The 72089-nt window shown below is 38.6% G+C and overlaps 1 protein-coding gene and 3 pseudogenes across 3 annotated transcripts; 2 read left to right on the plus strand and 2 right to left on the minus strand.

Annotated features, from left to right (window-relative positions):
- Positions 1-5515: 5515 nt before the first annotated feature.
- Positions 5516-9855, plus strand: LOC149243510 (protein NUCLEAR FUSION DEFECTIVE 2-like). 3 transcript variants are annotated; one of them, XM_089374554.1, is made up of 4 exons: positions 5516-5991; positions 6153-6236; positions 6329-6414; positions 9082-9855. In XM_089374554.1, the coding sequence occupies exons 2-4, from the start codon at positions 6183-6185 to the stop codon at positions 9530-9532; spliced, it is 591 nt and encodes a 196-aa protein (XP_089230680.1). In that variant the 5' UTR covers positions 5516-5991; positions 6153-6182; the 3' UTR covers positions 9533-9855. The 3 variants fall into 3 exon arrangements, with proteins under 3 accessions (XP_089230680.1, XP_089230678.1, XP_089230679.1); XM_089374552.1 differs by having other exon boundaries at positions 5518-6037; positions 6144-6236; XM_089374553.1 differs by having other exon boundaries at positions 5518-6037.
- Positions 9856-19817: 9962 nt separating this feature from the next.
- Positions 19818-25270, minus strand: LOC149243511 (receptor protein kinase-like protein ZAR1 pseudogene; annotated as a pseudogene).
- On the plus strand, positions 22747-24262 carry LOC149243512 (G2/mitotic-specific cyclin S13-7 pseudogene; annotated as a pseudogene).
- Positions 25271-25301: 31 nt separating the features above from the next.
- LOC149243513 (uncharacterized) lies at positions 25302-25863 on the minus strand (annotated as a pseudogene).
- Positions 25864-72089: the final 46226 nt, after the last annotated feature.

Below are 72089 nucleotides of genomic sequence, written 5' to 3' on the forward strand. Positions count from 1 at the left end.
AGCCTTGGTTGAAAATGAATCAGGTTACAAAATTAAGTGCCTCAGGTCTGACAGAGGTGGGGAGTTTACCTAAAATGAATTTTTCGATTTCTGTGAAGAACATGGGATAAGAAGAGAATTCTCTACAGCTATAACTCCTCAGCAAAATGGAGTGGTGGAAAGGATGAACAGAACAGTCCAACAAATGGCTCGTGCTATGCTGGATGAGTCTGGAACTCCTGCAACTTTCTGGGGTGAAGCCGCATATGCTGCGGTTGTTATTCTCAACAAAACAAATGTCCGAGTGAACATCACTCAAACTCCTCATGAGCTTTGGTATGGTGAGACTCCTTCGGTAAATCACTTCAAAATCTTTGGGAGCAAATGCTATATTAAGAATACTGATGAGCAACTTGGATAACTTGAACCTAGAGCAGATGAAGGCATTCTTCTTGGTTATTCTCCACACAACAAAGCATATAAGTGCTACAATAAAAGACTTGGAAGAATTGTTGACAGCATTGATGTAGTGGTTGATGAAAAGGGATACATTCCTAGGCAAGTAAATCATGAAAATATCGAAGAAGATGAAGACTACCCTCAAAGACAGAATGATGAAGAAGAAGAACCTCAAGAAGCACCAGAGGAACAGATAAGGATAGAAGAGAAGACTCCATCCCGGTACGTTCAGAAGAATCATCCAGAATCTTAGATTTTGGGGCAGAAAGAAGCAGGTGTACAAACAAGAAGAACAATTGCAGAAGCTTCAAGCTATTTGGCATTACTCTCCTCCACTGAACCACAAAATGTAAGAGAGGCATGCAAAGATGAATGTTGGGTCAAAGCAATGGATGAAGAACTTGAGCAGATCGAAAAGAACAACACTTGGGAGTTAGTTCCTAGACCAAAGGATAAAAATGTTATAGGGACAAAATGGGTCTTCAAAAATAAGTTTAATGAAAATGGGGAAGTAATTAGAAACAAGGCAAGACTTGTTTGTAAAGGGTATGCGCAGCAAGAAGGAATAGATTTTGAGGAAACTTTTGCTCCTGTTGCAAGACTTGAGGCCATCCGAATGTTCCTTGTTCTCTCAAGCTTTCAAAAGTTCAAAGTATTTCAAATGGACGTGAAATCAGCCTTTCTGAATGGAGACTTAGAAGAAGAAGTATACATTGAGCAGCCAGATGGTTTCATTATTGGAAATGATCCAAATCTTGTATGCAGACTGAAAAAGGCTCTCTATGGTCTTAAACAAGCTCCAAGGGCTTGGTACTATCGTTTGGACAAATATCTTCATCAACAAGGTTTTTCAAAAGGATCAACAGATAGCAATCTTTATATAAAAATTGAAAATGATAAATTGCTAATACTTGTTGTGTATGTAGATGACATTATCTTTGGCAGCAATGAAGAATCTATGAGTCAAAGCTTTGCCTTGGTGATGCAGAAAGAATTCGAAATGTCCTTGCTTGGAGAATTGACATATTTTCTTGGCCTGCAAATCCAACAAAAGGAAGGAGGGATTTTCTTGTCTCAAACCAAGTATCTCAAGCAGATTTTGAAGAAATATGGCATGGAAGATGCAAAACCAGTATGTACACCCATGGTCACAGGATGTAGCCTCAGTGCAAATGATGAATTAGCAGCAGTACATCAACCAACCTACAGATCTATGATTGGAAGTCTACTTTATTTGACAGGTACCCGATCAGACATCATGCATGCAGTAGGAATAGTGGGAAGATTTCAGGCAAATCCAAAGGAAACTCATCTTCAGGCAGTAAAGAGAATCTTCAAATATCTTCAAGGGACTCAAAATTATGGCTTATGGTATCCTAGAGATACAGATCTCACACAATGCTTATACTGATGCAAATTGGGCCGGAAGCGTGGATGACAGGAAGAGCACAAGTGGTGGTGCATTCTTTATGGGTTCCAGATTAGTATCTTGGTTCAGCAAGAAACAGAGTTCGATTGCCTTGTCTACAGCTGAAACAGAATATGTTGCTGCTACATCTTGCTGCACTCAACTCCTTTGGATGATGCAGACCTTGCAGGATTTTCAAATCACTTGTACACCACCTATCTCCATCTTATGTGATAATACAAGTGCAATCAGCATTTCAAAGAACCCAGTCATGCATTCAAAAACCAAGCACATACCAATCAAGTATCACTTTCTCCGGGAACAAGTGCTTGAACAAAAGGTCAAGTTGGAGTATGTTCCTTCTAAGGAACAGGTTGCTGATATACTCACCAAACCATTGCCTAGGGAGACCTTTGAATACCTCAGGCAAAAGCTGGGGGTTGTTGATGCATCATCTTGTTGTTGAATCTCTTCTGATTGTTGGTTGTACGCAAGGTTCATCTGAAGTATATGCGTACATGAGCTGGTTGCGGATTGGTCGAAGATCGATTGGCACAGGTTCAGGGGGAGCATATCATGCATTGTTGGCATTATGGAGGAAGTACAGAAGGAGATCATGGATGCTGGTCTGAATATTGCTGCAAGTTTGGTTTCCCCACTATGCCTGGGATGAAGATGTAATGTATTTGGTTGTCATATTTCTGATGTATCCCCACTTGGTTGGGTGATGGATGTATGTATTGAGTCTTTTGGTGATAGGAAGGTCTCTCAGATGTATAAGTCTTGGTTCTTCTTGAAGAACATCTTTTGCAGATCTTTCCTACAGTCAGGGGGAGCATGAACATCACAATTCAGAAAGAGCAGAGCTTTCAACATGTAGCATGAACAGATTGGTACACCTTGGCATATACAAAAGGGGAGCTCATTCAGAGATTTCAACAGGTACTCAGGGGGAGTATGAACAGCGGAATGCCTTTCTAGGAAAGAGAATATCTTGGTTCGCCCTTTTCCCTTGATGTCAAAGGGGGAGAGTGATTTGGTATTGTTGCCATCAAGTCCAAAGGGGGAGATTGTTGGCATTATGAGACAAGTGTTGTCCTTGATGGCAAATCACACAAATGATAAATTATAGTGCAGCAAATTTATTTGATAAATTATAGTGCAACAAAGTTTCCTTCGTGTAGAGAAAAGTTCATGCACTTTTATGCAGAGAAAAGTTTATTCCATGTAGAGAAAAGTTCACGCACTTTTATGCAAAGAAAAGTTTATTCCATGTAGAGAAAAGTTTACGCACTTTCATGCAGAGAAAAGTTCTCTTCATGCAAGAGAAAAGTTCACACACTTTCATGGTTAGTTCATGGTATTAGTCCGACAGTTTTTGATCCTATGGTTTTGGTCCGTGGTATTGCATCCAAAAGTGTTGATCTCACGCACTTTCATGGTTGGTTCATGGTATTAGTCTGACAGTTTTTGATCCTATGGTTTTGGTCCGTGGTATTGCATCCAAAAGTGTTGATCTCACGCACTTTCATGGTTGGTTCATGGTATTAGTCCAACAATTTTTTGATCTTATGGTTTTGGACCGTGGTATTGAGAAAGGACTAAGGCTATAAAAGAGGAAGGAGATCATTTGGCAAAGCATCTTCTGAATTTTGAATATCTGATAAAGTGCTAGATCTGGAATATGGTGATTGGGTTATGGTGCAGATCTGGATCTGAATGAAGAAGGAACCTGAGCGTAAGGAGAATGATAAGTTCTATTGATGGGTCAAAATCTTAAGGTTGGAATAGTGATCTGTGGATCTCACTGTTTGTGGTACCTTGGAGGACTGTTAATTTTGCCCTAATCAGAGGAAGGCACAGTGCGGGTATACGCAGCTCAGCTGAAGGCACAGTGCGAGGTACGCAGTACAGAAGAAGGCGCAGTGCGGGTATACGCAGTGCAGCTGCAGGTGAAGTGCGGGTATCCGCAGGTGTATATTGGTGAAGTTGCGAACCTGTTTTGAAATATTTGTTGGCTGCCTGTTTTCTATTTTCTGCTATGTTCTGGGTTTAGGTTACTGGTGTTGTTTTTCTGTTTACAACATTCTGAAATGTTTGGGTGGCTCATTGGATTGTTTGTATAAAGAGATTGGTTGATTCACATGTTCTTGATGTTTATTTGATGTTCTTGGATCCAGTCTGAAAATTAATGAAAAGTGGTCCTTGAAAGAAAAGAAGTAGGGGGTTGTAGCTCCCCTCCAGGAGAGACTTGAAAATGAGAGAGAGAGTTGTAGCTCTCTGCAGGTTGTAGTCTGCGTACTGGTAAAGGACTGCACCAGTACAAAATCATTGTAAAAGGAGTTTCTAATTGAAAGAAGATAGAGACATATTGCAGCAGGTGTTTTTCACCCACATTGGGTTTCCACCTTATATCTGGTGTTCTTTTGTGTGACTATTTGCTTTTCTTGTTCCTGCTCATTATTTTATGATACTGACATACAACGTAATGATCAATATTTGAAGAATTATTCAAAGTATAAATAAGGAAAATATATTGAAAAGAATTTGATAATACTGATTCACCCCCCCTCTCAGTATTATTTCCAACATTGGATTCACCAACATCCCTTCAAATTAAAGGGGGAATGTTAAACAACTAATCTTTGGGATTAGAAATCCTATGCCAATATTGTAAATAGCAAAATAAGAGAAGTTGGAAGACAAAGAGACATTGGGAGATGAAACCCAATAGCCTCCATCTTCTTGTATATAGTCATATTTTATCTTAATGAAAAGACAATAAGTTATTCGTGGAGTTACCCCTGGTCTGCCAACTCTTCCCAAGCCCCATGCGTATTGTATCTCTATTTCTTCATCAGGATGATGAATTACCCCTCATACACCTGTGTCCCCTCTCTTAAACAATTTGTAGGAAGCTAAGGAGCTAGAGGGTAAAAGGAAGCTAAGGTACTATAAGGAAGTGATCAACCCCACACTTGATAACCAAAAGTATCTCTCTATGTTGACTAACACTAAGAAGGAAATGAACACCGCTAGGATTATAATTAACTCTCATGAGCTTCAGAGTGAGACCGGACGGTGGTCTACTACCAAGACTACCTGGGACGATAGAATCTGTTAGATTTGTGATACTAAGAAAGTGGAAAATGAAAATCATTTCATTTTAGACTACCCGACGCTTACCCACATCCGCTCTGAATTCCCTATCATCAGTGACACCTCTAAATTTTTTGACTTATTAAGCCAACCCAATTATAGTGATCTTGGAACGCTTTTTTCCCTACTCCTTGATCACATAAACAAGATTTTGAACAATTAGACTCTTTTTTCTTGAGATCCTATAGATCACATTAATCTTAGTGAATGTTAATCATCATTATTAATATATTTTCAAAATAATTCTAATTTCTAATTAAACATTTAAATATTAAAATTTCCATTTTCTACATAAAAACAAATAAACAAAAACTAAAAACTGTATGGATTATTAAAAATTTTCATTTACTACAAAATTACCTTATTTTCATTTCAATTTCATGAAATACCACAAAAATCATAAATAAACCTCATCAAAACCCAATTATACAATTAATAATAATTCTATACGAATTCCGCCTGATTCATTATTCCAAAATATTTTGGCTTTTCTGAAGCAACTCAAAACCTCACCCAAAACACCTAATTCATTATTCCGAAATATTTTGGCGTTTCTGGAGTAACCCAAAACGTAACACAAAACCCAGAACAGCATCGGGAGTCTCTAGTCAAGATCTTTCCGCATTTGGTAGAAAGTGTGCGATTTGACTGGAAAACCTATGCGAATTGACATAAATGTACCATTAAATTAATTTCACGGGAGTTTCCTTTGCAGCTTCCAATTGTTTGATGACAAATTGATGCACTGGAGAAGGTTCATTGTATTTGGGATTTATTCATCTCTGGTAAGGGTTCTTTAAATTTAGTGTCCTTGTTCATAGGGTTGTGTGCATTGGAGGCAAGCTTCTAACAGACGGTGCACGTTTGTCGAGGACTACAAAAACTGTTGACTCTTGGGACTCGCAAGCTGTATTGTATTGAGGGAATTTGTAGTCACTGTTATGTTGGATTTTATACAGTGAGACCCTACTACAACTTGAGGCAGGGTATGAACTTTGTACATTGAGGGCTATAAGAGTTGCAGGCTTTCTGGTAATTTGGGTTTATGCATTTCAGCATGGATATTAGTGAATTGCTGTTTATGCATCTAGGTTTTTGTAAAGGTTTTATAAATTGAGAGTTTATCGAGCGTTTTCAGATTTTGCAGAGACCAAGTGCTCAGGATTCTGTAAACAAGATGGCATTCAGAGCTGTGTTTCTGGCATTGTTCATGATCGTCTGCATTTCACAGGTGCTCACTGCCGAGTTTAGGTTTTCCCTTTGATATTATGGTATATATGAAATTGTATTGTTTCTGCTAATTTCATGGGCTTTGAAGTGCAGGCATACTCCCGTGTTGAGCAGGAAATACATCCTGTAATGAAGGATCCATACACGAGCAGTATAGAAGAACTACAGACTAAAATTAAGTAAGTTTGTTTTCTTTAGTCTGTCTTCTTCTTGTCTCTTTAATCCAATATCAAGACTAGCCAGGAGATGTGATAGGCCACCATGATTATATCCATAGATTCCATGGTCTTAAAGAATTGAAAGAGTAATGAAAATATATATATAACTTTTTAACAATCTTTCCTCTTTCTAAGTGATACCGCGTACGTTTGTGCATTTTTTGTGCTTGTGAATGTAACCCAAGTTGAATAGTTTTATATATTTGTTTTTTGTCCCAACGTTTCCTTTGAACCTAGTGGTTGTCGGTTTATGTGCATCGATGATTTTAAAATGCAAGACACAGCGTCCCTTAAACAGAAATAGGTCAAAACCTTCTGGGCCTTATGAATGTAATCCAAACTTCAGTGGTGTTGTATTTTTGTTTTCTGTCTCTTTGTTTCCTTTGGACCCATTTTCAAGTATTCATTGCGAGTTTCTGTGCATCGTTGGAATTAAAATGCAAGGCACAACGTTCCTTAAACGTAAACAGATGAAAACCTTCCAGGGTCTTTTTCCGTAAATGGTCTGTTATATGCATTTTATTATAGCGTATAACTTAGAAATCCAGGATGGCCGCTCTCTTTGGCATTTATTAGCAGCTGCACATGTACTCTGAACTTCTTTTGTAGTAAATCGACTTTTAATTCACTCCCAATTTTTATATTTTATTTTTAACTGACAAGGGCCTAAGGCATGGATGCGAAATCAAAGATACCCATGGCTTTGTAAATTAGAAAAATAACTTTGTTTTCTGGGTTTTTATCGGTATACCCATGGCTTTGTAAATTAGAAAAGTAACTTTGTTTTCTGGGTTTTTATCGGTTTTCAGTCCCTTTAGTTTAGTTGTATTGGCCTCTTATATCTCTTCTGCAATATACGCCCTTTTTCTTCTGTTTTCTCTGTTTCAGATTGGTGTCCTTTCCACATCTCTATTTTATTTTATCATTTTTCACAAAGAAAAATTCAGAACTCTTTTATTTCATGGAAGAAAAAGTTGAAGCTACATTCCACAAGTGCACATGGAACCATGAAAAATGGAAAAGAGCATAATTAGCTACCTGCCTGAAGCTTAAGCACAGTTTGTAATACATGTGCAAATTGTCTTGAAAAGTTAAATATTTAGGTTCACTGATTATGCCTACTGACATGAAGACAGTCCTCCTATGTATACCTCAAAATCAAAAAACATTAACAGCATTAAGTTTAGAAAACAGTTCAATGTTCTTCACAACCTCCTGCAAATAATATAAAATAAGAAGAGTAAATCTTCACTATTTCTACTTAAGAATACCATATTAAAGTAAGACCATATCTACCAAAGGATGAAAACACTCATTCACAGGTAGATCTGGTGACTGTGGGTGGGATTCCCCCCTCCGTAGCTTCCATCAAGTTCATTGACCCAACTTTCAGCACCAAAGCTTGTTCTGATAAACCATATGTGACTGTATTGTGTTGAAACTTGAAAGTAATAGCGGTGAACCTGCTCAACATCAAATGGATCTGATGATAACACGTCTGCAAAATAAGGTTTTGAAGTCTGTAATTTCCTGACACCCAGCCAATGACCAGTTTTGAATCACCAAAGACGTGTAGAGAAAAAATACCCATTTCTAGTGCAATTATGAGTGGTGCAGCGAGGGCTCACAACAGCCCAGTGATTTTTCTTCTATCTGGACCTGCCTGGAAATTAATGCGGTGACCTCAGAAAAGAATAAATAATCTCATGTCCCAGATGGGTTTATCAGTGTCGAAGGAACCAATCTGCCTTGGATGTTTAGTTTTAAGAGGTACTGTAATGAAATCACAAGTAAACTAAAATACCTGAAGTGGAGAGAGTGTTTAGTCTCAAAAAAGCATGACACATCTACTAGCCCATGGTGCCATGATACTACAGCTGGCTAAACTTTGTGCTCTGTTCCCTCTGCGTCCTGACACTAGTTTTTATGCCCTTCTGCTAAGGTTGCACTCTGCCAATTTCCTTTGCCTACGATGAATGTTGTAGCAGCATCTCATAACCCCTTAGCAAAATGAGTTTACTGAACAGATATATTGTCCCACTTCCACGCTTGCAGAAAACACAATAACCAGGGCCTTGCCATGAGCATTTCTGCAGAACTTCCCACATGAGGATCTTATTTGGAAATTGCAAGCCATAGAAAAAAAAATGAGCTTTTATCTTGCTGATTGGTTTCCACCACTAACATACATCCTCCTGCCCTTTGGCAAAAACATAGCTGAATCTCCCAGGCCAACTGTGTATTCACTATTGATAGAACTTTTTGACTAAACAAGTGCATCTTCTTCTATGCTTAGCATAATAGAACTATTCCGTAGCCTCTGCACTAAGGAATTCCACGTAATAGTGTCTAACCCTTCCAACCCAAAACTTTCTGCACTTTTCTCCACTTGATGCTGGAGAATACCGTTACTTTGGTTATTATCAGTCTGGGCTGTACATTTATAAATTTTAAAATGATAATGTCTATGGATCTTTACCAAGAAAAGAGCAATAACATGTGGTATTTTCCCTTGTGATATTGATACAGGTTGTCTTTATTAAGTGTATTATATAAGCCAGATATGTTTTTCGTCTATATTTTATTGGGTGTATTTTGTAAGAGTTGTTCTTGCTCTTGCATTTGTAGGTATCAATTCAAGGATAAGGTACTGTTGACGAAAGCACTGACTCATGCCTCATTTTCCCAAGACAACAATGGGGCCTTGGATTTCCTAGGATCAGAAATTATCAAAGCTTCCATTTCTTTTCGGTACCTATGGAAAAATTCTACTATCTCAAAGGGAGACCTGACTTCCCAGATGTTCAAGCTTTCCAATTGCGATGCTCTTTCAAACGATGCTTTTGATATGAAACTCCATGAGTTGATTAGAGTGGCCCCCAAGGTGGATCCAAAAGCAAAAAAAGTAGTATGTGGCTGCTACCATTCCTTGTTTGGGGCTATTGGAGTTGATGCAAAAAATCTAGATGTTGCAAGAGATAAATTTTGGATTAGGCAGGGGTGGAACAGCACAAAAAACATGCAAAAGCATTTCCCACAACAAGATCGTCATTCAGAAAGTCTCGATGCTTTTGAGTAGTTGTTTCTTACTGTTTGTAAATGAATGCTGATTCCTTTCTTATTTTGGGATGAAAACATAATATCTATTACTAAAACTTTAGGCAATGAACCAAACTTGCTTCCTTATAAATCTGCTATGAATCAAATGGGTATATCACCTTTTGTAGATTACGATTTTGAGAAGCTGAGAATCAGGTAGCGACCTTGCAATATGTAACTAAGAACTAAGTGGGTACATCTACTCTCTTAAATGGTTATTTTAAGAATTAGATGGTAGCCTTGGGAGGCTCAGTCTTTTCTTTCTTCTTTTGGGGTTGTAAATATAATTTTCAATTACTTAAATTCTGGCCAATGAACCAACCATGCTTTCTTATAAGTCTGCCATGAATCAAATGGGTGTATCTATTTTTGTATATGTTGTTTTTCAGAAGCTTAGAATTAGATAGTGGTCTGCCATGAATCAAATGGGTATATCTATTTTTGTATATGTTGTTTTTGAGAAGCTTAGAATTAGATAATGACCTTGAGATATGCAATCTTGGGACCAAGTGGGTACAGTTTCTTTCCTAAATGGTGATTTTGTGAAATTAGATGGTAACGTTGGGAGGTGCAATAATGAAGCTTGGTTACAAGGCAATAATGAATATTTTGACATGGTTTCTAGGAGAATAAGAAATCTCCACCCTTTTAAAGCAAATTGCTTCAGTGTGTTACTTTATTTTATACTTCATTTTCTTTTATTGTATGGGATGGCTTGGAATCTTGGATAACACTAATGAATGCTAAAATTCAATTCCTAAAGTCTGATGTCCTAGATACCAAAGAGTTAATTGTATTTTTTCTAGAACATGTAATTCAAAATATTTCAGTATAATTTATTGTGTAATGATATGGGTAATTGTGTTCAGTTTTATCCAATTTCTAGGTGAATTGTATCAATGGATATATTTATTTCATGTATTGCATAATTTAGATGATTATATGAGATCAAGCTTTAAAGACAGAAATATGTTTTGGCTTTATATTGGATTAATAATGAAAGAAGTCAGACTTGGACTCCAGGAGCTTTATAAAAGATTTAGATTTTAATGAAAATATATTATGGTACAAAGAAGTAAATATAAACAGTAAATTACCAAATATGTTGAAAGGTATAAATAGTGAAAATGGATACAGAAATTACTTCTTAAAGTTTTAAGAAGCTTTTTGATGTATTAAACATAATGGATGACTCAACTTTTTTGAGATTGAACACAATGGATGGCACTGATTTGCACAATTATGCTTTGAAGAGATAAAACAGTTTGTATTTTACATTTGCAAATTTTTAGATAAAACACAAATGGATTCCCTTCCTCTAAATGAGTGCAGTAAACATGTTGTACATACCAAATCAAGTCCAAACTTACACAAAAAATGATTAATAAATGAAGGCAGTCAAGTGCTTGAAAGAGTTGAGATATAGGGTCAGGGTCTTTCGATTTTTTCAGTTAATGAGTTGAAGTTATCACCTGACGGGGTGTGTCAATTAGGGTCTGATTAGGCCGAGTCAACAACTCGGGCCATTTTTTTTTTACTCCACAAAGTTAAAAGAATGGATTTTGAGTGTTTTGGGATGGTTTTGAAAACACTTGTTTTTGTTTTAATTCCATATTCATGTTTATTGAATTGATAAGTAGACAATCTCTTGGTAGAAAATAAAAGAACTTCTTGAAGAAACTTATGTCCTCTCTTTGCATAGATAGAGTTTGTCTGAACTAATAATTCTGCTGAGGTAAATTCATTACAAGGGCAATAAGCATGTGCAAACTAGTCTTCATTATGTTTGATATGAATGAATCTCACATGTAGGGCTTGAGCATTTACAGGTTTGATTGTAATTTTAATAAATATAAAATTAGTATTGTTTGGATGAATAACATTGTGTCTTTTTATTTAATTAACATTGACCTGTAGCGAATTATTTTTATATGTATCAGAATTCATAAATATTAAACTTGTTGGGTTAGTTTTTTGGATATTGAAAATTCCATATACCAAGTGTTTTAAAGTGATTTCTTGTATTTGAAAATGTTGAATTGGATAGAAATGGATGTTGAATGATAAAATATGTTCTACCCTACAAGAAAGATGGGGTGTTCAGTAATTTTGAAGGAAGAATATGTTAAAAATATGTTTAGGGATTTGGTATCATCACGAATAATGACACAAAAGTGTTTGTGGTGTTATAGGATCTCATTGCACTCAAACACAAGGGAGTTTGTAAAGTCACAAGTTTTGGCAACTCCATTAATCTCATTAGAACATTGTGTGAAAAGACTTTCCCTTTGTATCTACATTAACTCAAAGGCGAATAAACAAACCAACAAAGGTGTTTTCCTCGGTGTGGAGCAACTAAGTGAAAGGGAAGGAATCATCTCATCACTTATCACTCATTCCCTCCCACAAATAAACTCTCCCCTTCAATATACAGAAACTCAAAGGTGAATAAGCAAAACCAACAATGGGGTTTTTCTTGGTACAGAGAAACTAAATGAAAGGGAAGGGATAATGTCATCGCTTATCACATTTTCCCTCCCATGAATTGCTGAAAGGTGAATAAACAAACCGACAAGGGGTTTTTTCTTAGCGTGGAGCAACTAAATGAAGGGGAAAGGGATCATCTCATCACTTATCACATGTTCCCTCCCATGAATAGTGTTGAAGGGGTAGCCTCTCACTCCAACATGCAACATAGCATGTGAAAGGGACATCTCCTATATATGGGATGAATTAGTGGATAGGTTATTTAAGTTTGATCATGTTAAAGGTAGAGTTTGTTGTTTGTATGTAGGTGGAAAGATTGGGAACATGACTAGCATTGAATTTTTTTGAGGGTAGCCCTAAGTCTCCCATGAGCACAATGATCACACATTGCCATTGAAGGAAATCAATGTTGCGTTCATTGCGACTTGAAGGACATAGAACTATTGAAGTAGTTTGAAAAGGATGTGGTGGAACAAATCGTAACAATAGAGTATAAGTTGTAGGGAGCACAAGTACTCTAAATTTGAGTAACATTTACACAGTACTGAAAAGGCAAAGAAAGTAGATTGCACACAATTCAGGTGTTTGTAAGCAGTGACCATGATTAAAGTTCTACATAATATCAAGTTGATCAAGCATCGAACTAATTGCTCGGTAGTACAATAATTCAAAGACAAGATCTGACACTCTTTTACTATCAGTGTGTCACATTCAAAGAAAGCACTTGGAACATCTACAAATTGAGTTTAATACATTTCTAGAATGAGTAAATAATAGTGAAGGCAAGTTTGTGTAAAAGCTACACAATACAGAGGTGCATAAGAGTTTAGTGTGAACAAAATTCCATATCAAGAGAATGCCCTAATAAGGACATATTTTGCAATTTCCGATAGAAAATGCCAATACAGAGGCACAAAGTTTGTTAGGGTCCAACCCTAACCCCCTTATTTATGTAATAGGGTCGAGTCATAGTTATAGTTAGTTAAAGAGTCAATAAAGCCCATATTATTAATTGTAAGTTGTTGACCCGCATTTAAAGAAACGGACCATAGCTGGTTGCAAACGTGCCATGGTATTAGATAGATGGTATTAAGACAACCATGGCACTGACCCATGGTATTGCATGTATGAATCCTATATAAAGAATAGAGACTCCCCATTGAGGAGCGTCGCGTCTTATTTTGTAATCGAGCCCTGCTCTATTGGAGGTTGCCCCCTCGAAGAGGCAAGTGAACATTGCTTTCATCTCTGATTAATAAAATACACGTCGTTATTTCTCATTTTGTTCTGAGTTCTGGGTTTTGTGTTTCTCTATATATTTGGTATTTTGGCATCTTCTCGCAGGTCAAGAGCATAACAAGTGGTCTCAGAGCGCTTTCTAGGGCCGATGGTATCTCCATTTTTAGCAATTTTTTTTTGGCTAAAGACGTGTTCCAGTGTCTTTAAACTACGAGATCTGTCGTTGAGAGCATAAACCTGCGGATTTGGAGAGGCATGCACGTAGGAAATACAAGAGGTGGTCACGCTTGTTGGACTCCCTTGTAATCCCTGTGGGTACCCCTTCGAGTAGTAGCGCATTAGACAAAACCGCGCATGGACTGTCTTCCACGTACCCTCTGGGTATATCAGAAGCCCCCTAGGTTCACCTGAAACCTTGCTATAGATAAACCATTAGCAGTTTTGTTGCTACAGTACACCGAGAACATCACTAGGGGAGATTACTCGCGTGTATGATAGGGTAGTCGGGTAGTACGGCTAAGGGTACGGTTGATCCTCCTTAGTTAGTGCCCTGAAAGATTGGGCCGAGTACTATTGTTGGACCCTTAGGTATATTGCGATTTGTAGCGCTCAACACTCCTTGAGACCATAGTTCCGTCGTCTCTCTAAAGATCACCCATTATCTTCTTTGCCAAATTAGATCTAGCAGTTGCGGTTTTGTCGCCGCCGTAACAATCAGATCAACTAGTTCAGGGTCTACCGCCACAATACCATGCGGATCTCGCAGTTGGGGTTTTGTCGCCACCGCAATCCAATTCACATTCAACAGTTGAGGGTTTCGCAGACAGATCTGATCATTTGTGCAGGGAGGCTTGTGGTTCCTATACCCTGGGGCGATTCTCGCAGGACATTGGGCAAGATTAACTTTTCTGGAAATTGGCCACTGCAGTGTTGGTAAGCGGAGAGTAAAACTCCTCTCGGAGTAGAGTCTGAGGCCCTCCCGGGACGCTTTTAAAAGACTTAGCCCATAAGAATTAGGATGACGAGCTGAGCGAGGTGGTACCATTTACTTGTCAACGTTAATTTTCAGGGGGTACCAAATTTTTTCAAAGTGACGACAAGTGACCCGGATCTGTGTATGGTTGAAACCAGAGCTCAAGCCATGGCCAATGAGAAGATCGAGAACATTGAAAAAAATTTGGCCTCTTTAATGGACCAGATAAAGACATTAACATACACAGTCACAAAGGGCAAGCTGGCATTACAATCGGAGGCATATGGTTTTAATGAAGACCTTGAAGGAGAATCTAGCCATCATCTTCACTTCCATGGAAATCACCAACATTCCCACCATTGACCACCCAAGCTGGACATGTACAAATTTGATGGCTCTAATCCGACAATATGGGTAGCACAAATGGACCAATATTTCATTCTGAATAACATTGTAGATGATGACACTAAACTACGTGTTGGAGGCCTTTACTTGGAGCAAGAAAGATGGCAATGGTGGCAGTGACATTAGAAATGCTATCCAAGGAAAATTATTTGGCAGGTGTTAGCAAAATCCATTTGTGACCACTTTGACGGTGAATCTAATTTTTTGGGTCGTCTTACTAAGCTCAAACAGATAGGCACAGTAAACGACTATATTACAGTTTTTGAGACATTGGCCTTCCGCACGCAGGTCTCGGAGATGAATTCTACTTGGAATGTTTTATAAGTGGTCTCAAAGAAGCCATCCAAACCCACGTCCGGATGCACCACCCATCCACAGGGATGGAAGCTTGCACAAAGACTATCGAAGTGGAACGTGCTTTAGCAGCCAAGTCGCCTCATCCACATTTCATAGCCAAGGAATGCCCCAACCAGGCTTAGGGCACTACCCAAACACTTAAGGTTCAAAAGGTGTCCCCCGCAGAAATGGCTGAAAGAAGAAAGAGAGGATTGTGTTACTACTGTGATGACAAATACTCTCTGGGGCATAAATGCAAGGAACCCAAATTCTTTCAAATTGATGCTACTGATCACAGTTCATCTGAGGAAGCCCCACTCTTTGAGGGATCAAAGGAGGAAGATGAGGACAACCAACAAGACAACGAGCTCCCAGCTACGCTAGAAGAACTAGTTATCTTGCTCCATGCTTTGGCATGTTTTTCGTCTCCCCAAACTCTCAAAATCAGAGGTTTTATTAAACATCACCCTATAGTAGTATTGATTTATAGTGGTAGCACGCATAACTTTATCCATCAGCGAGTCGCTGAAGCTGTTCATTGTTTTGTTAGAGCAGTCTCTAATTTCCAGGTCCAGATTGCTGATGGGGGGACAATGAAATGTGAAGGCTGCTGTGAAAATATCAAACTTTAGATGGGAGATTACCACCTAAAGACCCACATGTTTGCCATCAACATGGGTGGTTGTGACATTGTCTTGGGTGTTGAATGGCTCTGCACACTAGGCCCAATCACAATGGATTTCCAGGAGTTATATATGAGCTTTAAGCAAAATGACCACATGCATGCCCTTCACGGACTCCAAGTAGGTACTCCTTCTATCATCAGCTCGCATCGAATGGAAAAGTTGTTAAAAAGGGCCATCATGGAGTTATTGCCCAAGTTAATGCCATCCAGGCCATCGAGCCCACTACTCTCCATATTCAACCTGAGATGCAATAGGTCTTAAACAGCGACCTGTAGGTTTTTGACAAACCTAACAAGCTTCCACCCTCTAGAGGGGAACATGATCATAGCATCACTTTGGTCCCAGGGGCACAACCACTGAATGTGCGCCCATATAGATACCCTTTCGCGCAAAAGAATGAAATTGAAAAAATCATCAAGGAACTCCTGGAAGCCGGTGTCATTCGTCCTAGCATCAGTCCTTATTCATCACCTGTTGTCATGGTACTCAAGAAAGATGGGGAATGGCGCATGTGTCCAAACTTCAGGGTCTTCAACAAGTTCATGGTCAAAGATAAATTCCCTATCCCGGTGGTTGATGATTCGCTGGATGAACTAAATGGTGCTCAATTCTTTACCAAGCTAGATCTTCGCTCGTGCTATCACCAAATACGCATGAAAGAAGTAGACATTCCCAAGACTGCTTTCCGAATTCATGAAGGCCATTATGAGTTCTTGGTCATGCCATTTGGTCTCTCTAATGCCCCATCCACTTTTCAGAGCTTCATGAATCACCTGCTCAAACCATATCTCAGAAAATTTGTCCTTGTTTTCTTTGATGACATTCTCATCTACAGCCTCACCTGGGAAAAACATCTTCAACATGTAGACCTGCTCTTGCAACTGCTCCGGAAGCATAAATTATTTGTCAAATTGTCCAAGTGCTCTTTTGGCATGGAAGAAGTCGAGTATTTGGGCCACATTGTGGGGCGTGAAGGTGTCAGGGTGGATCCCAAAAAGATCTAGGCAATGCAGGATTGGCCCCAACCAAAGACCTTGAAGAGTTTGAGAGGATTCTTGGGTCTCACCGGCTACTATCGCAAATTTGTCCGTAATTATGGTCGCATTGCTAGACCCCTCACTCACCTTCTCAAGAAAAATTCATTCCTCTGGACTGATGAAGCACAACAGGCGTTTATGGCTCTCAAACAGGCCATGTGTTCCACTCTTGTATTGGCACTACCCAACTTCACCAAATCTTTTGTGATTGAATGTGATGCTTTAGGTACGGGTATTGGGGCTGTCTTAATGTAGGAAGATCGACCCTTGGCTTTCACCAGCCAACAACTAAGTGGGAAACATCTGGGACAATCTACCTATGAGAAGGAGATGATGACCATCTTACTTGCAGTGGATACCTGGCGACCATACTTATTGGGGTGGCATTTCCAAATCCGCACAGACCATCAAAGCCTCAAATATTTTTTGGAGCAACGACTATCCTCGCCACAACAAAATAAATGGCTAGCCAAAATGCTGGGATATGATTATGAGATAATTTACAAGAAAGGGCACGAAAATGTCATAGCGGATGCTTTATCACGCCAATTTGAGGAGGACAACACCCTGCTAGCAATCTCTCTTCCCATTGTAGATTGGATTGAAGAAGCCCGCAAGGAATGGTTTTCACATCCTTCGCTCTCCCAACTCGTTAATAACTTGCAAGCAGTGCTAATTCCATAGTGGCCTACTCTTGGAAGGATGAGATTCTTCGCTACAATGAGAGAGTAGTGATGTCACCGACATCCACCCTTAAAATGCGCCTTTTGGCAGAGTTGCACTCATCTCCCATTGCAGGCCATGCAGGCTTTTAGAAGACTTATGCTCGCACTCGTCGTTCCTTCTTTTGGACAGGCGTGAAAACTGACATTCTTACTTTTGTAGCGGAATGTGATGTGTGTCAACGCCACAAAGGAGAAATAGTCAAGTCCCCAGGCACTCTACAACCATTGCCCATCCCTGCCTCAATTTGGACGGAGGTTTCTATGGATTTCATTACTAGTCTTCCGAAGTCAGGCAACAAGTCAGTCATCATGGTGGTTGTGGACAGACTTTCTAAGTATGCTCATTTTTGCGCCCTACCCCCATTTACCCCCACTTTGGTGGTCCGATCTCTCATGGACCAGATCTTCAAACTGCATGGCATGCCCACTTCCATTGTGTCTGATCGTGACCGGATCTTCACCAGTAACTTTTGGCAGGAACTTTTCAAGCTACAAGGCACCCAACTCCAACTAAGTACTTCCTATCATCCCCAAACTGATGGTCAAACTGAAGCAGTCAACAAATTTTTAGAGACCTACCTTAGGTGCTTCACTTCAGAAAAGCAACATCAATGGATATAGTGGTTACCTCTAGTTGAATGGTGGTATAATACTAACTATCATGTTGCCACCAAAATGAATCCATATGAAGCAGTTTATGGTCAACTTCCCCCTTCACCTACTTCTTATTTCCCTGGATGCTCTAAGGTGCGAGCAGTGGAGCAACTCCCACAGAACCATGCAGCCATGCTAGCCCGTCTCAAAGATAATCTCCATCAAGCTCAGAATCGCATGAAGCAACAGGCAGACCAACATCGTTCAGAGCGCACATTTCAAGAAGGAGATCAGGTATTCTTGAGGCTGCAACCATACAAGCAAACATCAGTCAAAGACAAGGGCCGTTAGAAATTATCTCCAAAATTCTACAGACCTTATCCAATACTTCAACGCATTGGAGAAGTAGCCTACAAGCTAGCCTTGCCACCCACTGCAAAAATCCATCCTGTCTTCCATTTATCATGCCTCAAGAAAGTGGTGGGAAACAATTGCAGAATTCAAAACAGTCTACTTGAATTGAATGGTGGTGGTTCAATATGGCTCCAACCTCAACAAGTACTCGACACGCGAGAACGACATCTACGCGACTGCATGATCAAGGAAGTCCTCGTCAAGTGGAAAGACACCTCTCCAGAAAATGCGACCTGGGAACCAACCACTGTTCTTCAGCAGTTTCCGCAGTTTCAACCTTGAGGACAAGGCTGTTTTTATGGGGGAAGGGCATGTTAGGGTCCAAACCTAACCCCCTTATTTATGTAATAGGGTCAAGTCATAGTTATAGTTAGTTAAAGAGTCAATAAAGCCCATATTAATAATTGTAAGTGGTTGATCCGCATTTAAAGAAAGGAACCACAGTTAGTTGCAAACAGGCCATGGTATTAGATAGATGGTATTAAGAGAACCATGGCACTGACCTATGGCGTTGCATGTATGAATCCTATATAAAGAATAGAGACTCCCCATTGAGGAGCGTCGCGTCTTATTTTGTAATCGAGCCTTGCTCTACTGGAGGTTGCCCCCTCGAAAGGCAAGTGAACATTGCTTTCATCTCTAAATAATAAAATACATGTTGTTATTTCTCATTTTGTTCTGTGTTGTGGGTTGTGTTTCTTCTTATATTTGGTATTCTGACATCTTCTCGCAGGTCAAGACCATAACAAAGTTGCGATTAATTTTTTAAGAAAAAGAATATACAATCAAGAACATCAACCTGTCCCTATTATTTTGCCTCGATATTCCTTCGACAACAGTCCACAAGCTTACAAATTTTCCAATCGTTACCAATTAGTGTCATTAGAGTCCAAGGAAGAAATCTCAAATTTCTGATACAAAATAGATCTGGGATCTGTAGTGTCATCATTTTAGCTATAGTAAGAAAAATATGTACTCTAATTTTAATACAAGATGAAATGAAATTATGAAACATATGCATTAAAGTGAAAATTTGGGCATTGTTGCTCTACAATAGTTGAAAATTGCAATATAAATAAATAAATGCTCTTAGAAGGCTACTTTAATAAAAATGGGGACTAAATTGCACCCTCAATTTAACATTAAACGACCTGGACATGAAACAAAAGATTGCTTCCTATAGATACAGGAATAAAGAAGATGGAGAGGATGTGTAGCATGTCATGGATTCTGCACTTGGATATGACTTTCAACAAAATAATGAGTCAAAATTTGGGAGCAACTATAAAATAGAGTAAATAGATGAACAAGTTGTATAGCTTGGTAACCTTTTCAATTTTGTGATGCAGCTCCAATTGTGTCAAGAGAATCAGATATATTTTTCATCAATATGGAATACAACAAGTACTTCTTTCTTTGTATATGCTTCTTGTAGGAGTGATGAATCCACAATTTCTGACAGTGGGTGTTCCTCTTTGAATGTTTTTCTAACCCAAGTGACCAAGTCCATGTCAAAGGATGCAAGTTGGAATGTTGGAGATCGACCTGTAAGCATTTCCAAAAGGACAACTCCAAATGAATAAACATCCCATTTCTGTGTTGGCTTGTGGCCAACAACAAAGGCTTCTGCAACCTGGTAATTATTCAAAAATGAATGTGAACGTCCATCATTTGTTGGTCATTCTATAACTAATCTTATAACTCCTCCTGGGAACGTGCTTCCATGAGCAACAACTGAGTTTTTTCCTGATGGAAGGCCTCCACTAAGAAGTTCTCCACTTTGTCGAGGTGCAACTCTGCTGCCTGCAATAATAATTAGACGACCCAAGCGAAAAACTGAGATATATGGCTGCATATTGTTATCCAACAGAATATTTGTGGGCTTAATGTCTCCATGTACATATTTACGAGGATTGCACTCATGCAGATAGGCCAAACTGCGTGCGGTTCCCTTGGCAATATTTATCCTAGATGCCCATGTCAAGAGTGTGGTTGGACGGCCTGATCTACCTGCAGGAATTGGTAAGAATTGTCAAGCTTGTTGTCAACCAATAAATGCAATTTAGATTCTCCCGCAACATATAAAAAATATGATATATTTAAATAGAGAGTTGGCTTAAAAGCTAAAATCAGTAGTTATAAACAAAACAAAGTTATTGCATTTGATATAAATCTGTTGGAGTTAATGCTTACATTCCATAGTTAAGAAGTTGGTTTGTGATGGTTGAAAAATTCTCTCAAGCTCTATATCTAATTTAGGAATAAGTTGGATCTCAGAAACTCTATTTAATAGAGTAATCTGAATGTAAATCAGTGTGTGAGTGTGTTTGCACATACACCATTTGTGCATAATATATGATTGAGTTTCTGTAATTGTGTTGTTTTAGCTATTTTTTATCATGGTATCAGAGCGTAGGATCAGAGGCCTATGTGTTGTGTTGTGATAAAATTCCTAGAACTGAGATGAGCTTGCGTTCAAGAGCTGTTTGCTTTGCGTTCTGGACAGTGTATTCTCCATTTTTTTAAAATTGCTGCCATATCTCCGGTCCGATCCAGTCCAGCCACGGAATTAGCAAAGTGACCACAGATTTTCAGAACGTAATACATGGAGTGAACGAGAAGATCTGCATATTTTTCATTCATTTGCTTCATAGACCGACCTTCCTGCTCCTGTAGACACTTCACACTGCGACATATTATGTCCTATGCTCTGAACGTGGGAAATCGCTTAAGAGGGAGAAAAATTTACAAGATCTCCATCTGAGTTCATATAAATCATGGGTTCAAACCATGATCAAGTGCTGTCAGAATAACAGTTGGAGGGGATTCTTGCGCGAGAGAAGTGGAGCTCCGTGAAGGAAGAGGAGATGTTCGACAGATGGGACATGTTGCATGTAGGCGAAGCTATTTGTCGATGCAATCCATGTGGAACATGTGATCGCAATCAGGAATAATCCTCACATTCTCCGGCTCCTTGTAATCGCTTAGGCAAATCGAGCAACACTTGTTATCCTCTGCTTCTTCTAACTCATTTCCGTGTAAAAATTGAGCGATTGGCAGGCTTTGACAGAATATAACATCTTGGGGAATGAATCCAAAGTCTCCTTATCGATCCCAATTACAGCGCCGTTCTCGTTCAAATGGGCGGTATGAAATCTGATTGCACGATCGCTAGCCCATATCTCGTTTCTTACATGTCTGATGTGTTGCCTATTTCTGTCACGGCATGGTTCGAGGTGTTCAGTGCTATCGTATTCATAGCCATTATATTGTTGGTTCTTCTCTCTGTCTCAGTGAGCTGGCAAAACCATTCATATTATGATGAATTCAATGAAGAGAGTGAACCTATTAAACTCTTTTAAAAATAACTAGCAGTTCAACTATGTGTCTGATGCCAGTACTTAAAGATCAAGTAGCAGTAAGGCTCAATATGGATGGTTGTCTAGATAGTATGGCAGTTGCGGATCTAGGGAAGGATCCCTCATTAGTGGTAGACATGGAAGTGGTTTCCTAATGAGGTTATGCGACAGATTGGGATGCTGTTCAGTAATTGACTTCGGGAGGTCCTTGATTCGGGAGTTGAGGAAGGGAACTCGGGAATCCAACTTGCCAACTACACCTTTCCGAGGGTTATGAGGCAACTTGATGGAGCATCTACTGATAAGCTTGATTAGTTTGTTATTTTCATGTAATGTAATCATTAAGGGGGGATGTTGGAGTTAATGCTTACATTCCATAGTTAAGATGTTGGTTTGTGATGGTTGAGAAATTCTCTCAACCTCTCTATTTAATTTAGGAATAAGTTGGATCTCAGAAACTCTATTTAATAGAGTAATCTGAATGTAAATCAGTGTGTGAGTGTGTTTGCACATACACCATTTGTGCATAATATATGATTGAGTTTCTGTAATTGTGTTGTTTTTAGCTATTTTTTATCAAAATCATCATGAATTAATAGATTGAGGTGGTCTGAGCAACGTTGCAATAACAAATTGTGTTTTTAACCTGGAAGTAAGCCTTCCTACCTCAGGACTACAAACAAAGTAGGCAAAAAAACATTTTTCAAAGCAACACTTTATGATTGATGAAAAACAATGAATCAAATTGATCCAATAAACAACACTGAAACTGAAGAAGTTGTGAGCACAAGATACTTCGTTTCTGTGGTTGTGTTTTCAGTTTATTTGGTTGCAAGAGCTGCCACCCGTGGGGCTCTGGGGAACTGTAAGATTCAACCTTGTTATATAGGGCTTTATAACTTGTTTCTTGTGACTAGCCAACAAATTTAATTTGCTTAAATGTTCCCCAACAAGCAAACCCAAGGAGTTGTACAGAACAAGAAGATGGCTTCTAAGGCAGCCCAACCAAAAGCAATGGTCTCTCCTTAGAGGGTTTCTCAAGCTGCAAACAATAGGAGGGACCTGGGAGATATTGGTAACATTGTGGCAAATGTCGGTGGTAAATGCAATGTCACCAATGAAGGAGTCAATGGGAAACCTCTCGCTGAGGTCTCTTGCCCTATTACGAGGACTTTTGGTGCTCAGTTACTTGCATGGGCAGCTGCAAAGAAGGGGATCTCTGTTGCCAATAACCAAACTTAGGCACCGGTTGTGATTCCAAAGGCAGACGTTGTGTGGGGAAAAAAGCAAAGGAGGTCTAGTAAGAGCAAGGACATTCCTCCAAGAACTGTAGTGACCAATGAATCAGATGATTGTGTTATTATTGAACTACCGCACATAATAAAACAAACTTGTAATCACAATGCTGGAGATGCAAGGACAAAGAGAAACCTCAATTACTAACAACAAAACCTAAATCACTAACAACATCACTTACATCTAGAAGTGCAGTAGCGTTACGTGGGTTTAGATTTGATGATGAAATCACTGAGGTAGAGGAGGACCCTTGCCAAACTTTGATGGGGGACCGTGATAACCATTTAGCAGTGGTTGAATGTATTGATGATATATACAAGTTCTATCGTAGAATAGAGCAAATGCGATGTGTGCCAAATTATATGCCCAAACAACAAGAGATTAATGTCAAAATGAGAGTAGTACTAATAAATTGGTTAATTGAGGTACATTACAAATTTGGGTCGATGCCAGAGGCTTTGTATCTTTCCACAAATCTTCTTGATAGATATCTTGCTACTCAACTTGTATCGAGGAGAAATTATTAATTAGTGGGTGCCATTGCAATGCTTATAGCTTCAAAGTATGAGGAAATTTGGGCTCCAGACAGACTTTCTTGACATCTTAGAAAATAAATTTGAGAGGAAACATGTATTGGTTATGGAGAAGACAATGCTCAACAAATCGAAATTCCATCTCACAGTCCCAACTCCATATGTATTCCTTATCTGGTTCCTCAAAGATGCTAGCTCTGATGAAGAGATGGAAAATTTGGTATTCTTCTTTATGGAACTAAGTTTGATGCAATATGTGATGATAAATCCTCCTCATTAATGCTCGATGCTGCTGCAGTCTACAACGGTCAAAACACTTTGAAAAAGACACCTGCCTGGAACGATGTACTTAAACGCCATACAGGCTACTCTGAAATAGACCTCAAGGAGTGTACAAGACTGATGGTGGCATTCCATCAGAGCTCTAAAGAAAGCAGATTGAATGTAGTTTTTAAAAAGTACTCAATGCCCGAGTATGACTTTGTGGCACTTATCAAACCTGCCAAGCTCCCTGCATAGCAACTGATTAGCAGAGTTGCCATGTTTCTCAACTCAGTTGTACATCTAGGAATTGAGATTGGTATGTCAATCAAAAGTTTTAGCATAGAAGATCATTCATTCCCTTGATATTCCCCTTTGGGTGGATGGTTTTTTTGGTCATTCTTTGTAACTGTACATAGTTGTGGCAAAAGCATGATTAAGAGAAGATATAGCCCACTTCATTTTCGGCATAGCCTGTCCACATGGGAAGTGGTGGCTTAAAGCCAAGGGATTTTTACTTGTCAATTGTAATAAATGCTTGAGGGCATTTATGTGTTTTTTAATTTAAAAAATTGAATTATATAACACTGAAAAAAAAAGCAATGCTGAAAACCATTTTTTGATTTTCCTTCTCATTAAAATACTCAACCTTAAAACTATCAATATTATACCTTGCAAATAGTGTATTTTGAGAAACCAAGTTGAAGAGAAAAAATCCGCCATAAAATCAAAGAAACTTAAAATTGAATCTATAAAAGAAAATTTACCATGCAATGCAACTTCCAAGCTTCCATTTGGAACGAAGTCAGATATCAACAATTTCTCATCAGCTGCCCAATAATATGCTCGAAGTTTCACTATGTTGGATGTTGAATTCGTGCAATGGCTTGAACTTCATACTCAAATTTCTTAAATATCTGATCACCTCCCTCCCGCAACCTCCTCACTGCCATAGAATCCCATTGCCAAGTACCACTTTGTACACAATTCCCAATTCACTCTTCCCTAAGACATAAGCAGAAGCTCTGAGCAATTCATCTAAGTCAAAGCTGAAACCTTTGTCATTGGGAATGAGATCTCCCCGGTCTCCCTTCTCTGAGGCTATTTCAGAAGTCTCTGCGTTGTTACATAAACATTGAGGAATCCCTCCTACCAATTTTTCTTTCGTCCACAACTGCACCATTTGGCTTTGGTAGATCCTAGTTTTCCAACACAAATAGATAAAAAGTAGGCCAATTATGGAAATGCTCCCAACATTTCCCACCGATATTGCAACAATTAAACCAGTTTTAAAACTTTTCCTTACTGCAGGGCTCGCCTCCTGATTAATAGGGCTCCCTGAGGAAGGGCCTTGTAAAGGAAAATTGAGATTAGGAGGTGTTGATATGGGCTTTTTGCAAGGATTTATTTAAGAGGAATCCATAAAGTCTTGAATTGTTCACAAAGGTTGTGGGTCCTTGTGGGTCCTTGATTTGCAAGAGATCCATCTTGTTGAATCAATCCACTAAGATTATTGTTCTGTAAATCTGAACTAATAGGCAGAGGCAACTTACAGAGAGTTTGAGGAATTGGGCCTGAAATCCTGTTATAGGAAAGATTGAGAGTGCCCAACTATGAAGAAAGGTTACAGAGCTCCCCATGGGTTGAGCCATTCAAAAGATTAGAAGAAAGATCTAATTGCACTATATTATTAAGGTTTGATCCAAGCCTGATTGGAATTGGCCCTGTGAAGAAATTGTTTTGTAATATCAACCTCTCCAACAGTTTACACTTTGTCAACTCTTGAGGAATAGGTCCACTGAGGAAATTGACTGAGAGATCCAGGTTCTCAAGTCTGGACAATCTAGTAACCTCGACAGGAATAAATCTCGTGAGATTGTTTTCATAAAAACACACTATGGAGGGCAAAAACATTGAATAACTGGGTGGGTATTGCGCCATTCACCTGGCCAGGACAACCCACCATACTCTAGTTAATTTTGTTTACATCATATTGATGGTGTAAGTAACGCATGGGCCCATACTTGAATTAGGTTGCACCATGCTTTCTCCAAAACCCGAAGTGCTATAGTTATTGATAATCATTTTGATAAAATTCTCCCTTTTAATTTTTCACTCCGATTTTCAGAATATCAACACTGTCGAAATGATTGTTTCCATTATTCACTTCCACCCACGACGCTCTTTTCTTGTTGTGTGCACAAAATCGAATAACCCCAAAGCTATTTCTCCCTGTCACCAATCTAATCCAATGAAAATGCTGGTGGGGTGGAGTAGAAAAATAGTCATGACCTGTGGCAGTGGCAGAGGAAAAGGTATATAGAAAAATAAATATTCCTGTGTATGCTTTTTTACCAGACAACAAACAATAGAAAAGCAAAGTTGTGCTCAACCAGCACAACCAGAATCAATGGGCATTGAATACAATTTTCAGTGTAATCTCTAGTCATTGAAATGGTCTTCTTTGAAGTTCTGTGCTGAGGAATCCATGAACATAAGGTGATAGTGAATGATAATGGAGATAAGGGCTTGAATGGCGGCATGCTTGTTAACCCATTGAGTTAGTTGGCAAGTTTGATCCAAATCCAAACAGACAGTATGCCTATGAATGCAAAATATTAGGATTTGATTTATTTATTTATTATTATTGATTTCTGCTACAAAAATCCTCTTCTCAAACTTCATACCAATGGATCTTAATTCAAAGGGATGTGTTAAGAAGTTCAAGGCCTTCTAAATCCATTGTTGGGTAATGTAGAATTCTTCACCAGGATCCTTAGATCCTTTTTTGGGCTTTCTTGAATCATTTGTTGGGTTGTCATAAAAGTTTCTCAAGAGGCTGAAATCCGGGCATATTTCCTTGGGTACTGTATAAAGATTTTATTGGAACCTCAAATCCATGGTTTATGTATTGGTTTTTGTCAAAATTTCTTATCTGAGAGGATGAAACTCGACGTTTTCTTTATTGAGGATTATACGCAAGAGGTTGAAATTTAGGCTTCCTTATTGGCTTGCCCATGATCTTTGCATTGAAAGCTCAGATACTGGAGTTATCTTATTGAATGGTGGAGAGTTTCTCTTGAGGCACCTCGAATATGTTGTGTTGCTTAGAAAATTCATCCATTCCTCAAATTCAAGATTTTGCCTATTCCAGTGTCTCGGCCGGTGAAGACCTCCTTAGCTATGGCGAGGACGTGTTTGCCTAATATACAGGAATTTACATTTGGGCCTAGAGATTTACCATATAAAAATTTATTGTTTGCATTTTGTTGGACTGTTAAGAACTGTTACCCCAAGTCTCAGAATTCAGGTTTTTGCTGCAAATATCCAGCTTTCTCTTTGTTAGGCCGTCAAGAATTTGTCAAGCCCAATTTCAGATCGAGTTTGTTGGTTTCCTTGTGTTTCTTAACACAAAATCTTATTCTTAATCTAATTAAATATTTTCTGATTGAATTTGTAGGTTTGATTGGTCAATTCAGATCTTCTTTAGCTCCTCCACCAATGGGCCTTTTTCTTGAGAATAGCCAACTCGAACAATTTGGTGGCAGGTCGAACAATTCGATGCCTATCAAAAGCAAGATCTCATTGCATATTTACCCGATGAAAGGTTGGCCTCGATTTTCTAGTTTGCAGGAGATAGCACCGCATTCACGCCTTGTTCTCCCGGTGCGAATTGAGCTTTCATCTTTGCTTCTTTACTTCCATCTTTGATCACGAGATTTGAATATGGGAATGATTTGGCTCTGAAATCTTCCAGAAAATTTCCTAGTGACCCAAAGCCCTGATGAGGATCACTGTCGCGCAGCTGATGGAGGTCCCTTGGTTCCACCGGGGCTTCAGGCACCAGAAAGGCAACACTGATGTCTATGTTGACCTCCCCGATCACTGCAAGGAAGCTCCCCTCAACACCTTCGACGGTGTCGTTTAGTCTGTTCACGTGCCAATTTCTAATTAGATGAAAGACGACGAAAATGAAAACCTGCGATTGGACGAAAATGAAAGCCTGCGATTCGCCACTGCAAACAGTGCTGGCACATCCAAACCGCGCAGTGAAAACGCTTATCAACGTAATCATATCAAAAACTTACTTCTAAAAATACTTATCAAATGCAATGTGATGCACAAATATTTCATTAGGGTAGCCAGTGTTCTCTTTTTAATGCTACAATTAATACTATCTTTATATAGTACGCACTTCCTACTGAGTTTTTATTAGGCCAACCAATTTTGTGAAATTTTTTTTTAGTGTTTTTTAGTTACTTTCAGAGGTTAGGAGAGATGGCTCGATGGCTCTGATCTTCTTCGTCAGGGCATTCCATATATTGTATCTTTTATGTTATTGTGTTGTACTTTTTATATTCATGCATTGTATTTTTTATAGGAGACTATTTAGTCCTCCCACATTTTATGGACATCATTGTATTCAACAATCCCTTTGACCTACTTTGTAGTCATTAATTGGACATAAATATAATTATCTTATCTTATACTTAAAGAAAAAAACTCAAAACCATGTAAACACATTATCCACAAAGCAACGAAAATAATGAATAAACCACTCATGTGATTGTGAGATTTGGAAATAGGTACGATGCTCAAACTATCGCATCAAATGTCTATTTCTCCACTCGGGGTTTCCAACACCCCTCATATCATAGTTTTTTGAAATGTTCTTCGCAATTCCTTCATTTTTTTTTAAGAGTATTCAAGTCTGTTTTACTTTGTCACATTAATTCAACTTTTTCTCATTGTCTTTTCTTCTTTAATTATTTATTTTTTTCATAATATTTTTTTTTACATGCATATAATTTTTATTAATATGATTAGAAAACAAGAGAAGCAAGCAGAGGAAGTCCCTCATGGAAAATCGAGGCTGAACATGGGCAGAGAGATGGGGACTGGGGTTTGGGAGTTTTGGCGATGGCGGCCAGCGCTGTGGCCTGGTTTGGCGTTGTAACGACGTGCATTACTCCTCGGGCGATACCCTCCCTCTTACCGGCCAACCACCTCCGTTACTTCCCATCCAGTCCGTTTAACAACTGACTGCATTGTACACCTCTCTGACCCGGCATATATCCGCTAGGGGTTATCTTGGGGTGGTTAACATTTTGTTGTCAGTTAGCATGGAGGGAGACATAGTTGCTTGCTCTAAGGATGCATTTAAACTGGACCCCAACTGGTCTGTTTTCACTCCGCAACTGTCGGTCTCCTCCTTGAATATTTCTTTGGATATTCCCTCAACCCTAGCTAGTGCACCTGGGGTTTAATCGGTGCCGGATTACCTTGCCTTCACTAATTCGGCTCAACAACCTCATCTATTGTCTGGTCCGTCTTCTTCCTCACTGCCATTTTCTGGCTACCTTGAAGCGGTTTTCTACCCACTTGACCCTGACCTATCCCCGCTCTCCCCGACCTCCCTGAAGTTCATTTCATCTTGCCTCAACCCTCCTGCTCCCCCATACCCATTTAATCCCCCTCCGCCTTATACCCCTGTTTCTTCTCACACCCCTCCACCTCAGGCATTACACTTTCAGCCAACCCATCCACTGGACCTTGTTGCCCCTCCTCCCCCACCTCTCTTACCTGCCCTGCCCCACCCACCTTTGGTTGTTTCGCGGATTCATCCCCTCCTCACTCGGGTCTGACCGGGATTCCCCGCTCGGAGGTTGACTTGATCCCTTCTCACACTCCACAGAGTAGACCACTATCTAATCGACCGGGGCGTCCATCCAAGAGATTCAAAGGGATGGAAGCTGGCACAAAGAATATCTCTCTCACATTTGAAGACAACATTAAAATGGGGGAAGTTATGGATACCTCTGACCGTGTCTTGGTGGGTCGTGTTAGCGGAAGGGCTATTCGATTGCACAATTGAAACAATGGGTACCGGAGAATTGGGGGTAGGTTCTCACCAAATTGTTGTCAATTGTTACCCTTTCTTGTGGATGGTTCACTCTTCGATTTCAGTGGCCTGAGTTTATACCTTGGGTACTATCAAAGCATTGGTACATTGAAATGGCTCCGCTACTTCTCAAACGATGGAGTCCCCTCTTTGATTCCTAGAGAGAACATCTTGGGGCTGGACTCATTTGGGTTAGATTGCCTGGTCTTCACTTACACTTCTGGTTTGAAGACGTTTTCAAGCGGATTGGGAACGCCCTTAGCAGATATATGGATTATGAAAAATCTTACATGCTAACAAGGAATATGTCCATGGCTCGCATTCTTGTACATCTTGACACCAGGGAGGGTTTGAAGGAGAATATGTAGCTGCATTGGAGGGATACCTGTAGGATTCAGATTCTGGACTATGAGGGGGCGCCTTATCGCTGCATGAGATGTCACAAGATTGGACATCTATATAAAGATTGCTCCCTACTTTCATCTAGCTCTGCTTCGGTTGCACGGTCTGAACATGCAGTTGTTAACCTGGACGCTGATCAACATCGGAAGGCACCTGTTCATTTTGAGGAGAATTTGCAAATGGACTCTCAGGCAGTTCGTGGTACTCGCAAGGAGAAGACTCGTCCCCCATCCCCACGTATCACTAGATCTCGTGTGGCTGCGGTGGAAAATACCTCTGTTGCAGATACCATCTCTAACCCTCCATCTCTCCATTTATTGTCATCTGCTTATTTTCCTTGTTCTTTGTTTTGTAATGTTGGTTTTGTGCATTGTTCATCTGTTGTTTGCACATTGGTCCCATTTGCACCCATTTTCTTCCCTCTCCTCCTACCATCTTTGGAATACTGGATCCACTCTCCCATGAGGAACCTTCCTCTGAATCTAGTAAGGGACACTGTTATAACCTTCGGTCTTCATCTCATATACTCCGAGGGATGGTAGTGGAATTGGTATTACACCCTTACCTCCGCTCACCAAGTCTTCCCGTGGTAGAAAATCCAACATGTCTAAAGCCATTATCCAGGTTGGACTGGATGTGGCACAAGGTAGACAACATCCCATTGACAAGGTCCTTAGAGCATTGACCTCCCTCCCCCCTGGTCCTCCATGAAGTGGATCTCCTACAACTGTCGAGTTTGGCTAGCCCTGCTAAGAAATTAGCCTTTCGTCGGATGATGGAATTGGAATCGGTTAACATTATATTTTTACAAGAGACACTTGCGACTAGATTACATATTATTCCCATCCTTGAGGCCATCTCTCTTGGATGGCATTTCATTGCACTAGATGCACGAGGGCAATTTGGTGGTTTGATATTGGGATATGATCCCAGATACATAAGACTGCTAAACACTTGCGGGGGGGGGGGGGGTAAGGGTTCATAGGAGTTGATATTTACTCAGCAGAGATTGGAAGGGAGCTGAGGATTATTAATGTCTATGGGCCTTGTATCAACATGATCACTTTCTGGCAACAATTACTTGATTATGACTACTTTCAAGTAGAGAACATCATTATAGGGGGGGGATCTCAATTTCTCTCTTGGGCATGCTGAATCCTGGGGTATGAATGCACAGATTTACTCGCTATCGGATGGCATCCTGACCCTACTGTAGGATCATCATCTGATTGATATACCCATGCCCTACTTAAAACCCACTTGGTGAAATCGAAGGACTGGGGATGCAGCACTAGCCAGAAGATTGGATCGTTTTCTGGTTAAGGAGATCTTATTGGATCAATTGCCCCTTTATCGACAATGGGTGGGATTAGAAGGGTTCGTCGGATCACATGCCCATATATCTAGAGATTGTTGGTGGTGAACGCAAGCCCAAGGCACCATTTAACTTTAATTCTACTTTGCTTAAAGATGATAGTTATAAATAGATGATCACAACAGAATGGAAAGCCTGTAATGTTCATCCGGGTCAATCAACCTTCGTTGTTTTTGCATACAAAATGCTATCCCTGAAACAAAGATCAATTGACTAGGCAAAGAATAAGAGGATAAAGGATGAGTAGACCTTGAGGGACATAGAACAAGAAATTGAACAATTGGGTGGCAAGGAGGGTCGAGAGTTTATTTCTGCTGATGCCAAAGAAATATTTGTCAGACTTGAGATTGAGAGGAATAGGATCTTGAAATACAGGGAGGAAACTTGGCGACTCCGCAGTAGGGATACTTGGTTAAAGGAGGGGGACGAGAACACCAATTTTATCATCGTGTTGCAAATGGGAACCAGACCATCAATACCATCTGGCAACTTGAGGATGATGAGGGTACACATGTTATAGACATTTTTGGGCACTGCAACCCCAATCATATATGTCCATAAACCAAGGGCTCTTGAGTCCCTAAAAGTATTGTTTCATGCCCTAAAGGAACAAGGTCAGCTGATTACATCATCTCCCAGAAGTTCTCCACAGGAAACTGCTCAGAACTGGTCAAATCTGGACCATACAGGTTGCTCAGTGCTAAGGGTGTGATGCATCTCACCTGCCCAGTGTAAAAGGTGCGATGCATACTGAAAAGCCCTTCTGTAGGGTGCGATGGGCGAGAGTAGACAAATGGCAGAGACAGTTTGCGAGGTGGATGATCATAGAATCTTCCAGAAGCTTCTCCTGTGACACTTGCCTCTTTGAATTTGCCCAGGGATGAGTAAGAGATCATCAATCTCCAAGTGGAACCAAGAACTATCAGAGAGAAGACACTAATCAAAATCACAGAAGCTGACTCACCTCCCTACAATCATCTATATATGGATCCCTCATCTCAGAGATCCAGAGGCTGGAATTTTGTATCTTGTAAGAAAGTGTTGTTGGTTTCCTGGTGGAATATCATAGTGTTGGGTGATCTAAGCTTTTCATGAGGTGAAGAAGGGCTTTCATGCTGGGAGGATGACGCTGGGTCAGAACAATGGGTTGTAATCCTCTCTTCTAATCTTCATATTAACAAAGCTATTCAAGTTTTCCTCCACATTCTTGTATGTCTGATAGTATATGCATTTGTGTGGTCAATATATATCTGGTCCTATATTGTTTATGATTGTAGATCTCTGCACTTTGAAGGTATTATGCTGCTTTGACTCTACAGGTACTCTTTGAAGCGGAGCGGTCAAGGGAGAAGCAGCATAGACCGGTCGGTGAGGAGAAGGAACAAGCAAAGAACTGAGCGAAGGATTGAGGTTGGTATTCTTTGATCTTCTCCTATCTACTTCTCATAAAGGAAAATGAGAGTAACTTTAATCTGTTTGTTTCTAAGATAGCTACCCGTCTTAGTGGGACTAGCAGCTCTGCATAGACACTCGATTTCATGATAACAAAATGGCGACTTCGCTGGGGAGCGAATAGATTGTTTGCTTGTCTATATTTGTTTGTTTTATAAACTTACAGATGGAGCCTGAGGTTAAGCCAGCTAGCCTTCGAACTGCATTTGCTATGCAAGTGCAAAGTAGATCAATGCTGCTTCAGTCTATCTCGGGGTTTTGTTTATAAACTGAATGATCGATTTGCAAACATCCTAATTGCCCTAGTGGTGGCTCTAGTAACCTCATTAGATCAACCCCTGTGATTTCTATTCACTGACTATCATTAGCTCAGCCTAAATCCCTGAACTAAGCTGCAAACTGTGACCAAGAACCATGTTGAAGTCTCGTCCCTGGACCATCGCACTTTCTCCTCTTGGGAATTTGGATGCATCGCACCTCCTGTGTGCAGTGGGTGCGCTGCATTGCACTTTCCCTGTGTTGCAGGTGCGCTGATCAGACAAGACCTCTTCTGCTCTCACATTTTGGTTTTGTGTTCACTCTCTTCAGCTTTATTCAGGAGTTTTGCTGTCTGTGATTAGTATACCACTGTGAAAACTCCCTTCCTTTGCATGATTCCGCCTCCATAGTACAAAGAATTGTGAATGTTTTTATGTATTGTGCGCCATTTACAGTTCTCTTTTACAAAAAGTAACGTAATCAAAATGTCGTCTTTTGATTTGGAAGTGTCGCAAGTGTCGTTTTTAATCAAAGAAAAGAATTCTATTGTTCTGGATGGTCGATTATATAGTTACTCTTGTATTTGATTTGAATTAGTAGTTTTTCAAGTGTCGAAAGCAGTTTTCAATTCAAAATAGCAAAGTGTCGTCATTATCTTCCTTTCGTTTTTGAAGAGAAATTTGTTAGTACTGTCGCTTTGAAAAGATAATTCAGATTTGTACTTAGCATTCTTCTTGTCATTCACACATTAAGAAAGCTGAAAAAAAATACATGCATGTGCATTTGCATTTAGATTGCTTGTTGGTTTGATTTAGGACAGTGCATCTAGCGTGTACTTTCTGCTCTATGTTGAAAGAATATCATCTCTCTTTCTTTAGTAGCTAGGATTTTCATTGCAAAAAGAAGATTAAACGATTGTTTATCATCTTAGATTGTATTTTAGGAATTGTATATCTACATCACGCGGTGAACCTGAAAGGCAAATTTCTTAAGAAAGATCAACTGTAAAATAAATTCAATGAACATAAAAACGCTTTGGAACCTAACGCACAACATCTAAAAGTCTAGGCTAGAGACGTATTCTAGCGTCGTAAAGCCTGGTAACTATCGCTTTCATTGTTGGTTGGGTGATTCCTCCTCTTTGAGACGACAAGTGCCAGTACGGACTTGTGCTCCCACGTACTGTCGAGTATATATTGGAAGACCACAATAGGCTATATCCTTTATCCATAGGAAGTTGCATCTGCCGCCCTATCGATCGCAATGCACTGAACACAGCATTCGGGAAGATTGACTGCCGTACCGTAAAAAGTATTTGCAGTTTTGCGATTGGTTTGGTAATCCCTCTGTCTAGATTTCCAGAGTAGTCTCTTTCGTTCCTTTTCAGACTCCTTAAAGGAAAAGGTCCATCTGAGCACTTGTCACTTCAGGCTCATTAAAAGGCGATTAGAGTCATCTTTTGTCTTTTCTCGACTCTTAAAAATTGAAAAAATAAGTTGTGTCAAAGCGTCTAAAATTTATTTTAATCAGAATAATATCACTATTCCCGTGTTGGTCTTAGGTTGAGGGAAATGGAGTCCACCAACCAAGGATTTCCCCTCGGAGGAAATCCTAGTCCTTTCTCCTCTTGGGGAGATGTTGGTGCACCCCATATGGCCACATTGTCACTTCCAGGATTGACGATTGGCTTGCCAATATGGCTCTTCTCGACCTCTGTCATTCAGAACACCGTAATTCCTGAACAATCAAGTCAACAACTAGATGATACTAAATTTACCCCCCAACCTTCTACTTCGTCCGATTCTCCCTCTCCTCCTTCCTCTTCGCTTGATGAAGTTGGTAAAGCCAAAAATCAAGTAACTAAGAAGGAGAAGAAGGGAAAGGAGAAGAAAGAGAAGAAGAAGAAGGAGCCAAAGGAGAAAAGGGGTAACTGGACATCGTCTAGTGAAAATCCACACACTGCACCGTCCAAGCCTAAATCTCCATGTGTCATTTGCAAAGGAGACCACTATCATCGAGATTCTCCTTGCATCCCTCGGATCTTAAGGGACTGGTCTCCTCGTTTGCACAATCCGATGTCATCAAACCTCTGAAGATCATGTTGAAAATACACCATCAACTAGTGAAAGCGAAGCATTTGGACAAAAAAGGAAATGTAAATTTCCTTGTAAACTGTGTGAAGGCGATCACGTCGTCCACCGTTGTCCCTTCCTAGACGAAGCTAAAAGAGTCTTGGATAACCGTCATGCTTCACCGCTATGGCTTCCTCCTGGATACAAGAAACTCTTGCCGAGTCCATCACTAGTTGAAAATCCGACTGACATGCCATTGTGGTCGGTCGAAGCATCTATCACTGAAGATAAACCCATTGAATCCATACTAGACGAAAGTCAAAAGGTTGAGGCGGCAGTCGACTCGATTTTGTCTTCGGAAGGTCCATCTTCAGATGATACAATCACTGAAGAGAATGAGAACGACACCGTTCAAATTCTTTTCGTAAACACAGACTTCGATGAACATGGGGCCAATCTTCCCGTTCCTTTACCGTAGGAAGGAAGTTCGTCAGAGTCATATCCGGCCGTCTATTCGGTCCCACCTCCAAGCAACCTAGTCGTTTCTTTCAATTGGAATCTACTAGGCAGACCCCGTTTACCGGCTAGTGTACCATTCTGAATCATTGTACAAGCTTACAAAATGATCATGGTCAGTACCATCATAGATGAAGGGGCTTCTATGAGTATCCTTTTCTCAATTGCTTGGAAAGCGCTTGGTACGCCATCGCTTCTGCCTGAGATGAGAAATATGACAGGGTTCGACAAAGGAACCAGTCGACCATTAGGGATCCTCCCCAATGTGCCTATAACGTTGAGAAGGAAAACCGTTTATATGAACATAATGGTAGCCCAAGGACCTCTAGACTATAATCTACTCCTCGGGCGTGACTATATTTATTGCATGGGAGCCATTGTCTCCTCACTCTTTCGAGTAATGTGTTTTCCGTATGAAGGCCGAGTGGTCCAGCTCGTAGACCAACGTTTGTTCCCCGGCTCACATATAACAAATAGTCAAATTCCATTCCTAAATGGTCTTTTCATGCAAGGAATGTCTCATCAATCTCTAGTTCGTCCACCTGAAGAACGCGAGTAATTCGGGGGGTCGTGACTGAAACCCAGGGGGCATGCGCCCTGGTCTGCTCCGGCAGGAAAACTCTGGGTATAGAGTAGGTTTCGGCGAAGGATATATGACTAGTCTGACACCCGTCCGTATAGGAAAATGGGATTAGACCAAATAAGATACCTTCATTAGAAGGTATGCCTTTCCTGATAGAACGAATGTTTTGTTTGCAAATTGAGGGGTAACCTATATAAGGTAGGCCTTTCCTGACAAAGCAAACGTTTTGTTTGCAAATTGAGGGGTAACCTTGAAACTCTACTTCACTATACCTGGGGGCATGCAAACCTTTTTGCGTGCAAGTGAAGAGCGACCATTTATTTTCTTAGTTTGTAGGTTCTCAAACCCTTTAAACTCGTAGGATTGGTCGTTCCTAGCTTACATAAAGGAAGGATACGGAGCAAAGCTTCGAAAGGTGCAAGCTCCATAAAAATGGAATCTATCGATGAGATATCCTTATTATACAACTGGCACGAGCAGTTTTTATGTGAAGTTCAAGCTCGTTAAAAATTAAACCTAAGCAATAAGAAAACGTTTCCCTAGAGTTTAAGCTCATTAAAAAATGAACCAATCTCCGGTAAATAACCATTGTGAATGCATTATTATCAGCTCCTGAGCCTTGGTCGTGTTCTTATCATCACCTCCACTCTATTTTAGTCGATCATTCACCTCCACTTGATTGTTTACCCCTTTTTGAGGAACAGCTGTGAAGAGTGATCCTGTTAGCCATCCTTGTGACACTGCCGTGAATGGAAAATTCCAAACCTTACCTGGAATCAGCTGCTACTCGAAATTATCACTCGTTCCTCAAAAAATGAGTCTCCTTTAAGCTCTTTTCGTCTGATTCATAAAATATGAAAAGATCGCTGAGCAGTTGGCCTCTCTAGCTCGTTAAAGCTACCAGGAGTGCTATCCCTCCTTTAGATTTTAATCTTTTTGGACCTGGGGGATTATTACACAAAAAGATCGAGCACTTGTTTTGTTCGGCTCGTTAAAATTATCGAAAATTCATCCCTTTCGTATTATTTTATACTTTTTTCGGACTTAAGGGATTATATGACGAAAAAAGATTTTTGGAGTTTCCTTTACGTCCCTTCCAGACTCTCTAAAATTGAAAAGGATCGAGTTATCTTTGTTGTTAAACTCGTTAAAACCAATAGCGACAAATTTGTCCATATAGACAAGAACGAGTTTCACTGTCGCTAGGCTCGTTAAAACATAGCGACGGGTTTGCCCGAAGGGGAAATTATAGAACAAGCATACGTTATCCTCATCAAGCTTGATAAAAATAAAGAGGTACTGGTCAACAATGACTGGGGAAAAATTGGGAAGAAAACTTGAAGAAACTTTATTGGTAGCAAAGTCGCTCTTGAACATGACACTTTCACTCCATGTCTGAGTCGGGTTGGGTTATTCCGTTCACCGATCATATTACCATTGGTCCATCGTACCATCCATCTTTGGGGTTAACGCTACCAATCCATTTCAAGTGTCGCCGATATGTTCAAGAGAAGTCGATTAGAGAATTCACCAACCCATCTTGTGTTTCATCCACTACAATACCTTTACGCTTCATTCTTTCATGACCGCCACCCTGAACCTTGTATCATTAGATCGTTTTCACCTCCAAAAATCATTTTCTTTGTTCCGTGTCATAGATGTGGGATTCATTAAGGCCCTCCTACGACGGGTCACTTCTTGTCGACATCAGCTCATTATCCAAGAAGTTGACCTAGGAACAACCCTTTTAGTACTTTGAAGCTTGCATGCCTCAATGGCAAGTTTCTCACTTTGGACGACAAGTTTACATCAATGGCCTTCGACCGAGAGATTTTGCGTGATGTTCGACGTCAAGTCCCATTCTCACACCACGCGAATTGTACTGCCGTACCTTGAGGGTCATCATTATTATCGGTGCTTCCTCTCGCGCCTGTTAACAACTTACATCATTCGCTGGTAATCAGGCGATGTCTTTCCATGTTCGACTCCAGAACATTTTTCACATGGATTGACTTGTACTTCGGGCGAAGATTGGACGAGTTTGAAGACCCCGAATCTAGTTTCATCCATCCGGGCTGCAATATATTAAGGAAAATAAAGATATCAAATGTACATCATTGCTGCACAGATGATCATCTGAACCAAAGGATGATGGCTCTACTAGAATCATCAGTCTGCTACACAGACGGTTGTCTGTCCTATGTACATGAAAATGAATTTATAAAGCTGAGCATGGGAATGCCCGCCTCAGCTAGATCATGAAAATATTATGAAGATAATGTATTGTATTGTATCTTATTACAGGTCGCCTTCCAGTTCGAAAAACCTCGAATCCTCATGATAAAACATTTCACTTGACATCAAAAGATTAACGATCTCATGCTTTAGGGGGCAACTGTTATAGACATTTTTGGGCACTGCAACCCCAATCATATATGTCCATAAACCAAGGGCTCCTGAGTCCCTAAAAGTGTTGTTTCATGCCCTAAAGGAACAAGGTCAGCTGATTACATAATCTCCCAGAAGTTCTCCATAGGAAACTGCTCAAAACTGGTCAAATCTAGACTATACAGGTTGCTCAGTGCTAAGGGTGCGATGCATCTCACCTGCCCAGTGTAAAAGGTGAGATGCATACTGAAAAGCCCTTCTGTAGGGTGCGATGGGTGAGAGTGCACAAATGGCAGAGTTTGCGAGGTGGATGATCATAGAATCTTCCAGAAGCTTCTCTTGTGACACTTGCCTCTCTGAATTTGCCCAGGGATGAGTAAGAGATCATCAATCTCCAAGTGGAACCAAGAACTATCAGAGAGAAGACACTGATCAAAATCCCAGAAGCTGACTCACCTCCCTACAATCATCTATATATGGATCCCTCATCCCAGAGATCCAGAGGCTGGAATTTTGTATCTTGTAAGAAAGTGTTGTTGGTTTCTTGGTGGAATATCATAGTGTTGGGCGATCTAAGCTTTTCATGAGGTGAAGAAGGGCTTTCATGTTGGGAGGATGACGTTGGGTCAGAACAATGGGTTGTAATCCTCTCTTCTAATCTTCATATTAATAAAGCTATTCAAGTTTTCTTCCACATTTTCGTATGTCTGATAGTATATGCATTTGTGTGGTTAATATATATCTGGTCCTATATTGTTTATGATTGTAGATCTCTACACTTTGAAGGTATTATGCTGCTTTGACTCTACGGGTACTCTTTGAAGCGGAGCGGTCAAGGGAGAAGCGGCAAAGACTGGTCGGTGAGGAGAAGGAACAAGCAAAGAACCGAACGAAGGATTGAGGTTGGTATTCTTTGATCTTCTCCTATCTACTTCTCATAAAGGAAAACGAGAGTAACTTTAATCTGTTTGTTTCTAAGATAACTACCCGTCTTAGTGGGACTAGCAGCTCTGCATAGACACTAGATTTCCCGATAACAACAGAGGAAAATACCTTCCATCAATTGGCCAACCTTGGTATTACACATTTTGGAAGATTATTCAAAGCTCCTACGGAGGCAAACCTTGCTGAGATCATCAGGGTAGCAGGACACTTCCTTAGATATGTGGACCAAGATACAGGAGAAGGAGTACTTAATCCAGTAACCCTGGGGGAATTAGAGGCCACTATTAAGTGGTTTAAGAGGGATAAGAGCCCTGGACCAAATGGATGGTCGATTGAATTTTACATAGTTTTTTTTGACATAATTGGGCAAGAGCTCCTCCAGATCATTGAAGAGTGTTGGACTAGTGGGTGGATATATGATGCTTTCAACTCTACATTTATAGCTCTTATTCCCAAGACTAATGATGCTCAAACCTTTGACGATTATAGAGCCATATCCCTCTGTAATTGTACATATAAGATAATAACCAAGATTATTGCAAATTTCCTTAAGCCCATATTATCTGAACATATATCATCAGAGCAATTTTCTCTCCTGGATCATCGACAAATACACGACGCATTGGCTACAGCACAAGAAGCCCTTCATTCCATCAAATCCAAGAACCTCAAAGGCATGATTCTCAATATTGACTCGGGAAAAGCCTTTGATCAAACCAACTTGCTCTACATTCGAATGCTACTGACCCATCTTGGATTTCCACTATCTTTCATCCAATGGATTATGTGTTTCCTATCCAATGTATCACATAGTGTATTGATCAATGGATCGACATCTTCCTTTTTCCATGCAGAAAGAGGTCTAAGAAAAGGTTGCCCCCTTTCCCCTCTACTATTTCTATTGATCATGGAAGGTTTGAGTAAGCTCATCTCGACGGACCAAATGCAGGGTAGACAGTGGGGTATCAAGATCATAAACAACTGCACTCTCACACATTTTCTATTTGTGGATGACATTCTCATATTTCTGAATGGAACTTTGGGGGATTCCACTGCTTTTTCCGTCGCATTTCGATTATTCTACTTCGCTACAGGTATGAAATGCAAAAACCATAAATCCACTCTATCTTCCTTTGGTTGTAACCCAAATGAGATTCATTTGGCACTTCAATACTTTCCATTTATCACTCTACAGATTGAGGAAGGATCAAATATTTGGGCTATAGGTTAAAACCATCTAACTATCGGATTGGTGGCTGGGTATGGTTAGTTGCAAAAATTGAAAGAAGATTAAATATCTAGCAGCATAGGTGGTTGTCTAGGGTGGGGAAACTGATTCTCATCAAATTAGTCCTGGAGGCCACTCCGATTTATTGGATGTCATTGGCTTGGATCTCGAAGGGTATTATCAGAAGAATTCAACAACTATGTTGCAGATTTATCTGGAGGAGAAAACAAGCGAGTCACATATTTTCCTAGGTCAGCTGGGAAATAAACACACTTCCAAAGAATTGGGGGGATGGGGATTGAAAAATCTAGAATCCTTTTCTTGTGCACTGGCAACAAAGATGGAATGGAATGCTCTGTCATCCAAGAATCTTTGGACAAAAGTTATCTATCAGAAATACATCTCTCCTCTACATCTACGTGACTAGATTAGGCTTCCTACATGGGACAGGACCAACATATCAACGGTTTGGAGGGCAGTCCTAAATACATTGGACCACGTTAGGGATGGATTGACTTGGAAAATTGGCAATGTAAGCTCAGTTCGAATTGACATGGACCCTTGGATTGGATGTGGGAACACTCATTTACTTCCCCAAGGGCTGATACAACATCTATCGGACACTGGACATACCAACTTGACACATATTGTAGACCTTGAGCATATCGATATGTTCGGGCAAGCATGGAAAAATACTATCACACTGGGCATTCCCCCATGCTGGTAGGTCAATTGGCAGAACTATATAATATCATTAAAGGAATCACATGTCCGACTAACTGAGTGGGAGGATGAACTAAACTGGTCACACTCACCAAATGGGAAATACTCCCCCAAATACGGATATCTACATATCAATGTTGATCACATACCCCTTGCTATGGATTGGTGGTGGGCTGTATTATGGAAGCTAAAGGCTATCCCCCGAGAAAACTGTTCATGTGGTGCATACCCAGGAATAATGTTCCTACTGCAAATAACCTACAAAAACGCACCTTTCATGGCCCATCATGGTGCGTATGGTGCAAAGAGAAATTAGAAACATGTGATTATCTATTCCTAAAATGCACTACTACGATCTCCATCTGGATCGAGATCACTGCTCAACTACAGATACATAGCAATTGGCAGGGTCAGGGCTTTCGTGGGGCATGGCATTGCTGGTGGTCTAATGCACACAATCACAGGTGTCAAAACTTACCTGTTATGGTATGTTGGTGTTTCTAGTTACAATAGAACAAGATAATATTCACTGATATTGCACCATGTTGGGCCCTTTCCATTGCTAATCTCATCACAAACTTTCATAGCTTACCGGAGGAAACTCGGGAACCACCTGCTCGCAACATCCTTGTTTAAAACATTGATTATGATACCCCATGGGCTTATTTTGATGGATCGACACAACAACATGGTTGTGGTGGAGGCATATTCCTTCATATCACACACCCACACTTTTACAAGATTCAAATGGGATTGCAGGCGAGGGGGGGGGACAAATAACTTTGCAAAACTTATATCTCTCCGACATTTATTATACTTTGCTCTTGTCAAAGGATGTAGCAAATTGTAGATATTTGGTGACTCACAAATCATTATTAAATGGTTTAATCAACAAACTGTTTGTCTCACACACACACACTTTGCCACATATTAGATGATGCTGTGAACACATTTCGAAATTTCTTCTTGTCAACATATATATAGGGAACACAACCAGGTTTCTGACAACCTATCCAAGGAAGCCACACACCTGCCATGGGGGGTCTGGTTGATCCAAGAACAACAGGATATGGACTCATACAATTATTACCTCCACCCATTCATGGATGAACAATTTTGATAGGGCCAGGGGCCCTGCTTTATGAGTATTTTATGGCACAATTTTGTTGTAAATATTTGGATTATAGCATATATTTATGTCTATATATTACTGAACTTTTCATATGTAATTATTCATAGTTGTCTCCCTTAGATGAGATCGACACATATTTTTGAGACGAAACAACACAGATAGTGGCCATACCATTGATATTTCATATGCTATCAAGCATCTTCAACATGTAATTTTCTATATTAATGAAAATTATGATTTTTCCATAGTTTTTTTTTTTTTTTTTTAATATAAAATATTTTATTTTATTTTTCCTATATATTTATATATGAAAAAAATCAAAATTTCCTCTTTTCCTTCATTCTAGCGCTCAACTTCGTACTTTTTTTTTCTTGCGAAATATTCAAGTTTTTTAACTTTATTCTATTATTTGGACCGTTCTTTAATTATTTAAAATTTTATAATAAAAAAATTAATGTTTATAATTATATGTATACATACAATTTTTATTAATATAAAAAATATTTTATTATATATAAATATATAAAATCATTGCAATAATAATTTTTTAACAAATTAATTTTGAAAACATTTTAGAAAGCAATGACTATATTTTTCCATGAAAATTGCTTGTAATTGAGTTTTAATCAATCAATTATTGCTAATTTTTTTAGCAAATTGATTTTGAAAGCATTTCAGAAAGTAATGATTATATTCTTTTAAATAAAGATTATTTATAATTAGTTTTCATATATGTGAATTGAATTTGAAAGTGTTTTGATAACTATTGATTTTTAAGTAAATATTGTTTGCAATAAAGTTTTAGAATTCTGCATTAATCACATTTTGTGTTTGAGTTTTGTTTAGAGGTAAAATGTAAGAAATGTTTATTTTTTTTGTATTTGAGAAGTAATAATATATCAATTTCTCTTTTAATTTAATGAGTCGAGTAAGTATTTTAAATTAAAAGCCATATCATGTTTGTTTGCAACTACATAAATTGCATATATGTACATCATTTTTGTCTTTGGCACATGTTAGAGTCCATGTGAGTATTTTCATATATGTGAAATTGCAATTATGGACATTTAAAGATGTTGGTGTCAACATAAATGTGTCAATGTATAGAAATTAACAAAATGTAGCTAATTTGACTATCTCTAGATTGTTTTACTTGCATTGTCTGATCATAATAATCTGTTTCATTTTTTGGTTACCATGAACACTTTGACTTGCTAAAGGCTTTATACATAATTATAAATTTGAAGTTTTTTATATACATATGTAAGTCAATGACATCAATGTTATGCATTACTGCTAAAACCACATAATAGGGGCAATATTGCATAATAATAATCATAATGATAGAAGTAATTATAATACAATGGTTGAGATGGAAGTGGAGGTAGTTGTATGGCTCCATGTGGATCCAAAATTATAACTTGTTAGTCTCCCATAATGAGGCTATCCAAAATGAATTGTTAACACATTTATCCAGTGTACGTGTAGAGAATGATTGGGTAAACCAGTGAGTGTTAATGTATAACTTATTTCATTTTTGTTAAAATTTATCAAAGTTGGCGTGGCAGGAGTGGGAGGGATTCTCACTAATCCTGAAGGAATACTTGTTGAAAAATATGCTTGGGGCTTGGGAAAGAAGTCCAACAACCAAGTTGAAGCTTATGGCCTCTATCTTGGGCTCCTTTTAGCCCACCAAAGGGGAATCATATATATGTGACAATTCTGGGAGACTCCTTCCTGGTCATAAAGCACATGCGCTCCAACTCTTCTGCCCATAACAACAAGCTCAATCAACTGCTTCAGCGAGCCCATGGAATTCTCCCTCTCTTTGCTAACTTACAATTTTACCATATTTTAAGAGGCTTAAACTCTGAGGCGGATTCACAAGCTAACAAGGCTTGTCAATTGAATGAAGGGCATACGATTGTCAATGGAAACTATGGTTTTTTACCCATCCCTTAATTTCATTACGAAAGTCTCCCTAATATTTTCCCACCCCTCTTGAGACTTCTATTATTAAAGAGCAATTAGATCCTAATCCCCCCTCCATATCGTCCAACCCCTACTTGGCCCGTCTTCCCACCATGCCCCCTCCCGGTCTCCCCTGGGCTCTCCCCTCCGACAGCTCCACTTGACAATGTTTGAGGACTCATCCTCCATCTCTCTTGATGTGAGGTGCTTTGAAATCGACACATTTGAGGTCTCCAAGTGTGATTGACCCAATAAGCGTGGGAGATCTCTTATCCGTATCTTGGATTATGGTTTCTCACAGGTATTTTCAAGTGTTCTCCATGCGAATTCCCTCTGTGGGCGAGCCACATTTACTCCTTGTTTAGATCAGATGTCTGACCCACTAGAAGGCAAGGATGCATGATGTGAAGGTAATTTTAGTTTGTAGAGAAATCATTGAGCCACCATGGGATCTTGGGGGCACACAACCCACTCCTCTGTTTTTCACGAGGCTCATGTATGACTCAATCTATATATCGTGGGGGTGTAGTTTGATTTTCTTCATACCATTGGTGTTCGACTCCTTTCTTCAAATTGACAGTGTTAAGATCCCTTTGAGGGGCCTGAGGAGTCCTTGACTGGTCGAATTGGCTAGGGGTTGTTCTTATCCCCAACCCTAGGTGTCTCTGCATTCGATGAAGCTTGTTTGGTCGGTGAAGCATCCAAGGAAGCATTTGGTTAAGCATTTGGTGTCTCTGCAAGCGGCCATAAGATGGTTTGAAGGGGCTCTCCACAATGGCATCAGGTTGTTGGGGCTGTCATCGTCCTCACTCGGGTAGGGTAGAAAGGGATTGCTCAAAATAGTGGGTTAAGATCAAGATGTGCCCACCCTTATCCACCTTCTATCCACCTTTTGAAATGTGTACCAACCAGTAAGTGAAATTGCGTGTAGATATTGCTAAGTTGCAGGTGCTCCTTCATCAACAGAGGGAGTCAACCAGTGAGAATCAGGAAATGATAGTGGCAAAGAGAAACCAAATTGCATGGCTGGAAGACGAGGTTGGGGCGCTCAGAAGCATGCTCGAAGATCTCCAAATGCATTTCACTAAGCATAATTCTCCACATGTAGAGGAAAAATCGAGCCTTGACCTTAACCGCCTTACTGTTTCTGAGGACTAGTCTGTGTTTTTATGTTTGGTTTCCTATATATCTTTCTCTTATCACAGTTCTGTCAAGTATATACTAGTAGAATAATAGGAGTGTTGTTCAGTTTGAAGTTTTGTTGGATAATTGGGCCTGGTTTGATAGCTTATATATGTAGCACATGAGGCCCAACGATGTAATGACATTGTGAAATTCCTGAGTATCTGTCGCATCTGAGTGCGGAATTAACAATACTCTTTGGTGTTAATTTTTTCTTTTATCAAAGTAAAAATGCACAAATAGTATATTTCCTAGGTGTTTGTGGATTTTTCAAAGTTTTACGTTGTTTTATAGGTCCTCATAACCGTTTAGGCTATAGAGAAGTTATGTTTTTGAAACTTTGACTTGTGAGAGTATTTTCTACCTAAATTTTGTCAAAACACAATTCATTATGAACAATTTTTATTCTATATCTATACTGATGAACTCTAACAAACTTGTCCATGATTCTCATCCTTGTTGTGTTTGGGTGTGTTGACCACTACGTGTCAACGACCCATAGCAATACACCCCCTTTTTTTCGCAAAAAAGGATAGCGCTTGATCGATGTGTCTGTGCCATCCAGTTATCATCGTTAGCCTAATCATCATGTTATAATGTAAACCCATTATGCGTGTATATGATGTAAATAATCTCAACAGATCCATTTCATGAATGTAATGACCTAGGTAAACCTACTTTTCTGGTGACGATCTACATTCCGAGAGGTTTTTTGTCTCACCGATCCATTCTCGGATGGTCGACAGAGTTTTTCTTCAGTCTTACCCCAAATTGGGATGGATGTTGTCACTGGGATCTTAGGCGAGTCCTAGTGTTCTAGATCGAGTCTATGTAAAATTAATTTGAAAATAATCATAATTATTTGGTTATGTTATTTTATTACAAATTGTTTGGTTTGCTGGATTTATATTTATGTCGCAGAAATGGGTAGTTTGTGAGGGTCTATTACAAATGAGTTTTCCCTCTTATGATGTAAAAAATATGAAAATCATGATGTTATGTGTCTTGAGGGTTGGAAAAATAATTTATCCCCTCATAGGTTAATTAATTAAATTTTCCGGCCAAAAATGAATTAAAATCCTAAGGCAGAAATTAAATAAATTCTAGTTCCTAGGTGAATTTAAATTCTCCAAAGGCAAATTTCGTCGGTCCTTAAAAATTAAATTTTAAAAGGTCCTGGGACTAAGGTAAATTAATTATTTTGCTAAATTTTAAGGCTTTGGTCCCTTGGGGTTAAGTCAAAGTCAAATTTCTGGGGCAATTAACTCAAAAAAATTATTTTTGAGTTGATTAAAATGCATTTAATTGAAAAATTCGAATTTCCTCAAGAATTTTATTTTTTGACGGATGAGATTAAAAGAAATTTTAATCCTCATCAATGGTTGAGATCACTTTGACGAGGATCTCTCGAAGTAGCCATTGGAGGATTTACCTTTAAATAGGAAGTCATTTGTCAGTCAAATCATCCGACCTTTGAGTCGTGTGCTTAGCGAAAAGTTCGTGTAACCTTTTTACGAATAATAAAGAAAGACTTTGGGGTTAAATTTCCCCTGTGTTACTCTTTATGGAAATACTGTAAGATGTGTTGTTTTCATGTATACTTTTTTTAGCCATTGATGATAGCTTTTGAAGAATGATTTGAGTACAAGTATCTTGCTCAATCGCTGGGGTTTAAGTGACAATTTAACTTTTGAATGTACATGTAGGAATTTACAGGGTAAATTCGTCAGACAGAACACCAAAGGACACTGCTCACAAACAAATTACAGATAAATATACCAGTATTCTTGACGTGGTTAAAACCCTCAAAGAGGGAAACAGTGCACAGCTTGAGCCAACGTGGCCACTTCAGGCAATTTATTAATAAAAGAATGAAATTTTACATAAGATTCTCTCATGAACGGTTACCCTACAAATGACCCTCCATGCTCTTTAAATAGAGATCATGGACCAATCGGGTGTTAACCCACGGATCAAGTGTCAGTAATACCGAGGAGAGAATGAACCGTCGGATCACTTCATGTCTAGAACATATCGTGACCGTCAGATTGTAAGTTACAAAACTACATAGTAAACAAACACACTTTACCTTACTCTACACTAGACCAAGTTATACTTAACTATTTCCTATGTGTTGGAATATCCTAACACCCCCCCTTAAGAACAACTTGGGATAGGATTGAAGGGTGTACAAATATGACACAATATGAGAAGGAAGGAGGCATTAGATCCTATCTCCCCTTAGTGACAACTTCCTGAATTCCAACCATAAATAGAAGTTTAGTAAACTTCGCCTCTGTGAGAGCCTTTGTAAAGATGTCTACAACTTGATCATCTGTTGAACAATATTGCACTTCAAGAACATGGTCATGAATGAGCTTTCTGATGAAGTGCATGTGTAGTTCAATGTGTTTGCTACGTTGATGTTGGATTGGATCTTTGCATAGTTGAATGACACTTTGATTATCACACCAAAATGTAGTCGGATGCTGCTGCTGAGAGCCAAACTCTGAAAGCATCTGACGAAGCCACAGGGCTTCCTTACTAGCTTCTATGACACCATGATACTCTACTTCTGCTAAAGAAAGAGAAATGGCACTTTGTTTTTTGCAAGCCCATGTAATAGGTCTTGAACCAAGAGTGAACACATAACTTGCAGTAGACTTCCGATTATCAGGGTCACTAGCCCAATCGGAATCAATGAAACCAATCAATAAAGGAGATGATTCTGCACTATAATGAATCCCAAACTGAACTATACCTCGAACATAACGAAGTATTCTTTTAACTGCTTTCCAATGACTTTCATGTGGGTTTTTCATAAACCGAACAATAAGGCCAACAACAAAGGAAAGGTCAGGATGAGTATGGGTTAGATACAAAAGTTTTCCTACAAGTTGACGGTATAAGGTAGCATCAACTTTAGGGGAAGTACAAGTGATTGAAAGTTTGGCTCCAGCCTGAAAGGGAGAAGGGGTTGGCTTACAGTCTGCCATGTGAAAATGGCATAGAATATCACAAGCATACTTGGATTGGGAAAGGGAAATACCTTCCTTGGATTGTAAGACTTGAAGACCAAGAAAATAATGCAAGTGTCCCAAGTCTGTCATTTCAAACTTCTTTTTAAGGTTGGAATTCACATGGTTTATAAGGTTGGGATCACTACTAGTAAGGATAAGATCATCAACATAAAAAACAAGAATGATAGGAGACTTGCCCACTTTCTTGGTGTAGACAATATTGTGAGAATGACATCTAGAAAAGCCAGTTTCTAAAAGAAAGCTACACATTTTGGCATACCAAGCCTGAGGGGCTTGCTTGAGACCATAAAGGGATTTCTTAAGCTGACATACAATTCTGGAGGTTGTTTGTATAAAGCTAGTAGGTTGTTCCATATAGATTTCTTCATGCAAGTCCCCATGCAAGAAGGCAGATTTAACATCCATTTGATGGACTTCCCATTTGAAAGAGGTATAAAGGGAAATAACAAGGCAGATAGAGTTCATTTTGGAAACAGAGGAGAAGGTTTCAGTATAGTCAATGCCTTCAACTTGTGAAAAACTCTTAGCAACAAGACGAGCTTTATGTTGATCAAATTTTCCATCTCGTCCATACTTGGTTCTGTAAATCCATTTGCATCTAACAATTTTTCGTCCCTTTAGAAGATGAACAAGATCCCATGTATCATTTGCTAATAATGAATGATATTCTTCATTCATAGCTGCGTCCCAATCTGGATGGCCTGAATCTTCTGCAAAGGTGTCACGATCATAATTCACTGAAGCTTGAGCCAGTAAAGAAGAAGCTCTATCGAACTGAGAACGTGTACGTCATTGATTTTTAGGATCACTGGCAAGAGTACCTGCTGCATCCCAAGTAGCACGAACTCATTTTGGAAGCTGAGGATCTGAAGGAAGATCCTGAGAAGGTGGGGGAGGATTGCCATCCTCGTTGTCATCGTCTGAAGAAGAAATATTTTTAGAAGTTGAAGGGATAGAGAGAGGTGGCACATCCACCGAACTAGGCTCGTAGGCTGATATATTTTCAACAAACTTCACATCTCTTCTAATGATAACATTTTTGGACATAAGTGGAATAAGTCTATATCCTTTGACATCTTCAGAATATCCAACAAAAATACATTTTTCACTCTTAGGTTCTAAAGCTTTATGTTTCTCATCTAGAATATGGGCCCATGCTTCACTTCCAAAAACACGAAAGTGACTTACATTTAGTTTAATTGAGCTCCATGCTTCTTCTGGAGTGATATTCTTTAAAACCTTAGTAGGAGTGTGATTTACTATGTAATTTGCACAGTTAATTGCTTCTGCCCAAAAATTAAGACTAAGTCCTTTAGATTGAAGCACACAATTAGCCATTTCCTTTAAGGTGTGATTCTTCCTTTCAGCTACACCATTTTATTGTCACTGGAGTATATGGAACAATATGTTGCATTTGAATTCCATTCTTAGTGCAAAAGTTGATGAATTTGTTGTTAACATATTCTCTGCCATTAGCTTAAGAATTTGATGTCCAAATTGATTTTCAACAAAGGCCTTAAAGGCCAAGAACATGTTAAATACTTCACTCTTGAGTTTTAAGAAGTATACCCAAGTGCCTTTGGAGAAATCATCAATGAAAGTTAAGAAATACTTGTAGCCAGAGAATGAAACAACTGGAAGTGGACCACATAAATCACTATGCACAAGTTGTAAAGGGGTTGAGGCGTGCCAAGAGGCACGTTTTTCAAAACTATCCTGATGATGTTTTCCGAGTACACATCCGGAACAAACACCATCTCTGTAGGATACCATTTGAAGAGCTGTCACCATATTTTCTTTGCATAGATTTTGAAGGGAGTGATAGTTGAAGTGACCAAATCGCTCATGGCAAAGTTTGCCCACTTCATCATTATGAGCAACAAATACTGAGGGAAGATTTGATGACCCAAAGTTGTTAAACTTATACAACCTTGTAGAATCATCAACAATGTCAGTAGCTAAAATCTATCTAGGATATCTTAGGTCCTTAATTACTACATCGTGAGGTGAAAATTCAATGATTTTACCTTCACCTGAATGCGTTATTTGATATACATATAGAAGGTTGCAGGATAAGGTTGAAACACATAATACATCATTAAATTGACCATTGTCTAGATGAACAGTTCCAGTCCCTCCAACACTAAGATATTTATCATCACCAACATTTTTTTTTTTGGTGTTACAATCATTTAAAGAAGAAAACATGGCTTTGCTTTTGGCCATGTGATAAGAAGCTCTAGAATCAATGAGCCACTCATGAGAATGAGAAGAAGAAGATACATTTAGTGCATAATCCGACCGAGATGCTTGACAACCCCATGCAAAAAGTGTTATTCCTGAAGATGAAGTTGAAGTTGAAGAGTGCTCCAAATGGATGTTTTGCTTCTTCATTGCTGCTTCCAAGGCTTCCATCTTCTTAAAGCATTTGGATTCTAAGTGGCCAGCTCGATTACAAAAGTGGCAATGTCTATCAGTTTTCTTCTCTTTGTTTTTATTTTCCTTATCATTTTTGTTGAAATGATTTTTCATTTTGAGACTGAAATTGCCTAAGACCATTCTTTTTAGGATATTGCTTCTTAGAATTCTTTGAATTTGGTTGCTTCTTGGCGGCTAAGGCTTTCTTAAAAGAGTTTCTAAGATTAAGAAGACCAAAATATAAGATATTTTCTTGTTCTCTTATTAAATAATCACAAAAGGCATCAAAAGATGGGGTTTTGCAGTATTTTCCTTGAGAAATAAAGGCTTCTCTAGTAGAATGGAAGGTGGAAACAAACACAAAGTACGCTGGTCCCAACTTAGTAAGAATGGAATAGATAAGGCTACCATCTTCTTTCTTAACCTTAACACATTCCAAGAGAAGTTTAAGGGTCTTGAATTTGGACAAAAAATCTTCAATGGATGAAAAATTACTGGGGTCCAATGTACGCAATTCATTTTCGAGTTAATGAGCTCTAATTTCATTTTTAATTCCAAAAACTTTAGTGAACTGTTTTATTGCTTCATTAGGAGTATCAAGTTCTACGATATGGAATCTAAGGTATGGAGAAATAGACATCCTTATCAACCCACGTGCTTGATCTTGCCTATTTTTCCATTTGGCTGCCTTCTTTTCACCTTGAGGTTTGGTTTGTTAGCCTGAGGCTATTCTGTAAAGACCTTTACTTCTAAGTATATCCACAATGTAAGACCACCATTGGAAGTAGTTGGTCCTGTCAAGAATAAATTGGCATGGACTTTCTATTTTAACATAAAATGAAGCTGTAGATGCTGAAACTAAGTGTTCCAATGGAAAGATCTCGAAAAATTAGGCTCATTAAAAAAAAACGGCTCTGAAAATGACTTCCAGATGAAGAAGTTATGGCTTTTTGAAGAAAAGTTGTTGAAAATGCCGTCGAAGTGCGCAAATGTGCGGAAATGAATGATAATGTTATATTTAAAAAAACCACCCCTTTCCAAAATTAATCTAATTAGCTCACTTAAAAAAAAAAGATTTTATATGATTCACTTTTATAAATAAGTGAAAGTCACTTTTACAATGGTAATTTATGAACTACCCACTAAATTGTAACTTAAATAAAAGATAAAGAGACTTTAGAATTATAAGTGATTCACTTTTTATAATGGGCGAGAACACTTTTACATAAAGTAATTTTAAAACATAAGTTACATGTGATTTTTGAAAAAGTAACTCAACAAAAAAAAAAACTTGAACTCAAGACCTCTATTCTCATAAAGTAACTTTGGACCAAGTGAGCTAGTTTAAAAGGTTAGTAATTTTTGGAAAAGATGAAGGACTTTTTTTGTTTTTTGTTTTTTTTTTTAAGTCACTGAAACTTTTGGGTGTGTGCTTACTTGGAAAAACTCTTTTTTGCTTACAAAACAAAAACCACAAAACACAACATGGACATACAAAAAAACAAACCTTACGGCTTGAAGTTAGTTTTAGTCCGAAACTAAATATTTTCCTCAATGTTTTTTATTTTCCAAGATCACACTAAGACATAGTAGAAAAGAGCATACGCATGAGAAAAATCCTTCCTTTTTGTTTCTGGTTTGCCGAGATTGCATAGAGTCGCAGGGCAAAGAGTATACGCAGAAATGAAAGGTATAGATCTGGTAATAAAAAACATAGCTAAATAGACCAAAATAAATAGAGATATGAATAGCTAGAACTGCAAATAAAGACTGTATACCTCTAGATCTTTAAAATGACATAGCTAGGGCTACCAGAAACCTTTTTGCATGAAACGAAAAGGTTTTCTCACTGGAACAGATGCTCCTAACACAATAGAGCAGTCCTCTCGGACTGAAAGCAGTTAGAAACAATAGATCTAGGAAACGATAGTCGGATGCAGTTGTACTGGCTTCAGATTTGGATCACCAATGGATGTTGCCCTCAAATAGCTCTGATACCATGTAGGAATTTACAGGGTAAGTTCCTCAAACAGAATGCACCGCTCACAAACAAGTCACAGATCAATACACCAGTATTCTTGATGTGCTTAAAACCCTCAAAGAGGGAAACAGTCCATGGCCTGACCCAATGCGACTACTTCAGGAAATTTATTAATAAAATAATGAAATTTTACATAAGCTTGTCTCATGAATGGTTACCCTACAAATGACCCTCCATGCTCTTTAAATAGAGATCATGGACCAATCGGGTGTTAAGCCACGGATCAAGTGTCGATAATACCGAGGAGAGAATGAATCGTCAGATCACTTCATGTCTAGAACATATCGTGACTGTTGGATTGTAAGTTACAAAAGTACATAGTAAAGAAACACACTTTACCTAACTCTACACTAGACCAAGTTATACTTATTATTTCCTATGTGTCAGAATATCCTAACAATATATCTATTTATCTGAATTTTATTATCATTTTCTCACTTTATTTTAATGGCTGGATTGAGTTTTGCAGGAAAAACTTGATTTTTAGATCCTCAGGCGTTAGGGGAAGTTTTCAGTTAGACTAGACAACTCCCGATCCGTGTTTTCTGAGGAGCCCAGTAAAATTAATCTCGGGCTTATCATAAGAATTTTTTTTTTGGTGATGCATGAAGGGTTTCAAGTTAGCACCTCATTAAAATTAAAAATAATAATAATTTTTATGTGGAAAATTGATAGATATTGTTGTTGAGAGCCTTATATTATCAGATCTGGGAGCAGAGTTGGACTCATACTGCTCAGATATGATAGATCTATCATTCTTATGCATAGATTTGTAATTTATTTTTGGTTTTCTGACTTGGGTTTTTCTGGGTTATAGTTTTTTTTTTTTACCATTGTATATATATCGTTTGGGTGTTTCTTGTTGTCTTGCAGCTACAGATCTGAGGAGGAAACTTGTGTGGAGTCCAGATATAGGCCCTAGAGGGTAAGACTTAGATCTTTGGGGGTATATCAAATTAATTTTCCAGGGATATTATTCAATTTTGTTACAGTCCATGGGTTTATTTTTTTTTAGATCTGAAAACTTTCATGAGGGTTTCAAGGCTAAATCTGAAGCATAGAAAATATATTGACGTGGAATTCAAATTTTTAGGTTTATTTTGGGTTTTTTGAGGCTATCGTTGGCTACCTGGAAATGCTCTCTGGGTTCTCCTTTTATTTTTTCTTATTGCAAATTTTTTAAAATTTGTTTAAGGAAGGCCCACAACCTTTTTGTTGCTGCCTGCATTCTCCTTAACCCTCCTGCTACAACCCTCCATTTTTCTCTGCTGTGTTCACCTAAGCTCCCTCTTCCACTTAATGCAAACTCTCTTCACCAATGGATCCCATCACCTCTCCTCTCCGCGATTTCTCTTTTCCCATTGCTCCTCCGCTGACCTGTTAGCTGCCATCGTTGCCCTATCCATTGAGCTTCAAACCCTTCATTTTCCAAATGCTGCCTTTCGCTCTACTCTTTTCCATCGCTGTATGTCCACATCCGTCTTGCCTTCTCTGTGTTTCCTCAAGCTTGCAGTTTATCCTTGCTCAAACCTGCTCCCTTCCTTCTCCATGGCTTTTCCTTGTAGCTCGAGCTTCATTCACCCTCGCGCATCCTCTTCTGCCATCGAGCTTCACCTGCACACAACAGCAAAAAAACTTAACACATTCGACTTTTCTTTGTGTGTGTGTGTGTGTGTTTTTTTACATTACACATGCATTAGGTTAGTTTAATTTCTCATTTTTTAAAATATGTATATGTGTAAGGGGTTAGTATTATATATATATATATATATATATAGTATTTTCATTTGAAATTCGATTTGGTTTTATTAGATTCGATCTTTGTTTTGACTTTTTTTTATTTTTTATTTATTTTTTATTTTTGATTTTGATTTTCTTTTTATTTTTAACTTACGATTTTAAATTTTATTTTTGAAAAAACATAAAAAAATAAATTAAAAAACTAAAAAATATTGAAATTTAAAAATTTAAAAATTTAAAAAATAAACAATAAAATAAAATAAAATAAAAATTCATTTTTGTGACTTGAATTTTTTAGTAATCTTATTATGAGGAGGTCATTTGTTCCATTGAAAAGTGGCTAATTTAAGGTGACCTAGATAAAATAGAAATTAATAACAATCAGGTTGATGCTCACATGGTTGATCCACCAGTCATAACAAATTAGGTTCATAAATAAGTGCAGGTCACAGAGGTCTTGAACATTCCAAATTTTCCATACGAGCATTTTTTGGATCAAGAAGGAAGTTGTACACCGACCACATCATCATCAACATTACAACCTACCACAAAGAAAAAGCGTAAGAGAAAGAGAATGAGAAAACAATTTTATCCATCTGATGGTTGCGAGCAACTTGATTTTTGGATAGGAAAAAGTCCTACAGTTAAATCAGGCTCAAGTATGCAAGAATGCAGAAGTTAATCAAGCTCAACTTATTAAAGATATGGAACTTAATCAAGCAACATTAACAACTGATCATGCCAGGGAAATTAATTCTATGCAAAGCAAGTTATTAGCCCTAGAGGAAAAGATGACGATCATGGAATTTTATCATTCAAATCAAGTGACTGCCATGGAAGCAAGTTATCAAGAAGAAATAAGTTTGATTCAAAATAGATTATTAACTATGGATGAAGAAATGACCATCATGAGATTCGATTATAATAATTAGTTAGTGACCATGCAAGCAAATCATAAGAAGGAACTTAAACTATATGCAAAATTGCTTCATGGGCATGAAAGCAAAGAATGATAAAATTATAAAGGACATGTAAGCTGGTCAAATATGTATTCGGAATAGGTTATTGACCACAGAGGAAAACCATGCCAAGGAAGTCAGTGCTATGAAGGTGTAACACTCTAACCAAATGGATGCCATAACAATGGAAAAGATACAGGTACATAAATTTCAGCATTACTCATAGGATGAAAGAAATAAGGCAATGTCAATAGATCATAAGCCTCCCTGTCTGCTGCAGCAAGATCCATCTTATTATGAGGAGGTCATTTGTTCCATTGAAAAGTGGCTAATTTAAGGTGACCTAGATAAAATAGAAATTAATAACAATCAGGTTGATGCTCACATGGTTGATCCACCAGTCATAACAAATTAGGTTCATAAATAAGTGCAGGTCACAGAGGTCTTGAACATTCCAAATTTTCCATACGAGCATTTTTCGGATCAAGAAGGAAGTTGTACGCCGACCACATCATCATCAACTTTACAACCTACCACAAAGAAAAAGCGTAAGAGAAAGAGAATGAGAAAACGGTTTTATCCATCTGATGGTTGCGAGCAACTTGATTTTTGGATAGGGAAAGGTCCTACCGTGTGCAGGATTGGACATGGCACGTCTGAGAAACAACCAACAGATTTGCCTGAAAGCATGCAAATACTCAGCATACATTACATCGAACTCATATGATGCCATGGGGCATCCTTTGTATTGTTTTCCTAACCATACACCCTTTTATTTCAGTATTTTATTTTGTAGGTAGATGTTTTTTTTATGTTATTAGGATAGTTAATAAATGAAGAGCTTAAATCTTTCATGTGCTTAAAGTTATCTAATGACTTTTGGATGGACGCTACTTATGTTATATTGTGCGTTGCATGGATGCAGATTCTGGATTCTCACATTCCTCTGGTGCAACAATGTGTCCCCAAGTAGAGCCAGATGTTGACCACTACGTGTCAACAACCCATAGCAGTGCACCTGCTTTTTTCGTAAAAAAGGGATAGCGCCTGATCGATGTGTCTATGCCGTCCAGATATCATCGTCAGCCTGATCATCATGTTATAATGTAAACCCATTCTGCATGTATATGATGTAAATAATCTCAGCTGATCCGTGTCATGAATGTAATGACCTAAGTAAACCTAGTTTTCTGGTGATGATCTACATTCCGGGAGGTTTTTTCTCTCACCAATCCATTCTCGGATGGTCAACAAAGTTTTCCTTCAGTCTTACCCCAAAGCCGGGATGGATTTTGTCACTAGGATCTTAGGCGATTATTAGTGTTCTAGATTGAGTCTATGTAAAAGTAATTTGGGAATAATCCTAAATATTTGGTTAGGTTATTGTATTACAAATTGCTTGATCTACTGGATTGTATTTGTGTCGCAGAAATGGGTAGTCTGTGAGGGTCTATTACAAATGGGTTTTCCCCCTTATGATGTAAAAAATATGAAAATCATGATGTAAAGTGTCTTGAGGGGAAAACTAATTTATCCCCTCATAGGTTAATTAATTAAATTTTTTAGCAAAAAATTAATTAAAATCCTAAGCAAGAAATTTAATTAATTCTATGTCCTAGGTAAATTAAATTCTCCAAAGAAAAATTTCGTCGGTCCTTAAAAATTAAATTTTAAAAGGCCCCGGGACTAACATAAATTAATTATTTTGCTAAATTTTAAGCCTTTGGTCCCTCAGGGTTAAGTGAAAGTCAATTTTTTTGGGAAATTAACTCAAATTTTTTTATTTTTGAGTTAATTAAAATGCATTTAATTGAAAAATTCGAATCTCCTCAAGAATTTAACTTTTCAATGAATGAGATTAAAAGAAATTTTAATCCTTATCAACGGTCGAGATTGGTTTGACGAGGATCATTTGAACTAGCTGTTGGAGGATTTATCTTTAAATAGGAAGTCATTTGTCAGTCTAATCATCTGAGCTTTGAGTCACATGCTTAGCAAAAAGTTCTTGCGTAACATTTTTCGGATAATAAAGAAAGACTTTGGAGTTAAATTTCGTTGGTGTTATTCTTCATGGAAATACTGTAAGATGTGTTGTTTTTATGCATAATTTTCTTAGCCATTGATGATAGCTTCCGAAGAGTGATTTGAGTATAGGTATCTTGCTCAGTCACTGGGGTTTAAGTGATAATTTGAATTTTGAATGTAATAGCAGGTATCTCTATTTATCTGAATTTTATTGTTATTTTCTCGCTCTATTTTAATGACTTGATTGAGTTTTGCAATAAAATCTTGATTTTTATATCCTCGGGCATTAGGGGAAGTTTTTAGTTGGACCAACCAACTCCTAATCTGTGTTTCCTAAGGAGTCCAGTAAAATTAATCCTGGGCTTATCATAAGATTTTTTTTGGTGATGCATGAAGGGTTTCAAGTTAGCACCTCCTTGAAATTTAAAAAGATTAATTTTTATGTGGGAATTTACAGATTTGGATTTTGAGAGCCTTAGATTATCAGATGTGGGGGTGGAGTTGGACTCATACCCCTTAGATTTGATAAATCTACCATTCTTGTACATAGATCTGTAATTTATTTTTGGTTTTCTGACTTGGGTTTTTTTGGGTTATAGTTTTTTTTTACAATTGTATATATATCGTTTGGGTGTTTCTTGTTGTCTTGCAGCTACAGATTTGAGGAGGAAACTTGTGTAGAGTCCAGATCTAGGTCCTGGAGGGTAAGACCTAGATCTCTGGGGGTTTATCGAAGTAATTTTCCAGGGATACTATTAAATTTTATTACAGTCCAAAGGTTTAATTTTTTTTTTAGATCTGGAAACTTTCATGAGGGTTTCAAGGCTAAATCTGAAGCATAGAAAATATATTTGCGTGGAATTAGATTTTCTGTGTTTATTTTGGGTTTTGAGGCTACCGTTGGCTGCCTAGAAATGCTCCCTGGGTTCTCCTTTTATTTCTTCTTATTGCAAAAATTTCAAAATTTGTTTAAGGAAGGCCCGCAACCTTTTTTATGCTGCTTGTATTCTCCATTAACTTGAGTTCTCCTTAACCCTCATGCTGCAGCGCTCTGTTTTTCTCTCTTGCATTCACCTAAGCTCCCTCTTCGACTTAAGGCAAACCATCTCCACCAGTGGATCCCATCACCTCTCCTCTCCACGATTTTTCCTTTCCCATTGCTCCTCCGCCGAGATGTTAGCCGCCGTCGCCGCCCTGTCCATTGAGCTACAAACCATCCATTTGCCAAACGTTTCCTTTCGCTTTGTTCTTTTCCCTTGGTGTCTGTCCACATCCATCTTCCCTTCTCTGCGTTTCCTCAACCCTGCGGTTTCTCCTCGCTCAAACCTACTCCCTCCCTTCTCTGTGGCTTTCCCTTGCAGCTCAAGCTCCATTCACCCTCGTGCATCCTCTTCCTTCCTGCCACCGTCATTTCCTTTCCGCAGTCTCCATTCCGCCGTCGAGCTTCACCTGCACACAACAACAAACAAACTCAACACATTCAATTTTTTTGTTTTTTCATATACATTGCACATGCATTAGGTTAGTTTAATTTCTCATTTTTTTTTTAATATGTATATGCGTTAGGGGTTAGGGTTTAGTATATATATATATATTCATTTGAAATTCGATTTGGTTTTTTTGATTTTCAATTTGGTTTTACTAGATTCGATCTTTATTTTGACTGTTTTTTTTTTTTAACTTATGATTTTAAATTTTTATTTCTGAAAAAGCATTAAAAAACATAAAAAATTAAAAAATTGAAAAATCTAAAAAACTAAAAAATCTTGAAATAAAAAAAATAAAAATAAAATCATTTTTGTGACTTGAGATTACTAAAAAATTGAGGATTTGCTCTTTCAGATTATTATTTTTTAATGTGGCCTATGTCCCATTTAAAATTTTAATTTATTAAATTCCTTTTGATTTTATTATTTTGGTCACTTTAAAAGTTTATTATTTCATTTGCCACATTAAAATTGCCTCATGAGCTTAACACACTAGAAATTTACCTAAGGGATAATTAAAACTCTAATATAAGGTTCCTTGGTGTCTTTTGTGTTAGGTTTAAGATTTTAAAGTTTGTGGTAGTAATTTCTATATTGGCAAGCCCGATTAATGTTTTAAAAAAGTATATTGCCTATTGAAAATTGTTCTGGATCTAAATTCTTAATTATTTTAAATCTGGAATATCTTGCGTCATAAAGTTTTAAGAATTTACGTTGATCATTCATGATTGTCACTATTCGTCACATATATAAATTACTTGGGATATCTAGTTTCTTTTTAGTCTATGGTTAATTGAATACTAAGGCACTGGTCTATAATCATTTCTATCATGTGGTTGTGTCTAGGGTTTAATCTATACATCTCAGTTGACCAAGATTTGTTCTAAATTCATCTGGTTGTCCATCTTCAAGTCTCCTAGAGCTTGTGTTCCACAGGCTATTCTCATTCATTCACCTTAGGGACTATCCCCCTTGACTTGTCTAGGAGAGAGTCTAAACGGAGTAAGTATTAGATTGGCAACTCTTACTCTGAGCATTGTCACGGTGCCTAGACACTCTGTGTTACAATAGGGTGGTTGCCTTATTTTTCTAATTATGAAATCGATGTTTGAATAATAAGTGATACTATGTTGATTGTTCAAAGGTTTTGAGCTAAAGATGCAAAGGTTGCTGTTAGAATGGGATATGAACTAATGCCCTATCAAACTAGTGCTTTTAACAAATGTATCTACATAAAAATCATCAGATAGAAAATGAAGAAAGAGAACAAGGTTAATGAACAAGTTCCACACCCCTCAATGATTGCCACTCAAAAGGTCTTCTCTCCTTACAAAGTAAATACTAATGATCCAAAAGAATCATAATAGCTATATTTATAGAGGTCCGAGACATGGCTTCCAAGCTTTGACTTTGCAAAATAACAATTATAAATAGATTAAAACAATCATATGAATTTAATATAGGAAGTTTCTTGCCAAAAGCATCTTACTGTATGTCCACGATGGGCTTATCTTACTATATGTTGATCCGTAAACTACCGTGGATATTCCACTGGACAATTTGTCACAACAAATATGATAATATTAGATTAAAAAGATTCCCAGATGCGGGTGACAATTGAGGACAGTGAGGTGGCCGCCAACTGGGTTGGCGTGTGGCGCGACCACATGGCCTCCCGCAGGGCGGCACACTGGTCCAAAAATGGCATTTACCATCACCATAAATGCACCGTAAGTGAGCGCTGCCACCATTATGATAACCGCCATCAACCTCGGCTCAAGGCAAACATGAACTCTCGGGAAAATATCACCTTTGCTCCTGTCTATCCACCCCTGCAGCCTCGGCCCCTGCAATACCTCTGCTCCTGTCTATCCACCCCTGCAGCCTCGGCCCCTGCAATACCTATGCCCTCATGCAGTGATGGCACCCAGCTCTCACACAACCACTGGGAGACACTACAATCTCCTTTGTTGTCTTGATTTTGGCTCAGGCATCCACTTCCCCCAGAGCCTGGATTGTCAATTTATTATCCCTTCGACCTTGTTTGCTCATCCCTATGCTGAATTTTTCATTAGCTCCACTGTGATGTTGCATCCCATTATGCCCAATTCTGGACAAAATTTGCATCCACCTGCAGACAGCATGGTGCAACATAGAATGCGCAGCCATAGGGGTGGGAATCGAGGGAGCCTAAGTCGCTCCCAACGCTCTTCTGCTTCGGATACCACTTCCTCTCTGGCTGAGCATAACACTGGTCGTTACCCAAACACGCGCAGTGGAAGAGGTCGCCTCCACTTGGTGGCCTCTTCCTCACCTCCTAGCAGCTTCCCCTCCACTTCTGGCCCATCTCCCAGAGGCAATCCACCCGCTCCTCAACTGCATTCCCAAAATGCCCAATTTACGTTCCACTCTGCCCTAAACAAACTCCTCATCATGGCCACCATAACCATAAGCTTTCACAAGGAAGAGCAGAGCTTTGAGGCACAGGACACTGAGGCTGGTGGATGAACCATGGCAACTGAGGAGCAAGGAACAATGGGAGGTGGCCGAACCAGAGAAATTGGGATATTGAACATTGCTTGAGGTGGGCGCACCACAGCAGGGGGCAGCCACACCAAAGCCAAACCGGAATTGCCTCAGACGAGCATTCAGGGCGCAGAGGAGCGGAGCCAGGAGCAGCAGACTAGATGCGTAGGGAAGGAAGTGAACGAGGCTCTGCAAACTAACTGGGTTATGGACGATTACTGCTGTCTCGTCGAGGAAGAACACTCGGAGTTGCAGGCTGGCGACATGGAGACTTCGCCGCTGGCAAGTGGCGACATGGACGAGTACAGATGCTTCATCGTGGAGGAGAACCCTCCGTCGCCACCGCGTCCCTAGCCTGCCACCTCGATGTCGTTTGTTAGCCTTTTGGTCTGCCACTTTGTTGCCACTCAACGTGCCGCGCACTTGCCTCATACAATACCACCCAGCATGCCACGTGTCTCAGGTTCATTGGGACTCTGTTTTTTAGCTTTCTGTTTTCAATGGGATTTTGGGGAAAAAAATATAAAATTTTTAGCTCTTCAGTTTTCGGTTTTTCTTTTGTTTTTGGTCTCCTTAGATACAATGATACAAAACAGGATGCTTTGTTGGTTTCCCCTGCGTGTGCAGCAAGCTATTTTTCTAAACTTCTTTGGTTACGAACTGGTTTCCCTTCTTGGCAGTTCAAATCTAGACTTTTACTGGTTGATGCCTTTCCTCTAGCATGGTTAAGTACAGGATTCGGCCTCAGTGTATGATATCTTTTTTTTCATTAATAGAAATAGTATAACTTAGAAAAAAAAATATTAGTTTAAAAATATGAGATTCTATACTATTACAGTTTTATTTAATTTATATATCTATAAAATTAACTGTAATTAGTGCATGCATGTAAAACGTAAATCAAGTAGAAAAGTAGAGAACGAAAAAATAAGCTCACACACACATAATACGCAAGATATGCTCTTTGGAAAACCCTTTCGAGAGAAAACTCAGCTGGAAGGTGAGGCCGCTCCGCTCTCTTTCTCTCTCTGGAAGTATGGTTGCAGATAGAAAGAAGTAATGTTTGTGGCCCATGGGCTGCTACAATGCACAAATCCTCTCTATGTACTCTATCTCCTATCTCTCCTGGCTACCTTTGCTCAACTATGTAACAAAATGCTGTCAAAAGAATGAAATACCTCTTCTTCCTTGTGGCCCGGTTATAACACAACTTGATATCCTATTAGTGGTTACGTTTGACTACATCAACTCTTAAATAAAGTTAAAAAATAGACTCTTCTAGAGTCTTTTACATCACAAAAACGTGGCTATCCCATTTTCCATGAATAATGGGGGCTGATGCGACTTCCTCCTGAACTATAGGTGTGAAAATAGGAAGGTCAACTTCTGAGTGGCATTACTTTTGCATACAAACTCCGATTGACGCGATTCTTGCACCGTTGGAAAGCTTTATGTGTGTAGAATAACATGAAAATGTGGTACTTTGAAGAGGCAAAGTTTTAACCCCAATAAACGTTGTTTAATGCCTCAAAATGATCTCGGAAGGTTTCAGACCTCGTTTCGCCAAATTGGGTCCCGCTAGTAAAAATAGTCTCGTGAGTTTATTCCTTCACCTTTTCCACTCCAAATGCATCAAGATGGATGAAAAATAATATAATGATCCAATTTAGATCACACCTCTCCATTTTGGGAGGCTTTTGGTCCCAAAAATATTTTACTGAATGAGGTGAGGAAATTTTTCCTCCACCTTCTCTCTGGTGTACCATTTAGCTTTGCTTGGAAGTTGTCCCTTCAACCCAAGATGCCAAAGGTATTTTTGCCTTTGTATTGTAGTCCTGGACCTCTTCTGCAAAACTGTATCTTCTGTCAACTTTGCCTGAGCGTCTGGTGCCAAATCCTCCACTGAAGGTAGGACATGTTCCTGTTCTTGATCTAGCATGGAAGGCTCATAGAGTTTCAAATTATCTACATTTACAACTGAGTAAATATATGGTGGTAAACTGAGTCGATATGCATTATTACACACCTTTTCCTGTATCTCAAAGGGACCATACCTTAGATCCTTGATTTTCTTACCAGGTCCTTGCAACCTCTGTTTGTTCAACTATAGCCATACTCTGTCTCCCACCTTGAATTTTTTCTCTATTTTGTGCTCATCATGGATGGCCTTATAATTTACCTACCACTTATGCAGTGTTTCCTGTACCTGTAGATGGACTTGCCTGATCTTCTCTATAAAATTTTCAACCCTCAAAGCATCTTCTCTAAGGTCTTCCTTCACTCCCCCTTACTGCCCATATGCAATATCCAAAGGTGAAGGTGGAAAATATCCAAAACAAGTTTCAAATGGGGACTTTCCTATAGAAGTGTGGACTACTTTGTTATAATAATGTTGCATATATACCATATTTTTCATCCTAGGTCTTCGGATGCTTCTAGTTGTAACCCCTCAGAAGCTGCACCAAAGTCCTGTTGACTACTTCTATTTGCCCATCTGTTTGTGGATGGAATCTTGTAGATATCTTGAACTTCGTGTCCATATTCTCCTACAATGTAGTCCATAATGCACTAAGAAATATTTTATTCCTGTCTGAAGTGATGCTCCTTGGTATCTCAAAGTGCACTAGACTTGTCCAAAGAACAAGTCTGTTGCTTCTTGTCCATTGATGGTCTTTTTACAGGGTATTAGAACACACATCTTTCTGAACCTGTCAACTACCACGAACAGGTAGTCATGTCCCTTCCTAGTTTTAAGTAAACCTCCCACAAAGTCCATGGAAATTATTTCCCAAGGACAAGTAGGTATGGGTAAGGGATGATACAGACCCTGTCTCCTGTTTCCAGGCTTGTTGGTACAACAAAGCATGCATCCTCTTATGAACCTAGCTACTTGCTCTTTCACCTTGGGCCAATACACATACCTCTACTGGTTAGCCACGATATTCCCTACACCAAATTTCCATGCAACCTTAGAGGTGTGAGACTCTCCAATCAACTACAAATTCTCACCTTTAGGAACACATAGCTTATCCAACATACAGAGTAACCCATCCTGGAGATGGTATTCAACAGTGTTGTTGCCACCGTGCACATGAATCTGACTCTGCAACTGCTGATACACCACCTTGAAGTCCTCATATTTTGAATATGCTTCTATGTATGTATCATGGGTGAATGCCTCCATGTGCATCAAAGTCCCCAAAGCTGTAATATTTGATGTGGGTGGCCTTGAAAGCATATCGACCAATTTGTTTGTGCTTCCCTTCTTATACTTCATCACCAAATGAAACTGCTGTAAAAACCCCATCCACTTGTAGTGACTGGTTTGTTGTAGCTTATTTTGGCCTTGCAGGTACTTTAAAGGCCGGTGATCCATGTGGAGTATTGTCTCCTTTCCCATCAGATAGTTCCACTTCTTCACAGATTGCATCATGGCATAGAGCTCCTTATCGTAGGTAGGGTAGTTAAGAACAACCCCATGAACAAATTCAGAATGGTAACATACAAGCCTTCCTCCTTGCATCAAGACAACTCCCATAGCATACCCACTCACATTTGTCTCCAATTCAAAGGGTCGTTGCAAGTTTGGTAATGCCATAACTGGTGCTTCACTAATCTTCTTCTTTAACTCATCAAAAGCCTTCTCTTAACCTTTTCCCCATTGGAAACTCTTTCCACTTGCTGTTATGGGGTGGAGTGGTGTTGTTGCTGCTAAAAGCAAGGTAATGAATTTCCTCAGGTACTGTGCTGATCCAGTGAAACTCCTAACTTCAGTAACATTAGTAGGCATCAACCATTTCATGATGACCTCCATCTTGGAAGGATCTATCTTCAATTCCCCTCTACCAATCACATATCCCAAATACACCAAGGAATGTTGTGCAAACTCACACTTCTTGAGATTTGCTAGTAGTTGGTGCTTCTTCAATGTTTCCAACACCTGCGTTAAATGTGAAATATGCTCCTCCCAGGTAGCACTATATACCAATATACCATCCAAATAAACAATAACAAATGAATCTATAAAAGGGCGTAATACATCATTCATTAATCTCATAAATGTAGCTGGTGCATTACATATGTCAAATGGCATAACTAACCACTCATACAAACCTTGCCTGGTTTTGAAGGTGGTCTTCTATGTATCTTCTTCTTTGAATCGAATCTGGTGATATCCAGACTTCAAGTCCAAATTGGTGAAATACTTTGCTTGTTGTAATTGATCTAATAGATCGTCTATCCTTGGCAGGGGGTATCTATTCTTGAGCATGATTTTATTCAACACTTTGTAATCTATACACATCCACCAAGTCCCATCCTTCTTTGGCACAATGATGATGGGTAACCCACATGGTGGTGTACTCTATTGAATGACACCTTGTTCCAACAACTCCTGCAACTGTTTCTTCACCTCACTTGCTTCTATAACAGACTGCATGTACAACCCAATATTTGGAAATGGGGAGTCTAGAAATAGTTTCATCTCGTGCTGCACTTCTCTCTTAGGGGGTAGCCATTTAGGCTCTCAGAACACGTCCTTGTATGCCTGTAATGACTCCTCCAATTACTATTTTTGTTTCTTAGTACACCCCTCTAGGGATGCCTTGCCTCTTATTGACTCCTCTACAGACTAATTTTCTCTTAAAAACAACAAAACATACTTCTTGTTGGAACAAATAAATTTCTTGGCTTGGTTGGCATTTAACAATGAAATTTTTTACTTGCCTTTGTGCGCGCTGATGATGAATTATTTTTCATCCTTGATGATATGGTACTGGTTAGCTCTCCTCATGAATATTTCATCACACATGTACATGTATGGACTCCCAAACATGACTCCACATACATCAATGGTAACCACATCTAGATCTACTTCATCAATAAAATCAACACTAATAGCAAATCTAATTTTACATTGTTTTGTTACCTTCAAATCTGTATCCCTATGTACCCATCCTAGTGGATATGGGTTTGGATGATCACGAACTTCGAGACCCAACTTCTTGATCGGATCTGCTGCAATGAGATTTTCCTGCGATCCTGAGTCAAACAAACCATCAATCTTCATCTTCTTGTCTTGTATCTTTACATGGAAGAGTGATTCGAACTTAAATAGGAACGCAAAAACTTATAGATATAATCATAAACACAGAGATGCTGCAGAAAAACACTTCATTTTATTAATAGAAAAATATTGAACTATGCTTACATACAGAATGGAAATAACTATAGCTCTAGCGATGATAGCTTATATCTAAGAAGAGATGTGACAGATACATGCCTCTGAACTATTTTATAATGAGGCTTAAGGGCCTATTTATTATTGGAAAAGATAAAAAAACCCTAAACAACCAAAACCCTAACCCCAAGAGATGTAACACCAAGAGTTTGTGGGCCTCATTGGGGTTAGTTGGGCAGCCAACTTCCCGGGGTCGTAACTTGGTCATATTATCTCCATTTGGCGCATACAATAACTTGTTGGAAAAGTATCTCTGAGTACTATAGGTTTCGTTGTAGGCCTTTTCCTATGGCAGTGGACCTGCAGCAAACCCCAAAAAAAACACTGTTTAGGGGGTCAAAATTGCTCCGGAAGTTCAAGACCCAAAAAACTGCTAAAAATAGTAAATGTTGAAATGAACAAGGTGTTAGGTTCCTATAATAATAGGGATCATAATTTTGAATTGACTATGTTAAGTCTTGTAATATTGTACATATATTTTCTTTTCTGCAAATGTTTTCCCATATTTAAAAAAATGTAAAGAGGGTATGTCCTAAAAGAATAATAAAAGGACAAAAAGAAACAAAGATAAAAAAATAATATTAAATATGAACCCCACCAAAAAGAGATAAAAATAGATCATGAAAGTGATATAAATTCAAATGCCACTACTTTTTACTTTGCCTTGCAAAAATAAGATTGTGTGCAGCTTGCCAAAAATGTCACAATCCATGATGGTCAAATAGTTTGATCTTGATTCATTCATGCTTTAAATTTCATGTTGATAGATTAGAGAATAAAGATTTAGCCAAACTGTTTAATATTGGCAGATCAGTAGTTAGGTAGAGAATAATAAGGAGCTCATCAGTTTAATTTGAGCCCTTAGACGTTATAAGATTAGAATTATATAGTTTGTTTATCAAAAGAAAATAAAAGGGTCAACAAGCTCAAATGCACCCAATAAATAAAGAAAAAATATTAGGGTAAATGATGGGTAGGCAAAAGCAGTTTGCACAAGGTATGGAAAGCAACAGTTGGTTTGTTTCTTATCACTAATATCTTACTAATTTCCGCTTCCTAATTCCAAAAATCCCTTCCCTCATCATTTTCCCTTATTCTAACATATTTCCCTCGTAAGAATATCCCTACCTCTTCATTTTACCTTTCTCCCTATTTCATCTCATTTTCCCTAGTAAACCCACTAAAAACCCCCTTATCCTAAGTTTAAATAAAGTATTGGGTCCCATTAAAAAACCTTCCTTAATACCCTTTTAACTTATATCCCTAGTGTATTTATTCTCGGGTCCCGCATTTTATTAACCCATCATAATATGTTAAATCCCGCAATTACTCTTTAATTAATTACATTTCATTGTAATTAAACCTGACCCCACTCCCCCATTCAGCCCTCGTAACTCCGCCGTGCAATAGCCCTCCGATCAATCACTCCCAGATCCAACGACACATTCCCATATCGTGCGCTTCCACCATCCGATCGTTAACATCCCAAAAGCACGCGAGATTCGCGGTTTTTCCCGAGCGCCCTTTTTCTATGTGGTAGCCCCACATCATATCACATCCCTCGAAAAAAAACCATTTACCACTTTTGATCCACACGATAATCCACCATACCGCTCTTCCTTCAACTTCTCTTCCCCTCTGAAACCACCTCCCATTCCACGTCATCTCCCTCATAAGACCGATCTCTAACTGTCTCCTCCTGCCCGAAAGCCTCCTCCGACTGCTTCACTGTGTATCCCCGGAAGCCCTATCATCCATTGTTGTGTGGTAAACCATCTAACTGCACCTGCACAATGTGAAAAATCACAGAGTTTTTACAATATGAAATTCCGCCTTTCCCTTACCTCTATTTAAAATGAATAGATGAAAAGCCTTTTCCAAATAGAATTGAGCCATCTACAATCCGGACTCCATCCGCAGACATCTTAGTTCAATAAAACCATTGATTGCCTTCCCGCAGACCTATGCTTTATTAATGATTGTTTTATTTTGCAGGTGATTAGCAGAACAAGAGCTTGGAAAAACAGTTTTGATACTAGTTCCAAAACCTGTTTACTCCAAGATTCGCAAGGAAATATATTCAAAGGCTTTATTTAGAAGGAAAGGAAAATTATCAAAAGCAAGAAGAAATCATTTACACAGAAGTAGTAATGGTTAAAAGAGAGATAAATCCCATAAAGTAAAAAAAGAAAAAAAATTATATAAAATCCCTCTTTTTAACCCTTACTTCACCAAACCCTGTTAATATAAAGTTTTGGACTTTATATTAATTTCTCCCCGCAAGCCTATACTACCTCTCCCCCTTGCAAAGTCAACTAATGGCCCACCCCTCACTAAGAATTAAACCCCCTTCATTTTTCTTTGCCTGGAGATTTGTGAAAACAAATGAATGGTTAAACTTCCATATCACATGCTCAACTCATCCAACACTTAACACTCAAAAAGCACTCGAGATTAGTGGTTTTCCCACCCATATTTTTACTACGTGGCAGCCCCACGTTATATCGCGTGCTCTCAAAAAATACCACCTCCCTCTCAAAAGTGATGCCTTTTGGTTTTAAATCTTATAAACGTTACGGGAATATGGGGTGGATTAATTTCAAGTGAAATACAAAGATATGAGAATGCGGTAATATTTCAGAGCTACGGGTGAAACCATACTTGAGGTAAAATTATATAGCTACACGCAATATGAGACTAAGGTCGTGGAATGAGATTCAAATATAAAATGGTTTTACAACAACACATGAAATGAAATTCGTGGATGCCATGAATTTACCAGAGAAAATAAAAGGGAAAATTTCACATGAAATTAATGTACAGGAGAGCAAAGACAATATTCATGTAAATCCATTTCACCATAGAAGATTAAGGTGAAATCAATTTACGGGCATGGTAAAATCAATTTACACGTGTAAAAACATGTTGCAAGTAAAAGTAAAAGAGTAAAGTGAGAATACTCTTCCAACCATCCAAATCAACACATGGTTTTGCAAAACCATCCAGGTATTTTACAAGGGTAAAATGAATTTACATACAGATAAAATGAATTTACAGAGGAAGGAGTAATAGGAACAAAACTATACATGGTTTTGTGAATTCATAGAAAGAGAAAACAAAACCACAGATTGGAAACAACACATGGTTTTGTAGAAATTTAATTTAAAATATTTTGGAAATATTATTCAAATATATATATATATATATATATATATATATATATATATATATATATATATATATATTATATATTTTCCAAAATATTTTGTGACACTAATGGATTATAAAACAACAGGGCAGTCACGGGGAAGTTTAAGATTATCAAGTCAAAGGATTAGCAAGCAGTTGATTGAATTACTAAGAAAAAGAGAGATACATCTGCAAGTTCATCTACCAACACAACCACAAATTTGGGTCCACATCCTTCCTGCAAATGACTAAGAAAAAGAGAGATACATCTAGTTCATCTACCAACACAACCACAAATTTGGGTCCACATCCTACCTGCTCCCACTTCCACAGCAACAACATTTACACAACACATTCCACCAGAACTATTAATCTGCAGCAGTTAGAGCTTTTTAGTTCATCTATAGTCTAAAAATGTCTTGTCTGTTAGAGACAACATTTATTGTAAACAATTTGTAAATTTTGTATAAATATTTCTGCTTTTGAAGTATTAGGGGGGGATTTTTGAACATTTCTATAGGTGAACTCATCTACAACCTGAGGGTTTACTATACTTTTTCAGTTAACAGACAGGGCAAATAATAGAAGCATTTATTTACAGGATTCATGTGTTGAGCCACTTCAGTGAAGTATATTTCAATTGTTCATGTTATTTTCTAAAGTATTCCATGAACTTGAATGTTTTCTAAATTTGAATGGTATAACATGAATGCTATTGCAGAAATTATTTAAGTACACTCTGCTCTTACTGTTATAAATTTCTATGTTTTATTCTGATATCCGGATCTGAGAATCCTTAATTGCTCTCCCATCTTGTTTGACCTCTTTCACTTCCTTCATTATCCTGTTTAAGGAATCCTTAATTGCTTCTTGATCTCAATTGAAAATCATTTAACCATTCCAACCTTGAGATCTGATACTGCTCAGCTACCTTTCCCTGTAACGCTGCTTCTATAAGTTGTTTCTGTTCTGTTTTCTTGATATATTGACTTCATAGCCCAATGGAAAATATACAGTCATCTATCCATCTAAATCAGTAATTCCACCAACAATTCAAATCAAAACCAAATCAAGCTTACATAAATAGCCTAAAATCAATTAAAACAACAAAGTTAAATCATTAAGAGAGAGCCCTCTTTGAGCATTAGGAAGGCTAGATCCTAATCTCCAAAGTAGGTTTGTGGTTACCTCAGTGATTCTTTCTTTAGCCTTGAGAAAATTACAGAGTGATAACACAAGGAAACATATGAAACTGACTGGGGGGTCTAAGTGGAATAACTGGGTGGCCATCAATATCCACTTGGATCATTCCTCCCACCTTAGGAAGAAATGGTCCCCATTGCGTGTAGAGCCTCCATGAGGTGAGGAAATTTCTGTAGAACCTGGTCCCTAGTGAAC

Source organism: Pinus tabuliformis, chromosome 8, assembly GCF_031772625.1.
Source record: "Pinus tabuliformis cultivar Carrire ecotype Pingquan chromosome 8, CPIR1, whole genome shotgun sequence".
Lineage (NCBI taxonomy): Eukaryota > Viridiplantae > Streptophyta > Pinopsida > Pinales > Pinaceae > Pinus > Pinus tabuliformis.

Excerpts from the sequence above, each read along its gene's own strand:
- LOC149243510 (XM_089374554.1), top strand. The coding sequence starts at position 6,183 with ATGGCATTCAGAGCTGTGTTTCTGGCATTGTTCATGATCGTCTGCATT. Across the intron at positions 6,237-6,328 it reads TGATCGTCTGCATTTCACAG|GCATACTCCCGTGTTGAGCA; the intron begins GTGCTCACTGCC and ends TTTGAAGTGCAG. Across the intron at positions 6,415-9,081 it reads GAACTACAGACTAAAATTAA|GTATCAATTCAAGGATAAGG; the intron begins GTAAGTTTGTTT and ends TTGCATTTGTAG.